This window comes from Monodon monoceros, unplaced genomic scaffold (assembly GCF_005190385.1).
Source record: "Monodon monoceros isolate NGI ecotype Baffin Bay Population unplaced genomic scaffold, NGI_Narwhal_1 Super_Scaffold_3, whole genome shotgun sequence".
Taxonomy (NCBI): Eukaryota; Metazoa; Chordata; class Mammalia; order Artiodactyla; family Monodontidae; genus Monodon; species Monodon monoceros.
Window position 1 is genome coordinate 94,260,028 of NW_021703780.1, and position 72,089 is coordinate 94,332,116.

Consider the following 72,089-nt stretch of genomic DNA (forward strand, 5'->3'; position numbering starts at 1 on the left):
GCCTGTTTCAACGTCATGAGAAGAGAGAAACTGTGGGAGCTACTATTTAGAAACAGGGTCAGCAGACTACAGCCCACAGGCCAAGTCCAGCCCACCACTTGTTTTTATAAATAAAGTTTTATTGGCACACAGCCACACCCATTCACTTACATATTGCATAAGGTGGCACGTGCACGTCCATGGTAGAGATGAACAGCTGCAACACAGACCATATGGCCCACAAAGCCTAAAATATTTACTCTCTCCTGTATGGAAAAAGTTTGCCAACCCTGATTTAGAGAGTTAGTCATCTCAGGGATGAAGTGGAGGTGATTTCAGAGTAGGAAAACTACCACATATGGTTCGTAAAAAATTGTGTAGCTTTGACCCACATAATGTAGAGTCTTGGTACAAAGTGAGCAGAAGGACGATAAAATAGGGATCTCCAAGTTCATCACAAAATTGTTGACCTAAAAGCGGTGTGGACATTGTCAGGAAACTATCGAGGAGTACCAGGCAGGGATTGAGTCAATGGAGGGGGGCATGAAAATCGGCCAGTGACATGATCGCTTGAGTAAGACGATATCTGCTTACAGCAATCAGAACAAAACAAAAGCCCAGGTCCAGTAATGTGGTGGAAATCCAGGCATGCTGGACAAGAGCAGCATCGGAGTTTTGGAAATCTGATCCTAACCCCAAACGCCGGGCTGGCGGGTGGGGAGAAACGAATGCATCTCCAGTTCTCACTTGATCCTCACGCCCCAAACCTCCCCCAAACGAGCACCCTCCCTCCACTTCAGCCTTCCTGCCTTTCGCCGAGGCCAATGCCCTAATCTGAGATTGGAGTAGAATAGTAAAATGCGTCTTTGGACGTGGAAAGTCAGCTCCTCGTTTTCTTAAAATGTACAGAACCCTAAACTAACATTTGCATTTCCCCATCTCCAGAGTCCCACAGACCTTGATGAGCCACGAGGCAGTTAACACAAGCATCGCTGGGTAAACTCAGCTTTCGATTGGCAAATGCATCTTTTTATATTAAGGTAAAACAGTAATACTCATTTTAAACAATCATGTGGAGTGTGATTACAAAATAGCTCATTTGGAAAGAACATTATCAGCTTATGAGATCCCGGGAGATTCTAAGACGGAAGGTGCTACGGATAAAACCAACTGTTTCGGGGCTTTGTTATTTCCACAGCACGTGGAGGCAACATTTACACTTTAATACCATAATGAAAAAAACAGTGCAAATTCTGATTAAGTAGAAAGTGAGAGCACTTGTTACAGCCAAACCCAATGTCTCTCATATCCTTGCCAGCACTGAGGAACCGCGGGAGAGGTTTCTGGACTTCTGGGGCTCCTCACGTACCACTCAGCTCTGTGTACTCACATTCTGAGCACGCTCCCTTTATCAGCTGGGTAATAGCAAGGGTGTGCTAGCAAATGCAAACGATTACCTTTTGCAGTACTTCACTTACTTGCTATTTACTCAAGGTTTCTGGAAAGCAGAACTCCATCTGGCCCAGTCGAAGTCATGCTGAGCTTGTTTCAATGGTGAGTTGTCCAGAACAGTATAACCTCCCTGACTTGGGCTGACTGGTAAAATGTCAAGCCTGAATTACTTAACTGTCAGAGAGGTCAGACGCATTGAGTATTGTTGCCAAGGTACCACTGTGTTTCTTCTGAGTGCAGAGTAACTCCTAGAATCAGACAGACACACCTAGTATCCATTCACTCACCAAACAGTAGCTGAACCCCTTCCTTGCACCACATGCTGTTCTGAGTGATAAAGACACAATTATGAGAGAATAGGCAGGATTCTGCCTGTATGGAACTTCGTATCCAACAGAAATGGGAAAGACAGGTCATCAAATCAATGGTTGTATGAAAAGATGTACACAAACCGTTTCCTTCCAAATATGGCAACCATCCCCATTAATCTTATTTATACAAAGATAAATATTATTATAACAAAATTATAGGTAATTTTGAGCAAAGCCACTATCCAAATCATGAGTTCCTGACATGTGAACCAATGCAACTTAACTATAAATTACACTGGTAAAGACAATGTCTACTCATCAACATTCTTTCAGCTCATGTAGGTCTTTTCCTACTGCCACACGCATCAGGCTTGCCTCTGCACAAAACAGAAATTGTGAGCGCGTGGCAGCTGTGTTCTTATTCTAATCAGCTTTCTCCCTCTTCGTGTTCTTACCTCTATCCCCTCATTAACCCACTATCGTCTGGCTTCCACCTCTGTCTTGCCAGGTGACCTACTGCCAAGTTTATGAATGACTTCCCTGCTGCTCAATCCAACAGACAGGTGCCACTGCCCAGCTTCCTAACCTTCGCGACAGCATTCAGCAGAGCTGACTCCTCTGTCCTGTCCTTATCTTCCGTGGCACTGCATTCTTGTGGTTTGCCTCTTACCTTCTTGGCTTCCTTCGCCCACTAATCCTCCTTTAAACTGTGATACTCCCCAAGGATGTCTCTACCACCTGGCTTCACACTCTGTCTCCTGGCTTCCATATGACCATCATTATGCCAATGACTTGCAAATGTATGTATCCAGCTCATGCCTCTCCTCTGCGCTGAAAAACAATATGCTCAGTTGTCTACTTGGCAAGTCCCCACATACCGCAAGTACCTCAAAATCAACGTGTCTAACACTGAACTCTTGGCCAATTCCCGACGCATTTTTCTCCAAAGTCCTCTGTCTCCGTGAAGAGCACCACCGGGTGTTACAAAGCAGAAACTCAAAGGCAATCTTCCTCCTTCCTCATCCACCACATCCCAATTCATGTCAAGAACCATCGATTCTACTTCCTAAACATCTCTAGGACCCACCCAAAGCTTTCCACATCTACTGAAACCACTAGGGTCCAAGCCAACATTTTCTTTTTCCTGGATCACTGCAAGAGCTATTTTCCATTTTTACCCCTTTCCAACCCATTCTCCACATCGCATCCTGAGTAATCTCTTAAAACACAAATCTAATAATGTTGCTCCCCTGCCTGAAACTCTTCAGTTACTCCTGATTGCTCCTAGAACACATCCCAAACCTTTAGCCTGGTCATGGCTGGTCAGGCACCTGCCCACGTCCACTGTTCAACAAAACTGACCGTTTACTTCCTCAAAGAAGCCACCCATCGCCCACCTTCAGGGCCTTTGCATATTCTGTCCCCAGTGCCTAGATGTGTCCTCCTGTTCACTTCAGATTTCAACTTAAACACCATTTTATTCTCAGAGACACCTTCACTGGTCCCCAGACTCCATCAAGTACCCATCCTTTCCAAGCACAGAACTCACTGTGATTCCCCCCTTCTAACACTTATAACAACTGTAATCAAATAATCAATGTATTTCTTCCCTGCAGGACTATCAGCTCTACGAAGGCACGTAATAGCTTCACAAGCACATCTGAAAGAAAGAATGAGTTAGTAAGTGAATTACTAAAACAGTTTCAAGAATGTCCTATACATGCAGGGGGCCAACCCAGGACTTACAGCCCAAGTACCACCTGCCTAGTGATTTAGCGAAATCCCTCATGCACTGTCTGTCAATTACACGGAAAAAATGTTGTTCTGTCATCACAAGCAGATGAGCCACATGAGAAGATACAAGTTATTCAGCTCATTCATTCTCACATTTAGTCAATGAAGTGTTTTCTCCCGACCCTCTTTTTCTCTATCTTTGCTCCATGATACAAGCAGTCCAAGAACTCAACAAGAAAACAGTATCCTGTTGTGTCAGGTCTAGTCCTGGTTGGCTCAAAACAATGTCCACCTGTCTCACCTCAGCTCACCTTTACGTAGATCTCACCAATCCATGCAAGTATGCGCCAAAAATGTTTCAAAAGCCAGCGGAGGGCATTAGGTGGAACTCCATTCTGTTTCACCTGCTTTGACCTTCTGCTATATCCTTTCTTGCTTTTTCTGGATCTCCAGCTCCTGATCTGGCCCCCAGGACCTTACCACCCACCTCTAGCTATGCCCTCTTGTATCAGACACACTACTCCAGGGAGTCAGGAAGCTAATGCTGTGTATCAGACCAATTCAAATTTGAGTGGCTTAAATCAATGACCACCTACATTTCAAGGATCTGAAGGTTGGCCACGGTGAGCTGATTTACACGGAATTTAGCCACAGGTGCCTATGTTCCACATGCCCCTCATTCTCATCCTGAGGCCAGCGGGCTCGCCGGTGCACGGCATTCTCATGGCAACGGTAAAGATGCAGGAGGTCAAAGTCTCAATGCACAAGTCCAGTAGAACCTCTGCTTCTGTCATATCTGCTAACACCCCATTGGCTAAAGTCAGTCACATGACCAAGCCCAAAGTCTAGTAGGATTGCCACCACTCCACTGCAAAGCTGTAGGGAAAAGGGCACGGATATAGGGATGGTTAAAAACTGAGGCTAAGGATGCAATGTACTCCCCCAGACTTGACCTGACATCCAGCTTGAACACAATCCCAGTATTCCATACACAGCACAGGCTGGAGACAGACACTCTGTCATCCCTGTCTCTTAACTCCCTTTGGCCCTTTAACTAGCTCTGCCTCCTGGCTGCTGTCATCTTTAGGAAGAGCATCAGACAACATGCTTCATGATGACTATTTCATAGTGAAGACTTAAAAACTGGTCAACGTTTTGAGTGTTCTACTTTAAACATTTTCTAAGCTGAGGAACTTACTCTAAATGCAAACGAATAACAGGAGGGTTGTGTGCTATTGCATTGGCCAAAAAATTAGTTCAGGTTTTCCATAACATCTTATGGAGAAAAACCCAAATGAACTTTTTGGCCAACCCAATATTTTGGTGTCATCTATGCCCTTATTATGCAAAGGGTGCTCCATGGACGGGCAGCCTGAGCATCTCTCATAGGCTTGTTAGAAATTAAGAATCTCAGGCTCCACCCTGGCCCTACTGAATTAGAACCTGCCTTTTTAAAAGGCCTTCATGCGATTTGTACGCATGTTAAAGTTTGAGAGACAATGAACCATGCCATGACTTCTTCAATTCAGAGAAGGACCAAGAGGTAACTTTGGTCATGATGATGACCAAACTTGGATACAATCAGTTCCCACTCTTTGCGGGCATAGAAATGGACAGCAAATAGCAAGGCTGCTGTTGCCTTTAGATTATTAGACTCAGAGCTTTGGTTTTCCAAATCTCGCATGGGGAAGGGGATGATGCATTCCTCAAGGAACAGTCTATTTCTTTTGAAATCATGAAATTTCAAACAGATTACAACAGAGGTCAGGCTGAAAATTAAAGATACAATTTTGTTGGGTGACTTCTCTCAGGCACACAAAGATATTTTTCTTCACTGCATCATTTTTATTGAATTTCTGGGTCATTTAAAAGGGGAAAGGGCAGTTTTGCCCAGAGTGGTTAGGCATATACAGTGTGTTGAGTAAAAGAAAAAGTATAAAAGATTCTCACTAACTGTGAAGTACCCATTTATGATGGATGACAAAAATAACTCAGGAACCATGGAGGAAAGACAACATCCAAGCAATTTTCTTATATAGAAATAATGTAGATAGGAAATACAAAAAAGAAATATCATTTTCAAATATGTCTTCCTCATCAGGAATGTAGGGGGAAAATGCACTACATGTAATGTGGACAAAAGCAATATTGGAAAAAGTTCCCTGCGTCCTTCTGTAATTCATTCCTTCCTCCATCCCTGTCCCCAGGCAACCACTGCTCTGCTTTCCATTTTTATAGATTAGCTTGCATTTTTTAGAATTTTACACAAATGAAATCATACATTATATACTCTTTTTTTTTGGTCTGGCCTTTCTCACTCAGTGTAATGATTCTGAGATTCATCCAAGTTGTTGTACTAGTAGCTGACTCCTTTTTATTGCTGCTTAGTTTTCCATTATATGACTAAGCCAGTGCCTACTCATGGATACTTGGGTCGTTTCTATCTGGGCTACTAGAAATAAAGTTGCCATGGAAATGTGGGTACAAGTCTTTAGAAGGACGTGTTTTTACTCTTCATGAGTAAGTACCTAAGAGTGGAATGGCTGATCACATGGTAGGTGTATTTTTAACTCTTTAAAAAAGCACCATTAGACATTTGCTAAAGTGTCTGTAGCATTTTATATTCCCTCCAGCAGCGTATGAGAGCTCTGGTTCCACCCATCTTCACCAGCACTTGGTATAGTCAGTCTTCTTCACTTTAGCCACATGGGCCTGGAGCATTATCGCACTGTGGTTTTAATTTGCATTTCTCTAAAGAATAATTACCCTGACCATCTTTTCACGTTCTTATTGCCCATTGGTAAATCTTACTTTTGAAGTGTCTATTCAAATATTAGCCCATGTTTACTGGGGTACTTTGCTTCTTATTATAAAGTTGTCCAAATTCTTTATATATTCTGGATACAAGTCTTTTGTCTGATATACGAAACTGCCTAGATGTCAGTTTATGGCATAGATATACCACGTAAGAAAAATTTTAAGGTCCTTTGTGACTCTCACAATTAAATATTCTGTGGTTTGGATGTATTCCTGAATATTCAGATACTTGTAGTTATGGAATTGAATTGTATAATAACATGCATTTTTCTTTTCACTCAATTATTTGTATTTTAGGCAGACGTAATCCACTCAGCATGGACAGACACAATTTAAAGGATTTCAGTGCCTTTTGCTTATTCTGTTTTCTAGGACCACAGCAGTTTAAACTGCACAATGTGGCTTTACTTGACTAAGAACAACTATTTTGTCCACTTTCCAGCAGCTGTGGAAGAAATGGGAACTGTTTTGAAAAAAGGAAGAAAGGAAAAAAGTCATGAAAAAAGGAATCTTGTTCCTTAAGAGCCCAAACAAGCACATGCCCAGAAAGGCCAAAGGTGGTACCTAAACACCCTAATAAGCCTTAGTAAAAGGGGTCATGAGGGGATTTATAAGATCACAGACACGACACTGGAAGATAAGGCCAGGTCTCACTTGGAGACCAAACGGATAGGTTTGGTTACTCGTCAGTGTGACCAAGGGGCCAAGTAAGTCCAGAGAGATCGTCAGGCAATGTCAATATCTCTGGGTTCATGCAGCCAAAACTAAGGTCCCTCAGAGCACCAGGGCTCTGATGCCTCCTTCAGTAGTAGAAATGTGTCTTGCACTATTTCTGAGCTTGAGGACAAAGAAGGGGCCAAGGCAGGATTCCTGTCTTCAAGCAGCTTACACTCTAGGGAAGGCAGATAACTTAAAAAAAAGAAAAGAAATAGCCTAGGAAGAGAATCCAAGGGCAGCTCAGGTTAGCACAACCTACCACGTAGAACACGAGATATAGGAGCCCAGTACAACTGAGCAGTGGGGTACAAAGTGTGATTGGTGACACTCATGGTTCTGTTGGACAACCCAGAACAGATGCGCTCCTCAAGCAGAGGACTCAAAGCAGCACCAGAAAATGCCACAACTTCAGCGACACTGATGCCACAGAAAGCCTCATACGTCAGAAAATTAACTTAAACCGCAAAGAGACATGGCTCCCAAATTGCCTTCCTGTGATCAGCCTGTTTCTAGACAGAGGTGGCCAGCAGCAAATGAAAGCACGCCAAATCAAGGGTAGAGCCTAAGAAATGAATGACCCCCAAAGCGCCAAGAGTCAGCAAGGTGATGAGCCTCTCGCTACCTCCCTTGGCTAAAAGACTTTACCTGTCCCAAGTGAGGAGGCTGTGTTATAATTGTTATAATTAATTAGACACATGTCAAAGTTCATTTCTCAGTAAAACCCTATGGAAGACTGTTTACATTCTTCTCACACCAATTCCTTTATGTGTTTTCCTATAAAGGAGCCATGACAAAGAAGGAAATCCTGCCCTTTGTGACAACATGGATGAACCTGGAGGACATTATGCAAAGTGAAATAAGCCAGCCACAGTAAGACAAATACTTTACGATCTCACTTATACGTGGAATCTAAAAAAGTCACCCTCATACAACCAGAGAGTAGAACGATTGTCAGAAGCTTAGGAGTGGGGGAGAGGGGAGATGTTGGTCAAAGGGTAAAAATTTTCAATTTTAAGATAAATAAGTTCCAGGGATCTAATGTACAGCATGGTGATTATAGTTAATAATGCTGTACCGTACGCTTGAAATTTGTTAAGAGAGAAGATCTTAGGTGTTCGTGCCACAAAAAAAAAAAAAAAAAGGTAACTGTGCTGTGATGGGTGTGTTATTTAACTTGATTGTGGTAATCATTTCACAACGTATACGTATATCAAAACATCACACTGTACACCTTAAAAATAAAATCACGTTATACAATCCAAATGTAAATACATTTTAAAATAAGTTAAAAAAATTTATATTCAAGAGGGCAGCTGAGAGGCTACGGAGCACGCAGTTAACTCTAAAGCTCATTTCACAATTGCCCCAGTGAAGGTCCACGGCCTCTGGGACACACACACTGCATCCTGTCCACTGGCTGGACCCTGACCACCAGGAATCCTGCTCTACAACTGTCCCCAAAAGCCAGCTGCCTCCACCACAATACTCCCCAGAAAATGGACTCTGTGTCCAGCTTGCTTCCTCTTGCCATGTCGCCTCAAAATCTCTCCTGCGTCCGCATCTTAGTGACGGAGCCTGAGTAACATGACTCTCCACCCAGCAGCAAGAAAGTCTAAGAAAGTTAGTATTCGACTCCAGCCTTGGAGAGGAAGTGTTCATATTGTGAAAATGCTCCTAAGACTTTGCAGAAGATTCTCTGTGGCTACAAAACATAACAAATGTCCATGCTATACGTGGGCTCATCTATCCAACCATTCAGTCCACCAGGCCCACAGTTAGCCACGCCAGCGAGGGGATGGGGAAGGGGGACAGGAAGTACCCAAGACAGAGGCGTAGGACAAAGTGTCTGGTTTTACTGAAACCGCACACTCATCCCCATGTGTATTTCCTTTCTTCTCATCTTGTTCCCGAGGTTCAAGTCAAGCTTCAGCCTCAGTTGCTGGCATGTAATGATGGATAAAACTGAGTCCGTGAATTATTGTCACTGGAGAACAAACCTACACTCATTTTAAAGAGCTTTTATCTGCCCAGCACACAATAATGATTAGCTAATAATTGCTATTGTTATTTTGGCAAGTACACTGAGACTTGCTAAAAAAAAAAAAAAAAAGTCTATACTTCCATGGGAGCAAAGCTGAATGTCTGAACAATGATAAAAATACTGGAGGCCAAACAAAGTGGAAAACTTCCAAATAATAACAAAGGCTATTTTTCAGATAATAGCAGGCTGAAAAGAAGGTCAGGTTGTCAAGACAACTCTCTTAAAAGAGAGGATCAGACCAACCTACTGAAATGAATCTGTACTATTAGTATCACAGAGATGTCATTCCATTCTCTTGCTTGATTTCATGAAATCAAGATTCATGATTAGAAACAGGAGAGGAGGGTCAAATTACCCAGGTAAATAGATATCTGTAATATAAGTTCTGATATTATAACGAAGTCAGTCCAAAAATGCTCAAGTTGGTATCTATCTTTGCCAAAAATGTAACACACTTTAACAAATGTTTATGGGCAACCGCATCAATAAAAACAAGAGGGAATTGACTCTATCAGGCAAAGGTAGTTGTAATTTTGCAAATAACTTTTTCGAGGGGAAAAAAAAAAAGCCTCAGAAGTGGTTTTTTTTCCTTAAGATTAACCCATTACTTAAAATACAGCAATTTTATTTGACTTAACAGTGCCAAAGATATGAACATAAGCCGTAATACCCAGACCGACTTCATGATTCTGAGTAGATATACTCTGCGTCAATACCAAAGCCATACTTAATGTGCATTATGAACTATAATGTAATATAGATTCTATTTTAGATGAAACTTTGTTTTTCAAAAAATGAGTGTATTACAGAAACTGGGCACTTGACACACGAGACAGCAACCAAAAAAGTTATTTTAGAATTAAGGTCTTACGTGGGCTTACACACACAAATTCAAACTAGTGATGGATTTCTCTTAAGTGAATTTCACGTGTCTGAAAACATTGTGATCGAAATAAGTATCCTAAGCCTGACAGCTTTAAAAACATGCCTAGACTTAGTTTCAGAATTGTCAAAAGCTTAGAAAATTTAGGCGTTCAGTCCACATAGTTTCTAGAGTGGCTTCCTGAAAAGCTACTCACCTTCCAACAATTGGTGACTGTCAGGCTGGACAAACCCCTAACGCCCAGCGGCCGCTTGCCTCCCAAATCAGCACTGCCCTGCCTGTAAGCAGCAGAAGGGCCCCAGATACCATGGCTTCGCAATGGGTCCTCTCCAAAGGAATGGGGCTTCGCACTTCCCCGATCTTAGTATAAGAACTTTTCAAATAAACTTTATATACTGCACCGCAGGAAGTCACACATCCACCTCTTTCCTACCTCTGTTGACTTGGAAGCTCAGCTGGATCCATAAGGGTTGCTTTCATTATGCAAGGAATGTTCTCCAACCTCCAGCTGCCATTCTCACCACCTGCAGAGACAGAGATGAACAGGAAAGGTGGATGCACCCCAGGGAAGTGATTTCCCTGGGCCAGGTGCTAATCACATTGGTGACATTCAGCCTGGACACGGAAGAATGACACTCAGAGCTAGATGGAGAGAGTGCCCTTTATTTGCAAGTTTCTGGGCAGGGAGAGCCGGTCCTGAACAAAACACTGAACTGAGGAAAGTTTACCCCGACTTGGCCCACTCTCTTCCCCACCTCCATGTGCCCCAAGTTCCCACAATGCTTCCTGCAGGGAGAACATCCCTACACATCCTTCAATGGCTCTGAGCCTTGAGTTCTCCATCTGTAAAATGGGGATAACTATTTCAAGTTTTGGGTTTGTTAAAGGAGCTTCTATAGGTAGCCAGATACATGGAAGTGTAAGATATTGTTCTTTTGTATTAGCAACGTGGTATCAATCCTGTACTATTGATCATAACTTCCAGGTGTGGTTTTAAGCTAAACCTAACAAGCCTCGCTAACATTAGTCGTAATAAGAGCATCATCTTCTATTCCCACGAGCTCTGGAGCCAGTAGTGAAGGAGTGAGAACAGTGGCTTGATCCATTTGTGTAGCTACGATCCTTTTAGCTCTTATAATACGATGCACCAAGCACTGTGGTAATGATTTAACACACAGAAACTCATTTAACCTTTGCAACAATCTGAGGATCAAGGTGCTACCACCCAAGGTCGAGGGAGGAGAACAGGGAAGGAATAAGAGCTTCCCAGGGCTCCTCAAACACCATGTAGACAGCTACCTACTCCATCTACATGCAGGACTCTCTTGGAAAGCAGACTTCCCCCAAATGGGATCATCACCCCTAGCAAAAAGCACACTGTGCTTTGCGTGTGCCTCTCCTGAAGATGGGTGTGCAGTTCTATTCACACCCTCCCTCCAACCTGCTCCGGCAACTTGAGCAGGTAGGTTTTTTCATTTTTCTTAGACTAAGTTTTCTCAACTGGAAAGCAAAGGCTAGATGATGTCTACAGTTCCTGAAATCTCTAACACTGTAGACAGTGACACAAATCAGCATCACGCTGTTACAAAGCACAGAGGTCGATTTGAGCCAGCTCGTGAGGAAGGAGTTTATCACGGTGTGGTCAAGGGTGTAACTGGGAAGTGGTCCAGCCCCAAGGAAGCCCTGAGGCCAGCCATTCTATCACGGAGTCTCTGTTTTTATCTGGGTCGCACTGCTGTTGTCCTTACTCTATCCACCTGGGCTCCCCATCTCCAATCTCCCTCTCTTTTACTCTTCATGACCCTGATAATGTCAGCCTGCACACCGGTTTACACATTTCCCTTCTGAGGGCATCCTATGGCCTTCTGCCCGCCCCCCCATTAGCTGGGGGACATCGACACCAGCCAGCCTGGACCAAGCTGACCATTTACCATCCTTTTCCCCTCTTTTCTCTTCTCTACAAACTGGCAAAGATCCCGTCTGCATCGCTCTACAAGCCCACAGACAGGAACCATTTCCTCCTCTCAAACTTATCATTTAAATGGAGGTGAAAAGTCATCCTAATGTGAACTTACTATGAAGAGTTGCTCCTATAAATGGAGTACTGAATGACAGAGGTAATACAACATTGAGAAAGAGGCATTTTCTCACCTGAGAACTTAATTGCTACAGCAAATTTAACAAGGAGCTCTTGACATTCGATTTCATAAAACGTGTTTTATTCTCAAGTTGTACCTTTGATTTATAAACCGCAGGGTGAGGGCCCGTCAGCGGCCGTGGGGGACATTTCTCTTCCTAAATACCAAGGTTTAATTTACGCCCGTCAGGACTAAAACTAATTTATTTGGCTTATAATATAACTCAAAGTGCCTTTAATTTATGTCATTATAATTTTGAAAATAAATTAAACCGTTGCCCACCTTTACAAATACATAAATCCCTTGAGATTCTGTACGGGCCAAGGGTCCAAGGTATCACTATGAACAGCAGTTGGAAGAGACGCCACCTTACCCCCTCTGCCATGGTTTAAACCAAGAATATGAATAAGAGAATCCTTGTCTCAATTCCTTATAAATATTTGAGGACTTATGTTTCTTATCAAGGCTAAACGGGGGTTCAAGTTATCCATCTCAAAATAATTTTACCAAAGGATTTTATATGATAGAATGGGAGGGGAAAAAAGGAAGAAATAAATAAAAATTTAAAAAATACACTAGAAAGTATGTGTATACCTTGTTTTCAACAAAAAATAATTTTGAAAAAGTTCCAATTTCATTAAGAACTATTTATTAGGTGTTGATTCTACCAATCAAGTCTCCTACTAGAAATAGATGATGCACTTAAAATAAATACTCCTGGAGGGCTTATTTACAAAGGGGCAGATTACGAAGGTGTGAGCATAGGGTAATGACAAGGGGTGGTGGTGAGCACTGGGGCTATAGCAGCAGTGAAGCCATGTGGCCCCGAGGCCAGAGGGACCAAGGCAGGGCACAGTTCCCAGATCCTGAAAGAACAGTCCAATGGTGCTCTTTACCTTTAGAGGAGCAGTGACCTGGGGGATGGGGGCAGGGGACAAACACCTGGCCTAAAGGGCACTCACAGGGAAGGGGCCAAGGGAATAAAGACCTTGACCTTGTTTTTCTCTCTTCTTCCATTTCTTGTGGGGGGGGAGGGGCACCAGAACTGTCTGTTAGCCAAATCCAGCTGGGAACCAGAGGATGGCAGAACCCACTGATGGGATGCATAGAGATCGGCCTTCGGGGACAGAGAGCACAGAAGGATGGGAAGTGGATGCAGGGCCACAGGGAAGATGCCAGCACCCCGACTGCACTGCACCCCGAGGACACACAGTTGAAGAGCCTCACTGAGGGCCCTCAAGAAGTATGCAGTCTATGGGAGAGAGAACATATGGGTGTAAAACAAACTATAAATAGAGTACTGTGGAATTTTAGTGAAAGGAAAATTTTAAATCCTCATAGCATCTGTCTTCTTTGCTTCTGTAGGAGCCCTTCCCCTCTCTCTGGCATGAGCATCCTTGTTTCCCTCATGGAGATGGTTCTCAAGCTTCAGCAACATGTGAATCAGTAGGAAGGCTGGATGACACACAGATGACTGGGCCTGAGCCCAGCGTTTTGTTGTTGTTGTTGTTGTTTTTGTTTTGCCACACCACGCAGCATGCGGGATCTTAGTTCCTGGACCAGGGATCGAACCTGTGCCCCCTGCAGTGGAAGCGCGGAGCCCTCACCACTGGACTGCCAGGGAATTCCCAGCATTTTTGATTCAGTAGTTCTGGGGTGAGGCTCGAGAATTTGCATTTCTAACAGTTTCCAGGTGATGCTAAGGCTGCTGGTGTCCAGGGACCAGAGTTTAAGAACCACTTCCTTAAGGAAATTACCTGTCCTCCGAGCTCCAAACATCAGTCCCTGTGACTCCTGTCGTGCTGTCAACTTCCCACTTATCCACTGCTGGTCCACAACCCAGGCCTGACCAGTCAGCATCGCTCATCCCCCTGAACGTCACCCAGGGGCTGTGTGCAGCAGCGTGAGTCTGGGTGAGGCAGCGTGACCTCAGGCACCCCCAGCTCCTCTTTTCTCTTCTTCCCTGGAGACAAGCCCAGCTCTCACATGCTCACCACACTGTGTTTACTCAGGGAATTTATCTTCAGGAAACAATTCAAAGTCTGTGCCAAGATTTAGCAATAAGGATGTTCACCACAACATTATCAGCTACCTAAGTACCCAGTTATAGGGATATGGTTACGTGAAGTATAGTACATCCACACAATCGGACACAAAGCCGTTAAAAACGTGAATGCAAAAATATCTTCCTCTAGGGCTTCCCTGGTGGCGCAGTGGTTGAGAGTCCGCCTGCCGATGCAGGGGACGTGGGTTCGTGCCCCGGTCCGGGAAGATCCCACGTGCCGCAGAGCGGCTGGGCCCGTGAGCCATGGCCACTGAGCCTGCGCGTCCGGAGCCTGTGCTCCGCAATGGGAGAGGCCACAACAGTGAGAGGCCCACGTACCGCAAAAAAAAAAAAAAAAGAGGTAGGATCTACAAGAAGATGTGGTACATATATACGACGGAATACTACTCAGCCGTAAAGAAGAAAGAAATGATGCCATTTGCAGCAACATGGACCTAGAGATTATCATACTAAGTGTACAGAGAAAGACAAATATCACTTACATGTGGAATCTAAAGTATGACACAGATGAACTTATCCGTGAAAGAGAAACAGACTAACAGACATAGAGGACACACTTGTGGATGCCAAGGGGGGAGGGGGGCTAGGGGAGAGATGGACTGGGAGTTTGGAACTAGCAGATGCAAACTATTATATATAGAATGGATAAACAACTAGGTCCTACTGTATAGCAGAGGGAACTATATTCAATATCCTATAATAAAACATAATGGAAAAGAATATGAATATATACATAATTACATATTATAATTAACAGAAATTAACATAACACTGTAAACCAACCATGCTTCAATCGTTTTTTTTATAAAAGTACAATCTAGTTAAACACTACCCAGCAACTCCTCCAGACAGAGCACTCAAAATAGTAAGAGATCTTCCTGAAATGTCTCCTGGTAAACCTGGGCCTCAAGATTTCCCCTAAGCTTATGCTACCAAACTGCCATTTTTCAGGGGCTTTATTTCAGGGGTAGCTAGGCCAAGAAGAGAGTGTTTGAGTTTGGGAGGGTTTGTAAAATCTCTACTTTTCCTTCATTGTCATGACTGGAGAGTCTTACATCTGAGATGCTGGTCACCAAACAGTGTTGAGGCTCATCATCCAGAGAATGTCCTGAATCCACGCTGTCTGCGTCTTATTTTAGACCTAACATCTGATACAGAGCTGATTTCCACCACAGATAGGGTTTACTCATCACCCCGCTCCAGCTACACTGGCCTCCTTATCGTCCGTGGATGTTCCAGGCAGCCCAGTGCCCTTGAACTGACTCGCTCTCTGTCTGGAATGCTCAGATATTTACTTGGCTCACTGACTAACCCCTCCGCCTCCTTCAGCTCTCTGCTTAAAATGTCACCTTATCAGCAGAGCCTTCACTCTCCAGTCTATTTAAAATTGCAATTGCCTGCCTCTCCACCCCGCACTCTCTACCTCCTGATTCCTACTTTATTTTGGTCCTTTGATTTATGTGTAATACAACATATGTTTTGAGTATTTAATGTCTTCCCCACCCCTGTCCCCAACCAGAAGGCAAACTCCATGAGGGCAGGGATCTTTTTCTCTTTTAGACAATCCTTTTGTCCCCTGACCTAGAGCAGAGCCTTGTGTTCAATAAATATTGAATTAATGAATGAATGACCAAACAAATGAATCTTATATCCCAGGATCTCTGGCAAGTAAAATGATCAGATTTGCAATTTGCTATAACTCTGGCTGCAGTGTGAAGAGCAAGCTGTAGGGGGCGCTAGATAGCAAGTGGCGGGGTCAGTTGGGAAGCTGCAGCCCCACCAGAGAGATGATGCCCTTTGAACTCGGGATAATGAAAATGGCTATGAAGACGGATGCAGGAAACCGGCTGAAACATCCAACCACCACTCCCTTGCTTCTCTCCCTAAACCTCACCAAACTTCAGTTTTCTTTTAAGTAAAATGGGGATAGTAAGTCACAGATTCGTTATGAAGATTAAATGATAAAATATATACGAAGCACCCAGCATGGTCTCTAACACAAAATAGGGACTCAACTAGTAGGAATTCTATTCTTGAGAAGCCTTTTCTTTTTCTCCAGCTCCACCCTCATTCCTTCATCTTTAACAGCTCTTGCGTCCACTTTGGCCGATCTACAATATGATGACTCGGAAGTAGGGAGTATGTCCCTATTTCCTTTCATCTCTAGCAAGATTGGGGTCCACCGTTATGGTGAACTTTAAAATATATTATCAATAGCAATGAAAAACTCATTCATCCACGACGTTGAGCTAATTAAGGAAGCCCAGATACGGTCATGAGAAGAAAATTACTTTTTAAAGAAAATAATTTTTCTTCATTCATACCCCCCTTATTCCAAAAGGAACTTAAAATTGCTTCTCCAAATGCACATGCCACAGAAAAATAAATTAAATTAAAAGGAAGAGAAACGAGACAAAAGGAAAATAAGGGAAAGAAAGTGATTTAGAGCTAGGAGCAAAGCCAGCAAACTCCCTAGGACTCCGCCACTATTTATTTATTTGTTTGTTTTCGGCTGTGTTGGGTCTTCGTTGCTGCACGCAGGCTTTCTCTAGTTGTGGCGAGCGGGGGCTACTCTTTGTCGCAGTGTGTGGGGCTTCTCATTGCAGTGGCTTCTCTTGTTGTGGAGCACGGGCTCCAGGGCACGCTGGCTTCAGTAGTTGTGGCTCGCGGGCTCTAGAGCACAGGCTCAGTAGTCGTGGCGCACGGGCTTAGCTGCTCCACGGCATGCAGGATCTTCCCGGACCAGGGATGGAACCTGTGTCCCCTGCACTGGCAGGCAGATTCTTAACCACTGCGCCGCCAGGGACGTCCCAGGGCTGGGAAATTGATGCTGCCATTTCACGCTGCTGTACTAGTCACATGCAAGGAGAACATGGAACTGAAGAGCCAGGGGTCTTCCAACCCAGGGGTTCTGAGGCGGTTTCTTGGATTCCTTGGGTTCCACAGAGATGCCTCAGAGGATGTGCGAGGGTCGGAGGAGCACAGAGAGGCCAGCAGGGCAGGACAGGGTCTTGCGGTCCACGTCCCTGGCTTCAACCAGAGCAAAGTTTGGAAACCACAATGGCTCAAGTCAAGTGCAGCAATTCAAGGAGTGCACTTGGGAGTTATTTGGAGGTGAGGGGGCCTGGACAAGGATTCAAACTCACTCACTCACTAGCTGTGGGACTTGGGGGAAATTACTTCACCTCTCTGTGCCTCAGTTCCTTCATCTGTCTAATGAGGATATTAATAAGACCGACTATGTGATCATTCGGAAGGTTAAACTGCTTGATAAAGACCTGTGATATTGTGATTTGTAATAAACATGTAGTTTGGTCTTCTTCCAGAGTTCTCAGCTCACAGCTCCCAAAAGCCTTGGCAAAGAGCAATGGGAGCATCTGTTCTTTTGATATTTGGTCTCTTGCCCTCCGTCCCTGAAGTGGCTTCAGGGCCATAGAGGGGAAACGGGTGTCCTGTTACTGGTAACAAGCCCCTTTCGACTGCAACTGGGTTCATGTTAATAAGGTGGCTTTTGGAAAGCACCTAAGGATGGGGGCTGGCTGCCAGGGGAACCAACCAGGAATAGAGGGGTGGAACTTTCAATCCCACCCTCTGATTTCTGGAGAGGTGGGAGGGCCTGGAGTTTGAATCAATCACTAGCGGCCAAAGATGTAGTCAGTCATGCCTACGAAATGAATCCTGCAGAAAAACCCAGAAGGGGGCGCTTGGAGAGCTTCCAGGTTGGAGAAGTGGAACACTTCCTCCAAACTCCATGAGGACGGAGCTCATTTGTTTGTGAACTCATCCTGTATATCTCTTCATCTGGCTGTTGATTCATATTTTTTTAATAAATTTGTTTGTTTGTTTGCTTATTTACTTATTGTCACATTGGGTCTTCGTTGCTGCGTGAGGGCTTTCTCTAGCTGTGGCAAGCAGAGGCTACTCTTCGTTGCGGTGTGCGGGCTTCTCATTGCGGTGGCTTCTCTTGTTGCAGAGCATGGGGTCGAGGCGCGCGGGCTTCAGCAGTTGTGGCACGTGGGCTCAGTAGTTGTGGCTCGCGGGCTCTAGAGCACAGGCTCAGGAGTTGTGGCGCACGGGCTTAGTTGCTCCGCGGCATATGGGATCTTCCCAGACAAGGGCTTGAACCCGTGTCCCCTGCATTGGCAGGTGGATTCTAAACCACTGCACCACCAGGAAAGTCCCAATTCATATTCTTTAACATCCTTTGTAATATATTGATGATCAAGTGAGTAAACAGGTTTCCTGAGTTCTGTGTGCATTTTAGCAAATTAATCAAAGCCAAGGAGGGGGTTGTTGGGAAACTCTGATTTATAGCCCGTTGGTCAGATGCACAGGTGATAACATGGACTTTGACTGGTGTCTGCAGTCCGGCAATCTCAGGGAACTGAGCCTTTAACTGTGGAATCTGATGCTCTCTCCAGGCATATAATGTCTGAATTGAGTTGAACTCTAAGACACTCAGCTGGTATGGGAGAAAGGCCTGGTGATGTGGGAAAAACTCCTCACATACAGGTTGGAATTTGGTCCACAACCCGTAAGTCCTTTAGCAGGACACCTGTTACAGAATAAGTGTTCAACAGTGATTTCACAGCAGAAGTTTGGGTAAGAGAAATATTAACCCCTGAATTAGCCTAGCTCCTACATATGAAGAAACAGCTGCTGTAAAAATATTCTGGCCACATAGGGTTATCCAAACGAAGAGGTCCTGAAGTTGAAGTGATTTGTCCCAAGTCACATTTCCAGTGGCAGAACGGGCACTGGAGCCAGCACTCCTGACTTCCTGCCCAGTGACCCATTCACTGGGCCAGGAGACTGGTTTCCATTTCTCACAGTTATGCTCCATTTTACTCTCACTGCACCTAGGTCATGAAATCCAGCCAACAGCTCTCAAGTCATGTGTGAGCACCAATCATCAGTGGCTTCCTTGAGAAAGATTTTAGATCACACTCATGACTAGCAACATGGAATGTGACAATCAATTAGTAATGCCCACCACTGAAAAGAGCAAGGAGATATTTGCAGATGCCGTGGTACGTAATAATTTCACGAGGATGGAAACCACATGTAAGCGCTCTGGACTGTCCAAAGCACAACTCCCTATTCTGAACACATAGTAGGCCATTTGGCACTGTTTGCTGAGTGACTAACTGATGGAGTGTGTGTACAAAATATTTAGTGAGCATAAAAGAACAATGGTGATTGATTCCATTGACCTTTTACAGAATGTAAGGTAGGTGATATTACTTGAGGCTAAGAATTACGAGCATTCAATTACAGTATTTACTTTCTCCAGATCCTCCCAACATATAACAATGCCTAAATGGTTTTAGAAGGTCCATTGGCTGAACAATGGGAAGGAACATTGCACTGATTTCTATTAGGAAGCTGTGCATCTGTGAAAGCCCTTAAATCAATTCAGGACTCTTATACAATAAGCTGTCTTCAATATGGATGGCCTCTGAAACTGAAATTGCTTACTTTCGAATAATTTTGACACTGCAAACTGTTAATGGGTTCTTCCTTTACCCAGATGCTGCATTGTTAGCTGTAAGCCATAGGAAAATGAATCCATTGCTGGCTTCCAGCAGAGATATGTATGCCAATTAATCTTAACAAATTTAAGAATGCAGACTGATACTAACATAAGAGCCAGAAAAGTGTTAATAGAACATGAGTCTGGGTCAGAGGTGATGAGTAGGAAGGTTTCTTGGGGAAGGTTCCTTCGGGGAGGCCATTCCAGGTGGAAAGAAAGGCTTTAGCAAGGGTATAGAGGGAGGGAGTTACAAAGCATGGCTCAGACAGTCGCTGTGATGTACGGAAGTGATTATAAAACTTTATGTATAGTGGGCAAAGGCACCTGAAGAGGCAAATGTGATTCGTTGTCTGCCACCCTCCTTAACGGCTAAGTCTCCAAAATTCAAATTATTATATACTTGGCTCAAAACTCATTTTCAAAACAAACTTTTGGTTACCAAAGGTGAAAAGTGTGGGGCAGGGATAAATTAGGAGCTTGGGATTAACAGATACACACTACTATAATACAAAATAATCAACAAGGACCTACTGTACAGCACAGGGAACTCTACTCAATTTTCTGTCATAACTTATATGGGAAAAGAATCTGAAAAAGAACAGATATACGTATATGTATAAGTGAAGCCCTTGGCTGTACACCTGAAACTAACACATTATTAATCAACTATACTCCAATATAAATTTTTTTAAAAAAAACAAGTTCATAAGTACCAAAACTTAAAAAGAAAAAACTCATTTTCAAAAAATGCAAAGTAAAACCAGATTGAAATAAATCACTCATTTATGTTAGAAATATGTTGACTATCTCTGCTCTGAGGTGAAGAAGACACGGGCCCTGCCCTCCAAAGGCTCCCAGTCTCACGTGGGAAAGCAACACGTGAACTGACCCCTGTAAGACAGTATGGGGTGTGCAAAAAAAGGGCTCTACCCTGAAGAGGCTGGGAACCCAGGGCAAGGGCATCCGATCCCACCTTGAGGTGAGGGTCAGGGAGGGAATGAAATGGAGGGAGAACCAGAAAAGGCTTTCTGGAAGAGCCAATACCCAGATTAACACCTAGATGAACTTAGCTAGGTGATCCTGTTCATCTTCTCTTCTCTGCTCCTCAAAATATTTCCTCTCTGGCTTGATTGGAAACGACACCCTCCCCTGGTTTTTCCTCCTGCTTCTCTGACTGGGCCTTCTCAGCCTCCTTTTCTGACTCCTTTGAATTTCCCTAAATTGAAAGTGTTGGAGCACCTCAGAGCCCAGTCCTTGAATCTCTTTTCCTCCATATTAACACCCATGCCTAGTGGTCTTATGCAGCCCCATGGCTTTAAGTACTACCTATAGGCTGAGGGCACCCAAACTTCCATCTCCATGCCTGGCTTTGCCTCTGAACTCCACATGTGCATATCTAGCTGCCCACCTGACATCTCCACTTGGATACTGAAAGGATCTCAAATATAAAATGTCTCAAATCTATTTCTGGTACCCCTTCCAAAGCACTCCTGTCCAGCCTTCTCATCCCATCCCACTGCAGCTCATGACAGGGCAAGTCTTAGTGGAACTTAGTCTTAGTGGAACTGCAGAGGAGAGGGAAGCCTGTGACCTACTCCCAAGTCTTAGTGGGCATATATGGCTTTTCCTGGGCTGCAAGTTCATGGAGGAGCACGTGTCTTTTTGTGGGTGACTTTGCACCCGTGTCAGAGCCTCATCTGTTCCGTGTCTAAGGGTAGAAGGGCCATCTGTGCCAAAGCTCCCCAAGGCATCCCAGCGAAGAAAGGGCAGAGCTCAGGGCTTGCGTCCCTCACAGGAAGGCCGGCCCTTCCACTCAAGGCTCATCAAAAACATTACTTCCTCTCCTCGGCTCGTAACTTCTGACCAATCCACCAGGGAATCCTCTCCACTATGCCTTCATTTTACCCAGAATTTAACTCCTTCTCACCACCTCCACTCCAGCACCATCATTTCTCACCTGAAATAGTTCTACCTCCTAATGGATGCCCATGCTTCTACCTTTAGTCACCTGGACCTTTCAGAACAGCAGCCGGAGTGATCCTGTCAAATGTAAATCAGATCATTCAGACTATGTTCAAACCATCTAACAGCCTCCCATTTCACTTGGAGCACAAGCCCAATTCCTTACAATGACCTATAAGGCCTCACGTGATTTGTTCCACCCCCATAAGCTCTCTGACCCTGTCTCCCATTACTCTCCCCTTTGCTCACCGGACTTCAACCGCACTGTCTCCTTGTAGGGCCTCAAACACCCCAGGCACATTCCTGCCTCAGGACCTTTGCACTTGCTGTTCCTCAACCTGAGATGCTCTTTCACCAAATAGCTACATGGCTCACACCCTCGCTTCCCCCAGGCCTTCTACCCAAAGGTATGTTCTTCAAGACATTTCTTGGCTACCCTGTCTAAAATTCCAAGCCCTACCCTCAAAACTTCCTATGGTTTTTCCTTGCCTTATTTGTTTTTCTCCTTAGAATTTACCATTACCTTGTATGTTTTACTTAATTAACGTGTATTTTTTATCTCCCCCACTAGAATATAAGCTCCGTGAATGTAGGCATTTTTGTCTCTTATTTACTATTGTGTCCCTAGCACCTCAGACACTGGTTAACACATAGAAGGCACTCGATAAATATTTGTCAAATGAACAAAGGGAAGCGAATTCCATTCCAGGTTGGATAAAAGCTGAGAGAATGACATGATCATAAGATATAGTTCATATTCCTTTAATGAAAATAACTAACATATTTTAAATGTATTATTTAACCTCAGAAGACAAAATCTGGAAGAAAAAATTATTTGGAACAGTAAAGCTATATAATAAACATGCTTTGCTTTTTCTGCAATTTATAATCATGCTTATTTAAAAGTTTTATAAATATTTTTAAAAGCTCAGTGAGCTTTCAAATGCTTCAAAATATTAGGAAGTTATTTTGTAACATTCAAATTGTTAAAATGTAGAATGTAAAATCATTTTCAAAAAATTTCAACTTGTCAGCAACCTTAGAAAATAAACTAGCTTAACATTTAAATGTCTTAAAACTGTGTATTAAGATGTTTGGATCTAAAATGGGAAAAACAGTTTGGAAACAGTTGTGAAAGCCAACAGTTTTCCAACTGATCATGTTTGAAATTTAAAGTTTTTGTTATCTCGGCGAAGAAGGAGACAGAATACATCAAACATTTCAAAGTCACTTACAAAGCAACATCTCCAAATTTGGGGGGAAGCAGATTGAAAATTTTCAGGGATGCTTTTTGTAGCCCTGTATTTAATAGTAGAAACTGAAAATGTGTCTTCCAATAGGAAAACTAGTAAATAAATAAGGTATTTAAAATGGAATATTAGAAAATAATACCAAACATACTCTGCAAAGGAAGTACATTGTTTATAATTTGTAAATCATAATCCCATTTAGATTTTTTTCTAGGAAGTTGAATGTATGTGTCTGTAAGACATCCCATGCCTATGCATGTGTAAAGGGTTACTTCTCTCAGCTGTTAACAATGGTTGCCCCTAGAGTGACAGGTGGGGAAGGTTAGAGAAACATGGGAAATTTAACTTATCCCCTGTTTTAAGACTCTATGAAATGTGACGAGTTATCTATCAGGGTTTTTTCTTTAAAAAATAAAAATAAAAACTATGAAAATGGTTTCAAATGTTTTCAGCGTCAGAGGGTCTGAGATACCGAGATGAATTAAATCTCTTCCCAGCTGCTAAAGGACTGAAAATACATTAAAATAACCAGAAATGATAAGGAATCACTGTTCTGCAACACAATAAACTCTAGAGAAAGAGCACAAAGCTCAGGAGATGTACAGATAAAGGAACATCTCATTTTGTTAGGAAGCCTTCCCAGAAGATGACTGGGCCAGTGCTTGAGGGACAGATAGAGCTGGGTCAAGGTATTTCGGGCAGATTAGAGGAGCCACGGCATGCAAAGGGCACACTGTGAGGACAGGTGGCCGTTTAGCTTAACTGGCAGATGGGCTGAAGACTCCACACCACGGTTACTGCTCTGAAGGCTGGGCCCAAATTGGGATGAACTTTGGAATAAAACAAGGCATAAGCAAGTCAACACCTCAGCCTGCAGAATCCATTGTGGTCCCATTCCAAAACCTGTGGGTTTTCTACTAAATCTCGGGCCTTTGCTCTGATAAAGACGTCCCTGAGTGTGGCATCCTCACACAAAGCCTTCTTTCTAAAGGTGAAAGGTCACTTATACCTAGCTTATCCAATGGAGAGAATCCCAAATAATAAACTTAGGTTCAGCTTTTAAGCTTTTCCTACTAAAGCAACATCCATGATTGTATCTGACCGTCCCAGTGACCTACAAGAATAGATGATTTGGGGTACTTCTGTCTCCCATTTTACAGTGAAGGTCATGGAGACCCAGAGACACATTCACTCTGAAAACTGGTGGCTTGGGTGGAACTCAAGTTCACATGCCTGGCGCCTCCAGTCCACAGTGCCCCCCATTAGATCACGCCATAAAATGATGAGAGTCTTTAAAAACTTAAGTAAGTATCTGATGACACGTCACCATTCTCTACTCTCACCCCTTACCACTGGCTGTCGGCAGCACGTCCGAGAAAATACTGGAAAGAGATATTCATTTCTCTATGAATGTTCTTTCAGTGACCTTTTCTCCTCACTTTTGAATGAGGTAACACTTAATTTGTTGCTGTTTAATCCCCAAAGAAGTCAAACTCTGTAGAAATCTATCTCAGGTAGAAATCAATGATTCAAAAAGAATAAAGGAAAGAAGCTAGTGCTCTAGAAGGGTAATAAGAAAGATGCAAGTCACCTTGCTTTGATCAGGAGTTAATTTATCTTTGAGAAGAAAGGAGGATAAGTGACAGGTCACCAGCAAATGGACTTGCTGTCTGCCTCTGCTCTGTAAATTCACTTTCATGATTCCCTGCAGTCACTCTGAGAAAAAACTCTTCAACTACTTTTGCCTTTATATGACTTAATGTCTCTGAACTTCTAATTCCTCACCTAAAAGTGATGATAACAATCATAATACTGAGTGATAATCATAAAAATGATATGGAAGGCCGACCACAATTCAGCTTCCAGCCAAGCTGGAGAAACAGGGATTAGATTTACCCTCTCACCTGAAACAAAAGATGGACAGAAAATCTGAAACAATGGCTCTCAAAGCACAGGATAATAGGCAACGAAGGACACTGATACCTAAGAGATGAAAAACAAACAGGGTGAGTCCTAGAATTCCCCTCGATTACTGACTTGAAGGAGTTTCCTGTCTAAAAAATCTTAAGCACAAGGCACAAAAGGATCAAACTCTTTCTGAGGAATGTAACTGCATAACAGAACAAAGGTTTAAAATAGTTATAAGAATACAAAAAAATCCAGCCAAAAAAATGACATAAAATTCATAGTGTCTGGCACGCAGTGAAACATTACCACGTACTCAAAAAGCATAAAAATATAACCTATAATGAGGAGGAAAACCAATTACTCAAAACCAACCCAGAAGTGACACAGATGTTAGAATTAGCAGATAAGAACATTAAAAGAGTTACTATAAATCTATTCTATATGTTCAAAAATTTAAGTAGAAAGTTACTTTTTAAAAGGCCAAAATAGAATATCTAAGGTAAAAACTAAAACATTTAAAATATACTAGTTGGAGTTTGCAAAACAAAATATTAGTGAACTTGAAGACAGAGCAATAAATATTTAAAAAACAATGGCCAAAACGTTCCAAATTTGATTAGAACTATAAACATATAGTTCCAAGAATTTAATGACACATAGCACAAACAAGTAAAAAAAAAAATTAATTCGAGGCACAGCATAATGAAATTGCTCAAAACTAGTGAAAAGGAGAGAATCTTAAAATCAATCAAAGAAAAAAAGTTTTATCCCATACAAAGATAAGAAAAGGATGATAACAGAGTTCCTGTTGGAAACAATGCAAGCAAGAAGACAATGGAACATCGTTAAAGTAGAAAAAGAAAAACCGTAAACATAAACCTGTACACCAAGTGAAAATATATTTCAAAAAAGAAAGTGAAATAAATATATGAAGAATGCCAAAAATAGTAACTACATGGGTAACTATGTAAGATTGTCTCTTATTATTTGAATTTCCTCAGAACGTAATTGTTTGAAAAAAGCTGTGTGTGAGATTTTTATGACATATGTAAAAATAAAATATATGACAAAAGTAGCATAAAGATGGAGGGGGGAGAAATGGAAATGTAAGGTTCTACTACACTTGGGGTGAAATAATAGCACCTGAGTGTAGACAATGATAAGTTAAAGATGTATGCTACAAACTCTAAAACACATAGCAAAATTTTAAAACGAGTTATAAATAAAAAGCCAACAAAAGAAATAAAATGGAATCATAAAAAATACTCAATCCACAAGAAGATAGAAAAAGAAGAAAAGGGGAACAAAGATAAGATGGGACAAACAGAAAACAAATAGCAAGATGACAGTTTAAACCTTACCATATCAATTATCACATTAAATGTAAATGGTCCAAATATCCCAGTTAAACGGCAAAGGTTGTCAGATTGGACAAAAATGTAAGACACAACCATTTGCTACCTTCAAGGAACACACTTTAAATACAAAGATATACATAGGTTAAAATTAGAAGTATGGAAAAGGATATATCATGCTAATCCTAATCAAAAGAAAGCTAGTGCAGCTATATCAATATCAGAAAAGGTACAATTCAGAGAAAAGAAAATTATCAGAGATAATAAGAGTTATTTTATCATGATAGAGGTATTATTCAACAGAAGGACATAACACTCTTGAATGTTTATGAATCAAATAACAGAGCTTCAAAATATAAAGAGCAGAAATTGACAGAACTGCACAAAGGAATAGATAAATTCACAAATACAGTCAGATATTTCAGTATCCCTCTCTCAACAATCAAGAGAATAAACAGAAAATAAGCAACATAATACAGAAGATTTGAACACTATGAACGAATTTGATCTGATTGACATTTATAAACACTCCACTCAATAACAGATGAGAGGTATTGTAGTAGGTTTGCATTCCCCCAAAAAAGGTGTATTAAAGTCTTAGGCCCCTGTACTTGTGGATGTGACTTTATTTGGAAAAAGGATATTTGCAGATGTAATTAGTTAAGATGAGGTCATCCTGGATTACAGTGTATCCTAAATCCAATGACTGGTGTCCTTATAGGAAGACCATGTGAAACACAGAAAGACACAAAGGGAGAACATCTTGTTATGAAGGGGGCAGATTATCCACAAGCCAAGGCACACCAAGGATTACTGGCAACCCCCAGAACTAGGAGAACAGCAGGGAATAGATTCTCCCTCAGAACTTCCAGAAGGAACCAACCATGACACTGATTTTGAACAAAACCTTGATTTAGAATTTCTAGCCCCCTGAACTGTGAGAGATTAAATTTCTGTTGTTTTAAGCCACCTAGTTACGGTAATTTGTTACAGCAAATCTAAGAAACTAGCACAGGTATAGATCAAAGTACAGTGTAAGGGGTGTGAATAAGAAAAGCCAGGTAAAAGAGGTATTTAGGAGAGAGTAGAGTGTTGTCTATCTTCTTTTTTTATTTTTAAGGTTTCTTTTTTTTTTTTTTTGATGTGAACCATTTTTTTAAAGTCTTCATTGAATTTGTTACAATACTGCTTTTGTTTTATATTTTCGTTTTTGGGCCATGAGGCATGTGGGATCTTAGCTCCCTGATCAGGGATCGAACCTGCATCCCCTGCATTGGAAGGTAAAGTCTTAACCACTGGAATTCCAGGGAAGTCCCATGTTGTCTATTTTCTAAGCTTTCTGATTTGAAATGAGTTGAAAGTTTTGGAAATGATTTTAAAACAACTTCAGATATTCCAGTATAGCATTAAACAAATTTGGGTTCAAATTTTGATACTTGTTAGCTGTTAGACTTTGGGTATATCAAAATTTCACTGTACTTCATATCCAGAAAACCCACATCAATAAATAAAATGTCCTGGCTCAAATAACCAAAAAGTTGGATAGCTCTGGCTTCACACACAGCTAGATTCAGAATCAGTGTGGTCAGGCCTCAGTTTCTTCCTATCTTGCCTCTGCCTTCTGCTGTCCTGGCTTTATATGTAGCCTTCACATTTTACCCTGGCAATGCCAAGACCGCTGCCACCATCTCAGCCTCCCTTCCCTAAGTCCAATGGGAAGATGCTTGTTCAGTTGATTTGAAGAAAGTCCCCTAATTCCTTCTGATTGTACTGGCTTAGATCACATGATCACCCTCATCCAATCTCTGTAGATTAGGAAATGTCACACTCTGATTGCTTTAAAATCTGCATCTCATCTCATATTCCATTCATGCAGTTGAGGTGGAATTCCATCCAGAGAGTGTGGGAGGAGTTAATTTCCAATCAAACACGGGGGGCCGTTTCTAGAAGCAAGGGGTTTGGCTTCTAGGGAGGCAAACAACAAATCCCCACTATGAGCATCATACCCAGTTTCCAGCATGTGATGAGAATTCAGGAAACAGTATCTTCAACTTTAATTCTGGAACAGAAAGTGGCTAGTGATGTTATACCATATAAGTGTGGACATAAAGCCAATAAAGCAGAAAGAGTTTTACTCAAAGTTTTGCCCACTTTTTCCTCAGGAAATTAGGTCAGACAAGACAAGAAACGTTGTTCAAATAGGATACAACACGCTATAATCTCTAAAGGTAATGTTAAGGAAAACTGATCTTAAGGATATTACAGTGGCCATCTGCTGTTTTGAGGGATGTCCATAATCTCTTTTCCTGGTCATAGGACCCATCTCTTCATCTCCAGGGATGGAAATAAATTCAGAGTCAATTGAGGGTTCATGTCCCCTAGCCTACAATGATTGGTTCTAAAGAGATTCATGGCCCAACCTATGCCAATAAGACAAAACCCAGAACTTTTATTCTATTTACTGAAAATGTGATGTGCTTCCTGATGGGGTTACTAAGCTTGCAGGTTATGAGCCTACAGCTGCTGACGATTACCTTTCTCACCATTATGGAAGGCTTGACTGAGAAGACAGCACAGAGAACAGCAAAGAGAAAGAGAGAGATTTTCCAATGACCATATTTAAGCCCCTGGATCCAGCCATACCTGAATGCAGTGGTACCCCTAGACTTTCCAGTTACGTGACTCAATAAATTCTTGTTTTGCTTAAGTCAGGTTTTGTTGGCCAGTAGAAATCAAATCTTTCCACTCACAAAATTCCTTAATTCCAACACAGCCAATTCAGTCCAGGACCCTGACAAGGCTTCAAGTTCCAGTGGAAAGTAGACAGCAAATGAACTTTCTGAGGATCAAGCTTCAGATTTCTTGCTCCTTGGTTGTCTACTCCGTGCATGTCTGACTTCAAGCACTTGAATTGTCTTGACTGTCAGGTTATTTGGACTCTGTCACTGTTCAATTTACAGCTGTGTCAAGGTAGAATTTGGAACGACAAAATGTAATAAATAGACCCCATTTGCTGTGATGCTGGAGCTTAGCCAGATCTAATCATTCTGCAGGTGATGCATCCACAGCTGAGGCCAGGACGGAAGGACCATAGGATGGGCGGGTGTAGGGTGGGTGTAGGGACAGGAGGTAAGAGGTTAAAAAGGCAAGGACGAGAAAGTAAGGAGAGGCACTGGATGCTGTGGAAAGAGCCCTGGACCGGATGCACCCAGACCAGGGTCTAGGTTATATCCTAACCCTGTTCTACCTAGGGAAGCCTCTTCCCCTCTTGATACCTCAATGTACCACTGTATAAAATGGGCACAATAATGTCTGCCAGGTCCACTTCCCCAAGGTGATTGGGGGAAAAAAAGCAAATGAAGTAACACATGAGCCAGGGGCCCTCAAAATGGTATGGACATTCTTGTTACTGCACTGACCACTTCCATGGGGAAGAGCCATGGGGCACGGCCAGGTGTCCGAGGTATCTTCCTTGTCACAGTGGTAAGAAAATGGGCTCAGGTGAGGAAGTCACTGGCCTATAGTCACACGGCTGAAGGACAGGAAGACAGGCAGCATTTCAATCCTGGTTTGGATGAGCCCAGAGCGCATCTCTGTTTTACTGCTTCTGCTGGGCATAAAAATTCAATTACAAAAATAATATTAAATAATTTGAGGAAGAATAAACATTACTGAGTACCCACTCTGTGCTAAGGACCTCAAAACAGTATCGCATTTAATACTTTTGACATCCGTATGAAATAGATCCTAATTTACAGAGGAGGAAACCCTGAAAGTTGCAGTGATTTGCTCAAGGTCACAGAGCTGGCAAGTGGCCAAGGCAGGATTTGAACCTAGGCAGTGTGGCAGCAGAGCCAGCAAACTGTGAACCACTAAGCAGTAGAGCCTCCTAGGGAACAGAATTGGGGAGAGCAAAGTGAGGTCCCCAGTTCAGACAGAGGTGATCCTGGGCCCTGACCCTGATGGCGGGGCTGCTCCAAGACCCATCCCAACTGTGAGGTCGGAAGCACCTCCGTAAGCCCTTCTCATTTACTTGAACATCCCGCTGCTGCACGCTCCATGCTCTGTCGCTCTGCCAGTCCTGGACCAGACGGAGGCGTCCATTCACCCCGCGCTTCTGCGCCAGGTCTATCGGGACTTCTCCCCTCTGCCTCTAGGGTCTTCGATACGCGCTCAAGTCCGTCAGTGCCTGCACCCGACAGAAACTCCAGGGCTCTTCAGGGTTCCCAGCTCCTCCGTTCCCAAGTTAACCTGTCAGCCAACTTCTCTGCTCCTGCCTGCCCTCCCTCCCTCCTTCCCCTCCACAAATATTTATTTAACATCAGTGAGTCTGGGGAAGGCAGAACGAAGCCAGGGGGTTCCAGGACCACCCCCGCCCCTCCGGCAATTTCCAGGACCATTTGTTTGTCACCCCGTGGGCCATCTTGGAAGCCACTCTCTGGCCCCCTGGACTTTCAGATGTCCGTCAGGACAGGCTTCTCCAGGGCACTTGGTTCTCAGCCACTTGCCAAGAGCTCAGGTATCTATTGTTGTTCACTGACGGCTTATGCCTAGTGTTACACGTCATCACCCCAACAACCCCAGGAGACAGATATGATTACCTCCCAGATACGCCACTGAGAGACCTCACGAGTCCCACGAGGTCTGAAAGTCACACAGCAAATGGTGCAGCCGGGCTCTCCTCTGCTGCACCATCGTGGGCTCCATGTTGGCTCCTTGGCAGGGGCACAGCAGGGAGAAGGGACTTGTTCCTGGAGAGCAGGAGACCCGAGGACTAGCCAGGTCAGCTGCCCTCCCACAGGGAACCTTACCAAGTCCTAACCCTTCTCCCAGCTCTGAACTGTTCACCATCTGTAAGCAGGGGCTTCAGGCTGGATACCATTAATAACAATACTGCTGGTAGCCCCCCTTTCCCAAGTCCTTATGCAACATGGGGCACTCTGCTAGGGGGACTGAACTGGCTGGGAACATGGACTCTGGATTCAAATCCTGGCTCCACTACTTATTCATGAGTGACCCTGGGCAAGTGACTTCAGTTTTCTCAGTTTCCTCATCTGTAAAATGGGGGTAAAAACAATACCTACTTCAGAGTTGCCCTGAGGATTTAGTTAGTATAGATAAAGGTACTCAAGGCTGCATCTGGATTTAGATTTTGTTGTTGCCTTTTTGCAATCTTTGCCTTAATTATCTCATTTAATACTCTCAGCAACACTTTCAAGTAGAGACTATGATCTCCATTTTACAGACAAGGAAACTCAGGCTCATCAAGGCTAATTAACTTGTCCAAAGTCACACAGTCAGTTAAGTTTAAGACTGGAATTTGAACCCAGGTTTGCATGTCCATGTTCTCATCCCCTGCTACACATCACTGCACTACATCATGGATTCTCAACTCTCACACTATGACATTTAGAGCCAGGTAATTCCTTACTGAGGGGCCTGTCCTGTGCATTGTAGGATGTTCAGCGACACCCCTGGCCTCTATTCACTACGTGCGGGTAACCAGCCTAGTTATGACAACCAACAAGGTCCCGAGATATTGACAAATGTCCCCAGGGGTCAAAACTGCCCCTGGTTGAGATGCAAGATGCTCCCTGACGTCCATTTCACTTTACCATTCTACAGTTCTACTTCTATTAGAACTTCGACCAAATGACAGGAGAGCAGAGAGGGTGGTGATGCTGTTTATGCCAGAAAGTAAACACAACCTAGTGGAAACCTCCTTCTCGGGACTGGCCTGCCTCACCCTTATAGGGTGGCAGCTAGTTCATCTGGCACCTTTGTGCTAATTAAAGAAAGGTGCACCCACTCGACAGATCAATTACTGCATTGCGTCTTTTTTCACTTTTTATCATCTTTGAAGTTGGCATGTGTCTTATAATCAATGGCCTATCAAGATGTGATTGGCAGCATCTCGTCTTACTTGTGCATCTTACAACCAGCAGCATCCTAAACGTGATGATACACAATTTGCAGAAAAGATCCCCCACACACAATCCCACCCCCTGGAGAACACAGGTTAGAAAAAGGCCCCACCTCTGCGCAGAGGTGGCCCAAAGGCCGTGGCTTGGCTAAGTGGACAGTGCATCGGCATGAAGAAAAAGATGCTCCTTTGTCCAGGCGGACACAGGGCACAAGGACAAGGTACAGGGCTTGGGGGAGAGAGCACAGGCTTCGTTTCAGCCCCAGGGGCATTTGTGTAGCATACAACCTCACCACAATACATGGTGAGCCTGCCACCCCTCATGATCCACTGACTAATTCTATCCAACCCCAGGGGCTAAGAATTAACATATCATCAAAGACCACTGGATACTACATGGCTTCTCAGAGCCAGAAATAATTTTGAGTTACAGTTTCTTGAAATGGTTTTCAGGTTTTTTTCAAACCCCAACAAAGCAGGTTGTTTTACAGACTGAGAACGGCAACCAATTACCTGCGACTCAAAGGCGAACAAATAAAACATACACAATGTGATATTCTTTTTAACAAAAAGGGAAATGCTCCCTCAACAGGAGACAAATGCAGCAAAGCATCTGTTAACATGGTTCCCCAAAGAAGAATGAGTTAGTCTAAAACTGACAAGGACAACAGCTATACATCTTTCTCTGCCTTCATAAAATACAGCCTTCTTTGAAATCGAAGTGATTACTTGCGAAGCCAAAGTTCCTCTATTTTTTTCTTCTTTGAAGCTGCGTGTGCCTTAATGTGCTTTAAATGTGTAATAAAAATATAATGAAAAACATTCATTTATTCATTGTGGCTGCTACAACATATGCTATAAAGCCCGACTCCTATAAAGTTGAATTTTATGGCATTTCTTACACCTGTTCCTTCAACTTAGCGCTGCCCTACAATATTGGTCAGAATTGAGTGTTTCTCTCTCCAACCTCTATCTCCCAAGAAAATGACTGAGCTTGAACTTGGAGTTCCCATTCCTGCTTCTTTTCCTTCCAGCATCACTCCCACACTGTCCCCTAATTGCCCTCATCTTCCCAGTCTCTCCCACCATATTCCACCATGAAGACATGCATGCTAGACATGGCTAGTGAGAAAACCCATACCAGATACCCCTAACCAAAACCTCTAACTACCTATCTATCAATCGATGGCCATGCCACCGGCATGCGGGATCTCAGTTCCGACCAGGGATCGGACCCGTGCCCGCTGCATTGGAAGCGCAGAGTAGTAACCACTGGACCACCAGAGAAGTCCCCCAAACCACCTTTTATATAATTAAAATGTTAAGCAGTGGAGTTAGATCAGGGCTCAGCAAACTACAGCCTGCGGGCCCGATCTGGCCCTCCTATATTTTTACAAATCAAGTTTTACTGGAATACAGCCCTGCTCGTGTGTTTGGGTAGTATCAAAACCAAAGGCTCTCTAAACCTAGAACACTCTCATGCTACAAAGGCAGAGTGGAGTCGTCAAAACAGAGGTTGTACAGACCACAAAGCCTAACACGTTTACTATCTGGCCCTATCTGCACTGCAGTTTCCTGGGAGTCAGATGGGGATAATAAAAGGAACCTATATCGTGGGACTGTGATTCAGAGAAAATTAGTTCTTTTCCCTGAGCTTAACCCCTCATGAAGCCACACGAAGACAGCACGTTCTTACAGAGGCCGAGCCACACAGAGCAAGTCTAGCAGGCCCCAGTCTTCACTCCAACATCTGCCTAATGACATGAGGCTCTGTTATCAGCCCCCGCTGAGGACTAAAGATAAACTTTCCTTCCTTGAAGACAATTGTTAGAGTTTGGGTTTCCGAAAAAAAGCAGCCCCCGAGACAAGACTGGAATGCAAGTAGTTTATCTGGGAAGAGTAATCTCGGGAACGACTGGAAGAGGAGAGGGAAGTAAAGCAGAGAAGGGAAAAAAGAAACGAGAGAAGGTGTGGAATCAGGACACTTATAGGGGTGGCAACACGGGCTTAATTCTGATAGGGATCTCGCCGAGGTAGCTCAGAACGTGTGTCTCCAAGTGATCCCACGAGGACGAGGAAGTACCCTCTGAGGCTCTATCCACCACTTCTGACCAGTCATCGGTTGAGGGATGCTCCCCTGAGGTGTTAATTATCCGGCCCTTCCAGCCGGAACAGATGGCACCTGGAAATGAGACCAGAGCGCCCTGAAAAGGTAAAGAGGCAACGGGATGGGGCACCTATGGCATCAGAAGCAACACTGCATCAAATAAATTGCCCCCAGTGGAAGGAGAGGATGGGGCTGGGGTTGGGGGAGACTGCGATTTTTTTGTAGAAATTGCAACATGCTTGTTAAATAAAGCTGCTGTGTGTCTGTGAGAAGACAATTTCCTCAGCCAAAGGCAACTAAAAGTGTTAGGATTTGGAACAGAGAGTATTTATTCTTCAGATAGGATTGCTCTGGGATGTGTGAAATAAGAGCAGCTCTCTACCTTCAAGGTATTATTAATGTTATTAGGCCGTCAGTCAAGCTCTGTTTTCATTTCATTTGTCCTAGAAGAAAATATTCCCCTTTCTCTGCACTCAGGATGTATCATTTTTCCTCACCAGTACGACAGAGCACGACTGTCCTTGCCGTGGCATATCGAGTTTTTTTATACTTTTATTTTCCTTTACATAAACACAACTGACACTTTTAAGTTTTCAGCTTGGTCTATGTTTGACAATGCAATAAGTGAGAGACAAAGATATTTTAACGTTACGCAGCTGTCTCAGATTCACTCATTTTGCGGCTCTTTCTGTTCAGGCACTCATTCAGTCAACAACTAGTTTTCTGAATAGTTACTGTGTCACTTGTTAAAGGTGGAAGGAAGGTGTTAAAAAATTAATAACCCATAACGTCTGCCTTCAGAGAGTTTAAAGTACAACTGTGCTGCAGAGAGCATTTGTTATTTTGGGTCTGCCCGGCATCCTTCCCCCCTTTTGGTGATGGCACCCTGATCTCAGCACACATAGCCCCCCTGGCCAATCAGGTCATGTGACCCAGGCCAGTGCATCAGCTCGCTGACTCCTCTAAGACACAGTGATTGGTCCAGAAGTGACCACATGATCAAGTGTGTCCTATCAGAGCAAACTCCAGGACTTGTGTGGGACCTTTCAGGAAGAGATGCTTCCTCCTTGCCCTGTTGAATCTGAGCCCAAAATGACTTAGGCTGGAGCTCCTGCAGCCATTTTCCTTCCATGAGAGGAGAGGCTATCTAAGAATTCGGCTAAAACAGAGGAAGTGGAGCTGAAGGATGAATGAACGGAAATGGAATCTTGATGACAACCGGAACAAACATTCACCTCTCTCTGGACATTTTGGTGATGGGACCCAATAATGTCCCTTTTATGGCTAGGCCTCTTCACAGTAGATTTTCCAATAAACAGAAAGAGGCTTTACCAACCCAAAGTCAAGTAAGATGGTATTTTCTGATGAGCAATTTCACATGTCCACCAGTTCCACGAGACAACAAGGTAATGTGGCCGCTGAGAGATTAAATGTTTCCTTAGGAGGTAATGACAGAACTACAGAGTATGGAACCACAGAGGTGTGATTCTTGATCTTGACCCTCACTGGTCAGACCCCACCTAGGATATTCACAAATTCTGGCTACATCACCGCATAAAACGAAGCTATTCAGAGGAGGGAGAGCAGGTTGAGGTAGTTTCTGAAAACCATGTCATAAGAATGATTGAAATACCTGACACGTCTATCTAGCAGAAGAAAAACAGAAGTTATAATTTTATGTTTATTTGCACAATTACTTGGCTTATCTGAATGACTGGGACGTCGTAAGGACCACCAAATCAGTCACACCCTCCTGGTGAATGTGTTTCAAGCCAGCCTCTGGCTTCTGACTTTCGCTGAGAGGCTGAAAATCTGACAACAAGCTTTGCTGGTCTGTGAAAGTAAGCCTAAAAGCTGAACTCATCAATGTTACTTGAAAGTTAATTCTGTTACACGGAATACTGGAGTACTGGACGTCGTCCACTCATCCAGCTTTGCCTGGTCTCATTTATCACCAAAGGTAACTGAGCAGAAGCAGTTCGCATGTCGGCAGAGTCAGACACAAACTGAAACTTAAAGGAAAAAACACTATAACATAACACAGAGGCCCTATCAATGCATTCCCTGATTCAATGCCCACATCTCTTCAATCTTATGTAACTGAACAGCATATTCCAGCCTTAGGGGATTTACTCAACAAACATAGTTGGAGCATCTAATGAGAATAGGACATTGTATAGGTAAATTTAGTTGATGGGTATATAATTCAGCAGGATACAACTGATGCCCTTAAAGAACTTATCTATTAGTATAAGAGATGCTGCCTACATAAGAGAAGCACAATGGTAGAACAGCGAAGGCAGCTAAAAGATAGTAATGTCCCCAATGGCATCAATTCCTCTTTTTTTCCCTCTAGACAGACATTGCTAACCATCATGACAGTGTTTCCCACTGAGGCTAGATACAACCTCTGAATCCTTCTCAACACAACTTTTCAGGGAGCAATTATTAACCAACCAGATTTCATTTCTGAGATGAAATCTACTTGTCACACCTGAGTTGGAGTTTGTAGGGAGAACAGATGGGTTCCCACTGCAGAGATTTCCGGTACTAAAAGGATAGCGAGAACGTCTCCTCATAGAGATCTGAGGAACATTCCTGCCATACAGAAGAAAAAAACATATGAGCCGTAACTGAGGTGGGAAAGAAAGAGTAGTGCATTTTGACTGAAGTCTCTGAGAGTGGAATGATGCTGGAAATGGAAGATTGAGGGCTTAGATGCTACACTAGGAAATGGAAGTTACTTGGAGGATAAAAAGAACCACCAAAAAAATTATATAAGAGAAGTGATATGTTTTATAAATATCAGTGGCTGGACTCCAGGAAGAAAAAGAACGGGAGTCAAAAGCAAATTAAAATACAGAGAGATGAGTCAAACAGTCAAAGCACACAGACAGAGTATGAAGGTCTGACAATGAAAGTAAAAAAAAAAAAAAAAAAAAAAAAGACAGAATTAGAAGAATTCTTCTAGAGAAGAAACAGGAATAATGATGGTGTACTGGTCCCGACAGTGGGTGGGTGAGGAGGGGGAAACGCAGATCATGACTCCAGATTCTGAATTCCAGTGGATAAGAGGATATGGCATCATTGGCTGAGATACAGAAGACTGGTCCCCTATGGTGCACGCTGAGCACTGAAGTACAGTAGGACATCCTGTTAAGATGTCCGGGTAGAAATTGAGAATACAGGCCTGGAACTTGAGGAGAAACAGAGGGTGGAGATATGGAGGTGAGAGCGCCAGTCCCGAGAAAGTAGGAGGGTGGTGGACGAGAGGAGGGATGGCCAAAGGGCTATGGAAAGAAAGCCTATTTTCAGGAAGCAGCCTGAAGGAAGAGCCACACAAAGAAATCAAAATGCAGCACGCCATTTCTGAAGATAATAACTCCTATCAAGGGCTATAGATGACTGTGAATCGACTAGGATCTTTATTTTCTCTTTTTAGCAAAGCAAGTCCCTCTAGCAGCCTTGCACTGGCTACTGCTGTGGTCATCTAGAGGCCACCGTTGGAACCACTCACTCCCTGGGCCTATGGCCCTCAGGATGGACAGAGCTGTGCACAAAGCCGTGAAGAGACTGGTTTAGCTACAGACTCAGATCCAAGGAGACAGGCCTCCCAGGGTCGGGTGGAGAGAAGCATCGCCTCGTGCACCCCAAGTACATTTACGGCAGCCCCTCGGAGTGAGGCTTTGGCTTGACCCTAGGGATTACAGACGTGAATAAAACTCAGGCCTTTCAAATCCAGCACTTGTTAACACTTGAAAATGTTAACAAAAATATGATGGAGGAAACAGTTTGTCTATCCAAGGTGAAGGGTAATCAGAAAAGTCTAACCAGGTGTGAGAAATTCTCCTCTGACTTTCAAGGGACCTGTACTAGGCCTAGTACCCACTAAATCTGGATAGATGGATGGACGGATGGGTGGATGGGTAGGTGGGTAGATGGACAGAGGAAGCATATATTTGTTAATGATAGTGATGTGGAAATAAGTGTTAGCATACTAGAGTAAGCTATCTTTTTCCTCTCCCTGGTAGCTAAAGAAGATACTAGTTTAACTGAAGTAAGTCTGAAAGAGAAAGACAAACACCGTATGGTATCACTTATATGCAGAATCTAAAATATGACACTGATGAACCTATCTATGAAACAGAAACAGACTCACAGACATAAAGAACAGACTTGTGGCTGCCATGGGAGGGGGAATGGGGGAAGGATGGATTGGGAGTTTAGGGTTAGCAGATGCAAACTATTATATATAGAATGGATAAACAACAAAGTCCTACTGTATAGCACAGGGAACTATATTCAATATCCTGTGATAAACCATAATGGAAAAGAATATATATGTAATTGAATCACTTTGCTGTACAGCAGAAATTAACACAACATTGTAAATCAACCATAATTCAATTAAAAAAAAGATGATACTGGTTTAGTTCTTTCTCTTTCTACACTCTACTTAAAGGATACAGCAATTGTCACAGACCTCCTTTTCAATTTTTGGAAAAAGGGACAAAAAAAAAAAACCCACGTACATGCTGATTTCCATAAAAAAAAAAGATTGAGAGTTAATGTTGAACTACACGGCTCCTCTCCCCACCCCTGCTCTATGTGGGTGGTATGTAGTGGGGACAGAATATCTAAAATGAGGGTGAGAACTCTTCCTGGGCAGAGGAGTTAGCAGTTCCAAAATGTTGCTGGACTCAAGAGCTAGGAAACAACAGGGGACTGGATGCCTACCATGGAGTACATGAGGTCCTAGGTGAGACCAGAATCCCTACTTGGACTGCACTTCCCTGAATGTAATACGTGGCAAAAACAACTAGTCCACCAAAATTTCACGGGCTCTCTTGCATTTCCAGACATCTTTTGAACTTAGGATTTGGACCATGTGACTAGCTCTTGTCAATGAACTGTAAATGGAGACAACATATATCCCTTCTGGACTAATGCAGGTAAGAGCTGGTGTGCATTTTCCAACTCTCTCTTCCCTCTCTGGTGATCTATAAATCACACGTTCTAGATATCACAGTTAACAACACAGAAGAGGCTGCCAGAGCAAGAGATCCACCTTCAATGAGTTACACCAGTGAGATGCAGGGGTTTATTTGTTACTGCAGCATAGCCGACCACTGTTCTAATATCTAACACCACTCTGACCGTGAGGCACATGGGTCACAAGTTCATTACAGTTATGATAGTGATATTGAATAAATGTTTCTTTAAGTCCTCACACTCATTCTCATACTACCTAATTTCCCAATTCATTGCCTGTAAAATACACAAACACTCACACACTCTTTTGTTGTCAGATGCACATACCAAAAAGAAAAGTAGGTAGGTAGGTAGATAGATAGATAGGTAGGTGCTTTTAATACAACTACAAGGCAGAAAATACAACGAAAAAAAATTTAGCATCCGTATCTACCCAAATCAACCACTCTTTGTATTTTCTTACATTGCATTAGATGAAAATATGTTTCAATCATGGTTTTCAGAGGAACAAAACACAAAAGTAATAACAGGAGACACCACTGATATTACTTGTATGTATAAGTAGCAAACTGGCATAGAAGTTAGTATCCTGTTTTCAAGACAGTCCATTTAATTCAAGGAACACTTATAGAGGTGGTTTGGAAGATGAATCATTTTTATTTCAGTAGCTTCAGGGGTAAATTTTAACTACCCTCTCATTTTTTCTATTAAAAAAGGATATAGAAAAAAATGACAAAACAATATTTTTCAACCCTGTAGCATAAGTATTAGGGAGAGTCAAAAACACAAAGAAAGAAGAAGGAAGGGGAGAAAATGAAAAAAGTTTTTTGCTATTATATTGTTACAATTTATCAATAGTGTCCCATAAAATTTTTATGTGACATCCTGAGATGTGATAAAAAAAAGTCGTAAGTTTAAAATAAAACTGTACCTCTAGCTCCCTTCTAATCAGTCTATTTGTGAAACTGTAGCAAATACTAAGCCTAAATTATGAAAGCAAATAGAAGGTAGGCTCATAGGAAAAAGACAAAAAATAAAGAAAAAAATATTGTTTTTTCCTTTAAGATATTAAGTTTATTTTATATAGATAAAAATAATATTAAATACTGTATTTATTTATTTCAATTTTTATTTTAAACAATACCATTACTTATTAAACCATTCTCAAGGTCTGTAGAAAGATGGCAAAGTCTCCCTCAGTCTAATTTCAAGTACTGTAAAAGAATTATTTTTCAGTTTTCTTCACTGACCCATCTGTCCATCCTTTCATCCATCCCACCATCCATCTATTCATTCCCCATTCATCCTTTCATCCATAACATCCATCCATTCCTTCCTCCCATCCATCCATTTATTCCCCCATCCATCCTTTTATCCATCCCACCATCCATGCATCCATCAATCCTCCCATCCATCTATTCATCCCCCATCCATCCTCCCATCCATTCATTCATCCATCCATTCATCCCCCATCCACCCATCCATCATCATTTATTTGTCCCCCCCATCCCTGCATCCATTCATTTCACTCACCAAATGTTCAATTAGTCTATGAAATGCAAAGTGTTAACCTCAAAGAACTTTGTAAACTATCATATACATAACTTTAGAGAAAGGCTGGTAAAGATATGACATAGGAGAGGTACCAAAAAGTACTGAGTTTGAAGAGAGGAGCAGTCTCACAGTGGAGATGGAAACGTCTTCATGGAGGAGAAAGTTGAGGGTGGAAATAAAGTCAAAGCAGCATCTCGTTCAGGGCCTTACAGGTGAGGCTGAATCGGAAAGCAGTACCGTTAACAAACAACTACCCATCTCAAAGCAAGTTTATTAGCTGCCAATGAAACATTTAACATTCTGCAAACCGCTCCTGGAACGTTCTACCATTTACTAAAAAGTAAAAATCTAGAATGCAGATCAAGGTGGCAGTTTTGTTTTTCTTTTTGACTTTGTTAAGCAGAAAGTTTCACAATGCCTATCCTAGTGGGGCCTACAATCAAAATGTCATCAGATTGCCTCCTCCTGGTTTTCCAATCTCTCAGGGAAACTGCTGCTCAAAAAAACAGCCATAGCAGAACATTTTGACATTATTTCTATGCCGCTGTCCAAAAAGGTGGCATTTCGTTAATGTCGGCATTCAGGTGTCGTTCACGTCAGACGCTGTGATTATATTTTTTTCAACCTAGGGTTTTACTTTTCTAACGACAGGTAAGGTTATCCCCACCCCCTCCACCTGCCCCCCGCCCCACAAAAAGACCCAAAATACCCTTGGTTATACAAAAAGGGAACTGAGCAATACCTCTGGGGCCCTCTCACGGGATTGATGAATTGGAAAGTACCGGGTTGCTGGTGAAGCAGCCGTACTTTGGTCTTCTATCTCCCACTTCTCTTGTCTTAATTCCGTGGAGGCTCAGAGCTGGGAATTCTCTTTACAGGACTGGCAGCCTCCTCTTCTGTTTTCCCATCAGCTGTACCACTATTTAATCAAGGGAGCTAATCAACTGTGGAGTTCATAATGGTTGTCAGTCACATTTCCTGTGTTATGATTGATGAATCTAACTTTGGACTAAATGTCTTTGTTCAAAATTAGATGACAACAGAATCGAGATTAATACTATATTTTTTTTAAAGCTGCATTATGGCAGCTAATAAAAGTAGTTCTCTCACTGTTATGGTACCACACTGGTGGCACCGGAGATGATTTTAGACCGTTTTCATCCTAATAACTACATATATTTTAACACGCTTTATGTGGACTTCCTGCTTATGACAATTGATACTGTTTTTTCATAACGGTTAGTGATCAATTTTTTCCTTTTTGTAAAAATTTAAATAAAAATGAGTCCGTGTATGACTGTGACTGTGTGTGTGTGTTGAATAAATAAATCTCAATCCACCTCCTTTTCTGCCAATAATCAAAACCATTTACTAAGTCACCTTTCTCCTGTCTCTCTTTTCCTACCTCTCCGATCCATTCTCTCCCTTAAAATAAAACTTAATAAAATTCAGGGACTTCCCTGGTGGCACAGTGGTTAAGAATCCACCTGCCAACGCAGGGGACATGGGTTTGATCCCTGGTCTGGGAAGATCCCACATGCCGCGGAGCAACTAAGCCCGCGCACAGCAACTACTGAGCCTGCGCTCTAGAGCCCACGAGCCACAACTACTGAGTCCATGTGCCACAACTACTGAAGCCCACACGCCTAGAGCCCGTGCTCCACAACAAGAGAAACCACCGCAATGAGAAGCCTGTGCACCGCAACGAAGAGTAGCCCCCGCTCGCCGCAACTAGAGAAAGCCTACGCAGCAATGAAGACCCGATGCAGCCAAAAATAAATAAAATTTTTTTAAAGTTAATAAAATGCAGATTACACATAGACAATTGCCTGGGGCAATTGTCCCCATGGCCACTTAGGGACACAGTGTGAAAAAAGTGAGGCCTCTCTCCTAGAACTGGTCTAATCTAACTACTGAATCCTGAACCCACAAAGCACTTACTTGCTTCATTTATAGTGTCTTCTATATTCCTTCCTATTTTCCTTCATTTTTTGATTACTTAACAATGCTTCTTAGTAATAATCTCAGAAGAATGTCTTGACAGACTGCAACCATTAAGGACTTTCTCCACAGAGAAATGTACTTGAAATGTTTATCAGATAGAGGGGATGGTGTGTGTGTGTGGGGGGGGTCTGTGGAGGAGTCCATGGCAGTCATAACAGGAAAAACTAATAAGACTAAAAATGTTTATTTCAACTCAATGGGGAAAGAGGGGTTTTTCTTTAATTATTAAGTTCTTAAGACAACAAAATCACATTATCACACTATAAAATTGAGCAAAATGCAGAATGATCTTCTGCATAAGAAGAAGTAACCTTATTATCTTGATTTTTTTTTTAATCTTCCCTTAGCCCCTAGCCCTTAGTTATCTCCTGGGATTACAGAAATCTCAACAATTATCCTTTTCTGTAAATCCCTTTTCTATTTGCTTTACTTAAATTTCGTAGGCTGCACTATAACCGATTGAGGAAGGGGGTCTCTGTTCTTTGGAGTTTAAATATGAACTCGTTTTATCTTCTCCAAGAATTGCCACCAACTGTCCTCTGTAGAAGTCCCATGGCTGCCCAGGATAGAGTCTCTCTCCTGACATCTCCATCTGACTGTAGAACTTGCGGTCACCTTTGGTTATTAAAACAGTTTCAGGTTGGGCCTTTGGGATCCATCATGTTTGTTTCAAAGCATCAATTTCATAGTCATTCCAAAGTAGCCTCTTTCCCTTCCCTCCCCGATACAGGCTACAATGGCAGCTCATGATCCCAGAGAAGAGGGAGGCGGGCAGCCCCTGCAGCTTCCTTCCCAGCCCTGCCTTCCTTGTGAATGGTGGTAAGGTGAAGAGGAAGAAGGAAACAGACATCTTTTGTGACTGCCCCAGGGCTGCGCTCAGACTTCTCCTTGACTGGCCATAACCACTGATCTGTTTCTTATTCTATGGATTTCAGGACCATGAGTGGAGGCTCCAAGAACCCTTTTGTTGGGAGTGTCTCTCCACTCCCCGCCTAACAAGCAAAGCCTCAACCCCTCAGGAGAACATTTAAGGTTCTTCACAATCAGATTCAAAACTCTTTTTCCAACCTCATTTCCTGCGACTCCGCTTCAGAAACCCTATACTTCAGCTCCATGAAACCTTTGTCAGTTTGCCCGTGTCATCCTCTGTCCTGGCTTGTCCACTGCTTCCCTATCCCTCAAATTAGACTACCCTTCCCGCCCTCCTCAACTCTCTAAATTCTTATTTATCTGCCAGTCTTGGGATGCGTCAGGCTTCCAGACAGGTTGGGGGCTGGGGACAGGCCTGGTTCACTGAGTTCTCTGAAATCCTGAAACAGAGGACTCTATAACTACAAGATTTAAAACCAAAAGAAAACTGAAAATATCCAGACTTTCTTTCATAAGTCATCTAGACATACAGCTGGTATTTTCCCTGTACTTTCAGTTCTTTCTATAATGCTGTTATAACTTTCTATAGCTAAAAGTCAATTTAAAAATAACAATAAGCCAGGACTTCCCTGGTGGCCCAGCAGTGGAGAGTCCGCCTTGCAATGTGGCGAATGAGGGTTCGATCCCTGGTCGGGGAGCTAAGATCCCACATGCCACGGGGCAGTTGGGCCCGTGCGCCACAGCTACTGAGCTCGCGTGCCACAACTGGAGGGAAGCCCGCGCGCCGCAATGGAAGATCCCGCATGCCTCCACGAAGATCCCGCGTGCTGCGGTTAAGACCCAACGCAGCCAAAAAGAAATTAAATAAATAATAAATAAATCTTAAAAAAAAACAATAACCATATAAAAAAGCCATCAAGGAAACAGTTAAAATTTCTTTCAAAAGCCCCATCATGACTCCCACATAAATGATGTTTTCTTAAAACAAATAAATTATAAAAATGACCCAGAGGGGCTTCCCTGGTGGTGCAGTGGTTGAGAGTCCGCCTGCCGATGCAGGGGACACGGGTTCGTGCCCCGGTCCAGGAAGATCCCACATGCCACAGAGCAGCTGGGCCCATGAGCCATGTCTGCTGAACCTGTGCGTCCGGAGCCTGTGCTCCGCAACGGGAGAGGCCACAACAGTGAGAGGCCCGCGTACCGCAAAAAAAAAAAAAAGATCCAGAAAATTAAAAGCCCTGATTGTTTCACTGAATGTTACTTCCTTGAGAACACACACTCACACACACACACACACACACACACACACACACTAGGGAATTTCATTAAGACAGTTTTTTATACATTGTCTCACATATAGTTCTCTAAGAGAATAATACAAAGTGATTCTTCACATCAAAAACAACAAAAGACAAAAATCAGGTAATGTTAAAACACGATATTCTCTGTGCCAAAGAATAAAACAGTAGAAAAGATTTTAACTTTTCATCTATAAATCAGTGATACTTTTTTCAGGAGGGAGAAGACTTATAACTGGTTATCTGGAATGGAATTTTCTACTGTGTCATTTATCTCCTTCTCCTCTCTCCAAAATAAACTGTATGTATGGGAATAATCTAAAAGCTTAGGAAGAATATTGGCTTCAAGTGACTAAAATACTTCTATTTCTTTTCTGAACTGACCTTTGTTTGAGGTTTCGTTATGCTATATTCAGGAGAAGAGATACAAATTGAAAATTAGTTTGGGTTTTTCCTTCCTTAGATGTTTCAACACAATTTCCATAATGGACTCCAGGGGGCAGTCAAGCTGGGTCCCGTGAGAGTCAGTGTATGCGGTGGGTAATGGACTGCCTTTACCCCGTCAGACCTCCACCGACATGGGACTCCAGGTCTGGAGCAAGGCACATCCGGGCTCATAAAACTAGACAATCTCTGCTCTCTAGCACTCAGGCTTTCCTTGCTGGAAATTGAGCAAATGCAGCACAATTTCTTCCGTCAAGGCCAAAACCACCACAGACTTTTATTTTTTTCTATCTGAAACAAAATAGTTTCCTGTTTGTTCTTTTTTTAAATTTTAAAATTTTATTTTATTTATTTTTTATACAGCAGGTTCTTATTAGTCATCCATTTTATACATATTAGTGTATACATGTCAATCCCAATCTCCCAGTTCGTCACACCCCCCACCACTTTCCCCCCTTGGTGTCCATATGTCTGTTCTCTACATCTACAGACTTTTAAATTTAATTTAAAATTTAATTTTGGAGTTGAGGCAAACAGCCTTAACGGAGACATAATGGCCGGAGGATCTATACGAAGCAGGTGAACGATGGAAAAGAAACACCGGCTTCCTGAAAATGACATCACAGACCTTTCCTTACCACCATCTGAGGTATGGATGCGATCCTCTGGGCCTTTGCTCACACAGTCACAGAGCAAGAGTTCGAAATCTGTTGTAAAACACTAGACCTTGTATAACCTCACACCGGTCAGAGTGACCATCATCAAAAAGTCTACAAACGACAAATGCTCGAGAGGGTGTGGAGAAAAGGGAATCCCTCTGCACTGTTGGTGGGAATGTAAATTGCTAACAGCCACTATGGAGAACAGTACGGAGGTTCCTTAAAAAGCTAAAAATAGAGCTACCATATGATCCAGTAATTCCACTCCTGGGCATACATTCAGAAAAGACGAGAACTCTAATTCAAAAAGATACATGCGCCCCAATGTTCACTGCAGCACTATTCACAACAGCCGAAACGTGGGAGCAACCTGAATGTCCATAGGTTGAAGAGTGGATAAAGAAGAGGTAGTACATACATACAATGGAATATTACTCAGCCATAAAAAAGAATGAAATCATGCCATTTGCAGCAACATGGATGGACCTAGAGATTACAATACTAAGTGAAGTAAGTCAGACAGAGAGAGACAAATACCATATGATATCACTCACATGAGGAATCTAATTTTTTTAATGATATAAATGAACTTATTTACAAAACAGACAGATTTCGAAAACAAACTTATAATGACCAAAGGGGAAACGTGGTGGGGAGGGATTAAATTAGAAGCTTGGGATTAACATACACACACTACTATATATAAAATAAATAACCAACAAGGACCTACTGTATAGCACAGGAAACTCTACTCAGTAGTCTATAATAACATATGTGGGGAAAAGAATCTGAAAAATAATGAATATATGTATAACTGAATCGCTATGCTGTACACCTGAAACTAATACAACATTGCAAATCAACTACACTCCAATAAAATTTTTTTTAATTTTTAAAAATTTAAAAAGAAAGACACTATACCTAGAATTGTTGGAGTCCTCCCTCACTCCAGAGAGATCTTAGACCATCTCTTGCAACTGTGAATTCTGTTCACACATTGCTCATGCTGATAAGTGGCTGTTATAAAAAATAATAATAACAACAACAGACACAGTCTTTCCTCTGATGGGAATTTGGGGACATGGCAGTAGCACGGAGTAGTTTTCACTGAGAGTCTGGGGATCACTGCGCAGAGCAGAAGTCTCAGCTCTGACAGTAACTCACCACTTAGTTAGTGGGGGTAAATCCCAGCTTCTGTCAGCCTCAATTTTTCAATTGTAAAGTCAAGCCGGATGAGAACTGGGGGGATTTCAAAACTTTGAAAATGACTTAAGAACCCTTTGCTCAAGTGAAATCTTAGGCAAGATTGCATAACGTAAATGAATTAAAGGTTACTTTACTCCAGTTGAGGAGAAGAGGTGAGGCAGAAACACAGCCATCACAAGGAGACCCTGGAGATCTAAGGACCATGCTTTGACATAGCCTGGGCTTTGGAAGATGACTTCTGAAAAACTCTCCTGCCCCAACACCCAATATCAGGGTTCTGCAAACTACAGCCCCTGGCTGAATCCAGCCCACTGCCTGCTTTGGTTTAAAAAAAAACGCTTAATTGGAACAGACCAATGCCACTTGTTTAAGTGTTGTCTCTGGCTGCTTTTGTGCTATAAGGACAGAGTTGAGTGGTTGTAATAAAATATTTCTTTCAATCCCCCAACAGAAAAAGTTTGACAATCCCTCCCCTAAATACTTTCAGCTCTGTACCTGGCACCACACAGCATCCAATCAATGCTAGCATCTTCCCATCAGCCCATTCTATACTTGAAGAAAATGGGGTGCCAAGTGACTGGTAGGAACACTTCTCCAATAAGAAGCCAATCTAAAAACATTACATGGACAAAAAGAATGGAACACGGTAGACTGAGTTTCAAATAATGTGATTCAATCATCATTCTGACCAGGCAATTGAAAAATAAAGCAATGGTGTCACTTCCTTTCTAGTTGGGCATTGTCCCAACACAGAGACCTTCAGAAAAAGTAATAGGAATCTCAGGTGACTCATTTCCCATACTACCTACTGAATGAGGAACGGGAGAGACTACAAAGAGAAAAGCAGTTGCAATGGGTCACTTAGTCAATAAAGAGCAAAAAAAAAAAAAAAAATCAATACGATTATTTGAAAGCAAAACAGTGAAAACACTAAGAAAATACAAAACTAGGGCTTCCCTGGTGGCGGGGTGGTTAAGAATCTGCCTGCCAAGGCAGGCGACACGGGTTTGATCCCTGGTCCGGGAAGATCCCACATACCGTGGAGCAACTAAGCCCGAGCGCCATAACTACTGAGCCTGCGCCCTAGAGCCTGCGAGCCACAACTATTGAGCCCACGTGCCACAACTACTGAGCCCGCCGCGCACCTAGAGCCCATGCTGCACAACAAGAGAAGCCACCACAATGAGAAGCCCACGCACCGCAACGAAGAGTGGGCCCCGCTCCCCACAACTGGAGAGGACCCGTGCACAGCAACAAGGACCTAACGCAGACAATAATTAAAAAGAAAACAAAATACAAAACTAAAGTAAAACATTAATGATTCCAGCAGTACAGGAGATCAGAGCTCTTAATAAAGCAAATAGTTTTTACACTTCAACTTGGGCTTCACTACTGTATGTGGGATTTTCTAATCCATCACTCGAACATGCGAAACACTGGCTCTGGCCACTGGTTAATTATTGGATTGTCATAACCCTTTTCATGCTCACCCACCTTTTTTTTAATAAGCTGATTTTGTTAGTGCTTTTTATTTTGTAATTACTGTCTCCTGACAAGTGGCTCTCCCATACCTGTCATTTTACAATGGAATCTACTGAAAGAAGGAAAAAAATTCCCTGTGTACAGAGACTCCAAATGTCTTACCATCTAGTCTCACATGTAGTTTTAAAACAGTGGAGGAGGGACACTGAACAGCCATTCTGATGCCATATAAGGCTATCAAGAGCCCTAAGGAAATATATAACTTCTTTTTTATATACAACTTCCTTTAAGTGTGTGTGCAGAATTAAAAACGCTTTTTAATTCATTGATACATTTCAATGAATCCTGGGATTAGCTATCTATTCGGGCCAATTAGTAGTTATTTCTGAGCTCCTACAATCATTAGGATGACTAATTTAATGACTGCCATGACCAGTGTTCACAGCCCTCACACAGGGTGTGTGGTGGAGGCTTGCTGAGAACAAGAAGGGGTGATCCCACAGCCTCTTCACAAATAACATGAAAATAGGAATTTTTAAATCACTTCTACCTTGGTCATATTTCGTGAACCAAAAAATGACACTCTTTCTAATTCCTCTGGGTCCGCGCAGCCCTTTGGTCACCGAGCCACAGCTGTGAGCACCTACTGTGCCACCGAGTATTGGCTGATGATGGTGCCAGCTGCTTACCTCTCTGTATGGCCACCTACTAGATTGCAAACAGCTTGGGGGCTGAGAGAAAGTCTCATTTATCTAGGAGTTTCTTACCCCTAACGGAATACGAGGTACTTTCTAGGTTCTGTTCAGTAAATGTGCGTTAACTTAGACGTGGCTTTGCTGGTGTGACAAAGCTCACGCGAGTTAAGGACAATGCCACCAAACTATGAAATCCTATGGGGCACAAACCATATTTCTCCTCCATGTATCACCAATGCCTATCATCTAGAAGGCCTCACACACAGTAGCCACTAAATGAATGCTTGTGGAAAGAAGGAAGACTTTTCACTGGAAAGTAAAAAGCCCATTTGGTGATATGAAAATACAGCAATGTGACCAAGTATACTGTGGATCTAAAGCAGGAGTCAACAATTTTTTTCTGCAAGGGCCAGTAGTAAATATTTAATGCACACAGGTTTTCCTGTCTCTGTTGCAGCTACTCCATCCTGTTGTAACATGAAAGCAGCCACAGAAAATATGTAAATGAATGACTATGACTGTGTTCCAATACAACTTCATTAACAAAATCAAATGGTGGGCCAGATTTTCCCGCCAGCCGTAATGGGCTGACTCCTGCTATAAATGAGAAAGGCGAAACAGTAAAGTTTTTAGAATAAGGTATCAATATGACTTCAGCATAAGGAGTGTTTAAAATACCAAAAAAAGCATTTACCCTCCCAGAAAAATTACAAGTGGACTTGTCAGAATTATGAACGACGGAATATGACACGGCCATGAAACAAACAACTTGCAGCTAGCAACACAACATGAATAAATCTCACAGCACAATGTTGAACAGAAAAGGCAGAACACAAGTGTACACACAAAAGCATCATTTACAGAGGGAAAAGGTAAACTATAGGGTGGGAAAGAAAATTGCCACTTATATAACTAGCAAAGGCCATATACCCATGAAAGAATTCTGGAACCAATTCCAATGTGCGTGTGTTTTTTTCCCCACAGCAACAAGCAGCTCCACAACACCAGTGCGGTGTTCTACAATTTAACTCAGTTCTGACTCTCTACCCAGAGATAGCTTCAGATTCCACAGGTTAAGGGCTTAGTGCTACAAGACTGTCCCCCCTCCAACTTCAGATGGAGTCATAAGCCCAGGTTATCACCTGTGCTTCTGGGTGACTGGCTATAAATCAGAGGCTCCCATGACCTCCTCAGCGGGTTCAACCAATTTTCTAGAGTGACTCACAAAACTCAGAGAAATACTTCACTTACTAGATCACTCGTTTGTTACAAAAAGATATAGTTCAGGAACAGCCAGATGGAAGAAATGCATAGGGCAAGGTATGGGGGATACAGCAGGGAGCTTCCATGCCCTGTCTGGGCACACCACTCTCCCCAGACCCCCACATATTCGCCAACCCAGAAGCTCTCCAAACCCAGTCCTTTGGGAGATTAAGGGAGGCTCCAAGACATAGCCACGATTGATTAAATCACTGGCCATTGGCAAATGAGTCAACCTCCAGCTCCTCTCCCCTCCCCAGAGGTCAGGGGCTGGGACTGAAAGTTCCAACCCTCTCATCACACGGTTGGGTTCCCTGACGGCCAGTCCCTTCCTTAGGTGTGGTCCCAAACTCACCTTATTAGCATTAAAAATGGCATCTTCGTTGTTCTCATCACTTAGGAAATTCTAAGAGTTTTAGGAGCTCTCTGCCAGAAACAGGGACAGAGACCCAATATATCACTCTTATTATCAATCACAATATCACAACCTATAATACATAAAGAACCCCTACATACCAATAAGGGAAAGACAAGTGAAAAAGAAAAATGAAAAAGGACAAGAACAAGCATTTCACCAAAAAAAGTATGCCCAAATGGCCAAGAAACATATGAAAATATGATCAACTTCATTAGTAATCTGACAAATACAAATAAAAATCACAGCGAGGCACCACTACACGCTCACTAGAATGGCAAAAATTCTGAAGGCTAGAAGTGGTCCAAGACAGTGACGTAGAGGATTGTGAACTCATCTCCTCCCACGGACACACCAAATCTGCAGCTACGGGTGGAACGATTTCCTCTGAAAAAGACCTGAAAACTAGTGGAGCAGCCCTTCACATCAGGCAAACAAGGGAAGACCCACATCAGGCATGTAGGAAAGGCTGGGACATAATCTCACCCTAACCTCCATCCCAGGCTGGATGACCCAGAATCAGTGGAGAACTCACAAACCCAGAGCTTCTCCCCAAGGAACAGATGGTCTGTACCCACATCAGGCACCCCAACCCTTAAGATCTGCACCTGAGAGACATCTGGCCAGACATCGCAAAACATCTGGCTTTGAAAACCAACAGGGCTCACATCCGGGAGACCCAAAGGCCTGTCGTAAACTGACAACCGCCTTTAAAGGGCTGGCATAGACTCACCCACCCCGGGGCCCAGCACGGAAACAGCCACTGGAGAATTGCCCAGACTTTATGTGAAAAAGAATCGTTTCCTCATCTTGAAGCATCAGCCTGAGAGACAGGGGCCTGTTGGGATACTCCCCAGAGACAGAGGAGTTGGTGGATGCCTTGTCCTACTTTCCCTCTACCTTGCTAAAGTCACTGGGTGCCATTTTTTGTTGTTTTTATTCTAGATTTTTTTCTTCTCTCTCTCGGCCAGCATCATCCTTACCCTCCAACCAGCGGGCACCAGCTTCACATTCCCCCTCTGCCGGCTCCACGGCACCAGGAGGTCCCAGAGGGGAGCTTTACATGCGTCTGCTGTCCGGGTTCTGCAGCTGCTGCCCAGGGATTGGCCCTTGAACTCCTGGCTATGGTGGCCATGGGGGCTTGCATTCCTGGGCCCCTCGGAACTGTAACAATCGGAGAGACAGTGCTTGGCTGGTCACTACCCCAGGGTTCAGCAGAGACAGCTGACTCAAACAGGTACTGCCTGTTTCCGTGAAAAACAGCCTTTCTGCTTGTTCTGGAGCTACAGCCTGAGGGGCAGGCTTCAGGTTTGGCACATGTACAGAGGCTACGGACATGCCCCAGGGAATGTAGGCAGGGGGCCGCCATCTCTGCACTGTCCCTGTGCCCCACGACAGCTCACCCAGTATCTCTTAGACACTTAGTGCCTAGACACTTGTCTGGAGCCCTGATTTTTGTGACTGTCACCCAGGGAACACATCCAGATCACCAGATCTGGTGGCCAGTGGCGCTTACTCTTGCAATCCCACAGGACCGTATATATGTGCATACTTTAAAAGCTGCTGCCTGGGGATCTGACTTCCAATCAGCCTGAATCTAGGTGCTAAGATCCCTCCCTCTGGGACATGGACAGGTCTTAGCATTACTGGGTCTAGATTACTGGGATTAATCCCAGTCTAGATTACTGGGAGCCGTTAAAAATAAAAGACGCTGGGCTTCCCTGGTGGCGCAGTGGTTGAGAGTCTGCCTGCCGATGCAGGGGATGCAGGTTCGTGCCCCGGTCCGGGAGGATCTCACATGCCGCGGAGAGGCTGGGCCCGTGAGCCATGGCCGCTGAGCCTGCGCGTCCGGAGCCTGTGCTCCGCAACGGGAGAGGCCACAACAGTGAGAGGCCCGCGTACCGCAAAATAAATAAATAAATAAATAAATAAAAGAGGCTGCTAGGACAGTCACAAAGGTGCAAGAGACAACAAAGAGCAATGACACGGTTGAGTGGTAAGTTTTATCTCCTATATGAGGTGTCTCCTTCAAGACTGCAAGAAGTAGCTGTTTCATCTAATGCATAGACACCAACGCAGAGAGTCAAACAAAATAAAGAAACAGAGGACTAGGTTGCAAAGGAAAGAACAAGATAAAACCTGAGGCAAAAACAAAAAACAAAAAAACAAAAACCTAATGAAAAAGTCTAATAACCTTAATGAAAAAGACCAGTAACACCAAGTGTTGATGGAGATTCCACCAACAGCACTCTCCCATGTGGCTCTAGGAGCATGAAATGGTACAGTCACTTTAGAAAACAGACTGTCACTGTCTACTCATACCCTCCTAGGTGATACCTTAGAGACATACATGCCCAGATGCAACGAAATACACATTTAAGACTGTGCATAGCAGCATGACTTGCTGGAAATGACTGGAAATAATCCATGTGTCCATTAACAGTGGAATGGATAAATGTTCATACAGTGGGATATTCTACGCCAATGACATAAGCCACAACTACACACAAAGCATGGACAGAGTTTACAAACCTAATATCGAGAAGAAGAAAAAAAAAAAAGCCAACCACAAAGGACACATACAATATTAGCTCATTTATGTAAAGTTCAAAACCAGGTAAAACGGAGCCAGTGATTTACCAGAGAAGGTGGCCTTGTGGACACATTCATGGTGCAGAGAGGGGTTGTCATTGATATGGGCGTCCTGGGAGCTCTGAGTGGCTGTTGGTTTCTTGACCTGTAATTACACAGGGATTTGCTTAATAATAATTTATTAAGCTGAATATTAATATGTGTGCACATTTTGTGTTGGTAATAGTTCACAATTTTTAAAAAAGGATTTAAATTATTTGAGGCCTGCCGTCTGTGAAATGAAATTTTTTTTAATAAAAAAAGCATCTCTAGCAGGACTTTTTTCTTTTCAATGATACCACTGCATCTTAATGGATATGTCGTCATCATCATGACAAGAGTGATATTATGTGATTTCACTTTTTATGACTTTCACTAGCTCATAAAAGGTATTGCAGTTCTGTCTGGTTCCCTTGGCATGCTGGTTGTCAGGGCACTTCCTCTGAAAATGCAGTAAGCCACACGGAGATGACGTCTGGATGTTCCCTGTCGAGAGCCCCAGCTGACCCCAGGCTTGGAGTTACCCCAGCCAGGCACCACACAGGTGAGTGAGGAAACCTCAGAAGATCCCCACCGCCAGCCAGTGGAGTCTTCCCAGCTGAGACCCACACATCGTGGCTCAGAGATAAGCCACGTGCCACACTCCATCAAAGTCCCTGACCCCCAGAAACCATGGGCACAATGACACAGCTATTGATTGATGCCACTAAGTTTTCAGTGTCCGCCCAGTCAGAATGGCCATCATTAAAAAGTCTACAAATGACAAATGCTAGAGAGGGTGTGGAGAAAAGGGAACCCTCCTACACAGTTGGTGGGAATGTAAGCTGGTGCAGCCACTGTGAAAAACAGAATGGAGGTTCCTCAGTAAACTAAAAATAGAGTTGCCATATGACCCAGCAATTCCACTCCTGAGCATATATCCAGACAAAACTCTAATCCAAAAAGATACATGAACCCCTATGCTCACAACAGCACTATTCACAATAGCCAAGACATGGAACCAACCTTAATGTCCATCAACAGATGCATGGATAAAGAAGATGTGATACATATATATAACGGAATACTACTCAGCCATAAAAAAGAATGAAATAATGCCATGTGCAGCAACATGGGTGCAACCAGAGATGGTCATACTAAGTGAAGTAAGTCAGACAGAGAAAGATAAATACCATATGATATCACTTATACATGGAACCTAAATATGACACAAATGAACCTATCTATGAAACAGAAACAGAATCATAGACATACAGAGCAGACTTGTGGTTGCCAAGGGGGAGGGGGTTGGGGGAGGGGTGGGGTGGAGGCTGGGGTAAGCGGATGTGAGCTTTTGTATATAGAATGGATAAACACGAGGTCCTACTGTATAGCACAGAAAACTATATTCAATATTCTATGATAAACCATAACGGAAAAGAATATTTAAAAAACGATGTATATATATGTATAACTGAGTCACCCTGCTGTACAGCAGAAATTAAAACAACACTGTAAACCTTCAATAAAAAAAAAACATATTGGTTAGATTCTAGTAGGAGAAAGAAAAAAAAGAAGTTTGCGGTGTCCATGACACAGCCAGAGCTACTGGGATGACCACCTTACTACCATTATTTCTAATTTTTGTAAGATGAAAAGAGGTATTTCATTAGCATTTTCCAGGGGGTGTGGGTAAGGCTTGGAGCAATAAGATGAACCAACCAACATTATATGGAAGGACCTCAATTTAAACCTGAATCTGTCCCCAAAGTCTGGGCACTGTCCATATGCCAGGCTGCCTTTCTTTCAGGGAGGGGTCAGTCACCACAACAAAATACCTCAGGAATGTGTGCAACAGAGATAAGAGAGTTTCCTCAGTGTAACCTTTAATGCTGAACCCAACCATCAGAATTTCCATGAGGAGATGGAGAGGGGTTAACGTCCACCCAATAGCTCCAGAGCACAGGCAGTTCGCCCAGCCCACAGCTTCTCACCTGTCAACTATCAGTCAAGATACTGGGACACACCATGGGAGAATGTCTGCTTGGGGCTACCTTTGGGGTTTTTTTATGAAGGTAAAAATAAGGAAATAATGGAAATGTTAAGAAATAATGATGCCCTTGGACACACTGCTTCTTGGCCAATTGACTCGTCTTAAGAACGTGGAATTCTTACACATATCTGCACAGCACTTAAAGTTTTCAAAGTGTTCCTAAAACATACCTTGGGTTAAAGTCCTTGGTAAGTTGTAAGGCATGATGAGGGACAGCACCATTATGACACACAGGGGACAATACAATTTAAGGAGCATCTATCTGCTGTGGCCATGGAAACGATGAAAGAAAAGAGGAAATGAAAGGAGGATGGGCACATGCCATGGGAATGTGATTTTCCTCTTCTGTATCCTCAGTATCAAGAACAGAGTCAGATACACATATGACGTCCAATTTCCAGAATGGTATCTGGATATTCCCTTTTAAGCCAGCCACTGAAAGTTCTGCAGTCTCATAGGACAAATGTTCCTTCCCACTCTGCTCCCCCCATGGAAGAGCTCAGCAAATCTTCGTCACAGCGATGACGAGGAAAAGAGTGAAAGCCTGTCTGCATATTAATGGTGGCCAAGGTGACTTTCCCCTTTATGAGCTAAAGGACACTAGTGTAAAAGACAGAGGTCTGTAGCCCTGTGAAGAATCCTATTCCCCATAAAAGGGTGTTAGAACTCCATTTGATGGTCTCCATTCAAGGACTTCCTGCTTTTCTAAACTATGAGAGTTTAAAATGTGCTGGGTGACTCAGTCTGACCCTCTTTTTTTATTTCCACTGCAGCGCATATAATGGAACAGAACATGAGGTCAAGAAAGAAGTAGAAGAGAAATTCACTTTCTATGTCAGAGAAGAAGCGGAAAGAAGAAAGATCATGTTCCGAAATGGTTTCCGCCGCTCTCCAAGGAGCAAAATACAATGAAAGATCCAAAAAGGAGGGTGAGAAGCCATCTCCTTGCACAGCTTTTGAACTGATGTATTTTACACTCGGAGGCTTTTGTTGTATCCTGCCCTTCAGGGGTGGAGAAAGTCACTTCAGAACTTGCTCGGCCATCTTCTGCTTTTTATGGAGTTTGTAATGGAGTTGGGGGTTGGTCTACCTTTGAAGGACAAAGGATTCTTTGTTGATTCTAAGTCTTTGTGGAATTCTTCCTATGTGTTCATACCGTGGAAAGCTCTGGGTTTGACCTTGTGCCCCAAATACAGTTGGTGATCAAGAGGTGGTTGGTTAGTCATTCAAATATTGACTGCGCTAGGCCCTCAGCTCAAGTTGATGAAAGAGACCTTCTCTGCTGTCATGGAGCTCCCAATATAATGAGAGTGGTGGTGGCACTCGGCTACTGAATGCCCCCTTACTAGAAGCAGAAGTGACCAGCTATCTGCCACAAGTTCATGCTCCCCTTCATAAAGTAGTCACTGGGAAGTAGGTGCCCACTGTGCTTCCAGGCCCTTTGGAGAGGGTCATACAAGGTCATCATGTGCTAACGAAAGAAAGAAGTGATGTACACTACTTCCAGACTACAAAAACTTACTTCCTGCACAATCCTCCATGCTCTGTCTCTTCCCCCTTCTATTGGTTGGATGTCAATGCCTTTGGAACATCAAAGGTAGGACAACCTCTGTAGGACAACCTCTGTCAGCCTGGATCCCTGAATGACTCTGTGGAACAGAGATTCTGCCCTCACTCTGCACTGCCACCCCACCATCACTCACTGGGCTTGACATTAGCGAAAACTCAATTTCTATTCTATTAAGCCACTGAGATTGAAAGTTTATCTATTACTAGTGCTAGTATTCTACTAACTACTCATACAGTACCTTCCAGTTCATTCATTCATTTTTTAATTTATGCAACATATCGCTGAGAGCCTACTATTAGCCTGGCATAGTTCCAGATAATTGGGGCACCTTGGGTGGGGAGGGTCAGAAAATGAACAAAAGGATAAACACACAAGAGAACTGACCTTGTAATAAAGCTATGAAAGTGTCTTAGTCCATTCAAGCTGTTATAACAAAATATCACAGACTGGGTAGCTTACAAACAATGGAAATTCATTTTCTCGTTTCTGGAGGCTAGACGTCCAAGATCAAGGTGCCAATACGGTCACACTCTGATACAGGCCTTCTTTCTGGTTCACAGCAAGAGTCTTCTCACTGTGTGCTCAAATGGCGGAAGGACAGCAGCTCTGTGGGATCTTTTAATAACAGCACTAATCCCACTGATGAAGGTTCCACCCATACGACCTAATCACCTCCCAAAGGCCCCACTTACTAATACCATCACCTTTGGAGGTTAGGATTTCAACACATGAATTTGGGGAACACAAACACTCAGACCATAGCAGAAGGAAAAACAAACATTACATGATAGACAATTGAGAAGCATCTCTGAGGAGATGACTATTCGACCTAAGACCTGACGATATAAAGGAGCCAGCCATGCCCATATATACGAGAAGAACAAATGCAAGCTGAAGGAAGAGCATATGCAAGGGCCTCGGGTTAGAATATCACTAGGCTTATTCCAGGAATCAGAGATGTGTGGGCTATCCCAGCTAAATCAGGATAGGAAGCATAAACCAAGACAGCTCCTAGTGAACCAGTAAGTACAGTCCACTACTCATGAGCTTCTGACCTTTCTAATCACTGTGCCAAGGTCAATCACTACTGCCCTGTGGTCCCACAGCTTTGTTCCCTTCCCAGTGCTCCATGCTCTGGCCGTGGCTATCACTGGTGAGCGCTGTCTGACCCCTAAAGAAAGTTTTTTAGCAGCTGCAGCAGCAAGCATGATTTTAAACACCACTTGGAGTCATCTCCTTCAATCAATGAAAAAATGTTAATTTCTAAATTTTTTTGTAAACTAGGAAAACATCTATTGGCTTGAATGTCCCCAAGAATATCGGCCTGAGGGTTTCAAGAAACCAATACCACACAAAATGCTAAGTTATTTCTTTATGAGATAAACTGATAAAAGGCAGGGCAATCACAGTAACCTCACTATAGAATGGGTTTTTTTGTAGTAGGGAAGAGGAAATTGTTATAGTTCCAATTCAACACATGGGACCACATTTGATATGAGCTCTCCTGCATGAAATACTGAATTCATTTCTGTTGTCAACTGGAATATGTTGCTGCCTTATTCACTGTGAGTTACCCTGGCTGAAAATATTGGCTATTTTTCCTCCTTCAGATTCTCCTGTGACAGTAACCTGAGGGATAAACTGTCTGATTTAGATACAGAGAAAATCACTGTTTTTATTTGATGCCTTTTTCTTCCCAAGCGGACAAGAAAAACATTCTCACCACTATCAACTTGTTTCTAAGAAAAGAAGAAGGTGTCATTTCACTAAAAATCTATCACACGGTCCAATAATGAGGTTGCTCTGAGCTAGGATGGGGAAGATTCCAGAAGATGATTTAAGTAGAAAGGAACAAGTGAGGCTGGGGTGAAAGAGAAATACTGAGTAGTTCCAGATGTGGCCTCAACCCTGGGGGCAAAGGGAAACAGAACCTTTGACATGCAATTGTCTGTACATGAGGAGCAGAGCTGGGAGAGAGAGAGGTAAATGGAATTAGGAAGCTGGATTCTGGTCCTCACTGTATTGGTCTCTTGCAATCCTAATGGTTCTACGGTTCTTCAACAATGTTCATTGAGTGCTACAATGGATATTTTTAGGTGTCAGCCTGGCGGGGCCACGGTACCCATATATTTGGTCAAACACTATTCTAGATGCTTCTGTGAAGGTATTTTTGGGATGGGATTAATATTTAAATCAGTGAATTTAAGTTCCATTGCTCTAATGTGGATAGGCCCTATGCAGTCAGTTGAAGGCTTTGAGAAAAAGACTGACCTCCCCCAAGATAGGAAATTCTACCAACAAGTGGTCTTCGAGCTTCAACTGCAGCCCTTCCTTGGGTTTCCAGCCTTCTGGTCTATCCCACAGATTTTGGATTTGCCAAGTCTCTCCAACCACATGAGCCAATTGCTTAACGTAAGTATTGGTTTTCCTGCTGGTTCTGTTTCTCTGGAGAATCTCACTACAAGCACCTACCATGCACCTGGCATCATCCTAAACATTTGGGGTTTATAGGGGTGGAAAAGAGGTAAAGCTCAGAGCCTTCTTGGAGCTTACGATCTTGGCCTGTGCAGTAAACTCAGAGAGCATAGGATCCTCAAACCCTGTGCAGTCCAAAGAAAGGACTGGCCCTTGACTGCTCCTAGGAGATAACCTCTAAGCCCTTGGAACATCCTGCCTAATAAGTAAGTCTTTGTACCACTGGGGCCTTGGGCCATTCTTGATACTTTATGCTAACAATGTGATGTATGGTGAAGGCCTGCTTTTGTTTACCTGGGACCCTGGGCCACACTGCATCAGTTTGACCTCTAAGGGGTCCTGGAGACTGAGTAGCTAAGGTCAGTCGTGTGGGTGATCCATGCCTAGATGAATGAGCCCCGATAAAAACCCTGGACACCAAAGCATGGGTGAGCTTCCCTGGTTGGCAATACCTCATACACGTTGTCACATATTGTTGCTAAGAGAACTAAGCATTGTCCCTATAACCCCACTGGAAGAGGGAAGCTGATGCCCACTCTCTCCTGGACTCCGCCTTATGTCACTTTTTCCTTTGCTTATTTGTATCCTTTCTCTGCGATAAACCATACCCTTGAGCATAACAACTTTTCTGAGTTCTGTGGCTCCTTCCAGCAAACCAGCAAACCTGAAGGTGGTCTCAGAACCCTTGACACATTCAACAACACACACTGAGCGTCTGCTGGGTGCCTGCCACAACCCTCAACACGTGAGATTTACGAGGAAGCAGAAAAAGGCAACCAAGCCTGCCCTCTTAGAGCTTATGACCTTGGCCATGTCTCTGGGGACTCTAAGTGAGGTCATGGCTGTCGTGTTCGTTTCCTAATCACAGTCCTCAGGAGTCAGCACTGACCAGGGGTAGAGTGAGAATCAAAGACGTGTTGAGGTGGTTAAAAATAAATAACTAAAAGAAAATAAAAGCCTAGTATGATCATGGGCTGCAAGGTAAGGAGATGTCTTATTTCATCCTGTTCCTCTCCTCTTATTTCATACCTAGAACATGCCCAAATGCGACCAGCTCTAAAGGCCTTCCCACGCCATCAGCAAACCACTGGCAAATGAGAACGAATGGAGGTGAGACCCTCCCAACTGGTAAAATTGGCCAAAAGCTTCAAAGGCTCTGGAGGGAACAGTGGGAAAATCTGAAGAGGTTTCAGTAGTGGTTGTCACCTGGAATGATTCTGCCCATCACAAGACACTTGCCAAGGTCTGGAGACATTTCTGGTGGTCACAACTGGGGGCATGCTACTGGCATGGAGTCCATAGAAGCCAGCCCACCATGCACAGGGTGCCCCCTCCCAATACGGAATGATCCAAACCCAAATGGCCAGAGTGCTGAGACTGGGAAACCCTGAATCAGAGCCAGAGAAGACAGAGATCTACTCAATGAAACGAATCATCTTCTTTGAAAACTATGCCAACGTGGAAGCTGGCGATCTGTAAGAAATGCAGGACATTTCCAGAGAGAAACTATATAACCAGTCATTAGGGAGATTACAGAGGAGACCCAGATCCTGAACTACATGTGATTCTTGAACACGGACAGGAAGCTATGTGGAGTGGCCCGTGAGTCCTCATCCAGTTTAAGCATGAAGAAACATCAGAAGTCAAATGACTTAGATATAGTCTATGATACTCTGGGAGCAAAGTTAGAATTAAAACTCTAGCTATGCAATCTAGCAAGGCAATGGCCAAAAACCTCTCTCCTTTGGCAGATACAATAACTTAACTGAATGGGAAATGAAAATAATGTGAGTGTTATCTAGAATGATTGCATCTACATTTTTGAGCACTTCCTACTAACCCCCTGGATGTCTTATCTCCTTTAATCCTCTCAAACAAGAGTGGAAGCACCAACAAGAATGAAATGACAACCTCTCAGGCAGCTACTATTATTACACCCGTTTCTCATATAAGGCCACTGAGGCTTACCAAGATGAAGTAATTTGCTCAGGGCCATTCAGCCAGGACGTGGCAGAGCTGGGACGTAAGCACAGCCTGTCTGATAACCAAGTCTGTGTTGTATCCTGTGTGCGCCAGCTACACAAACAAAAAGAAGCATCTGGAATACCAAGCAAAGCATTAATGATCTTGCTTGAACAGTGGATCACAGTTAAATGCGAGAAATTACCTTCCTTGAAGAATCCCAGGTAACACAATCTCACCACCTTTCATCTGCTATCAATGCAACCAGAAGACTCAGTAGAGGTTTGACTCTGGGTCTCCCTGAGCCTAAACTTCCTGGCTTGTAACACGGGATGATGACCTGTCATCATTCACAATCGGTTGCAATTACTAAGCAGATCATTCTTATCAGGCAGGGTCCCAACAGGAGACAGATGCAACACTCAAGAACAATCCAAGGAGGCCTTCTTTACCAAGGAATTCATTCCAAACCTCAAGGGACAGGGCAGGAACCTCCAACAAAGGTGGAGCCGTCCAGATCCTAAGGGACCAAGGAACTAAGGGACCAAGGAGTGAGTGGGTCCCAGAACATGGAAGGAAACACAGTGTAGAACACTCCACCTTGGGCGCACGAGAGACTGGATCTCTGTCACAGCTGACCATATAGAGAGGGAGGAAGTCGGGACAACGAACGCCCTGACCTTGCTCTCCTCTCCCACCCATCCCGTCTCTCGCTGGGGCTCTGCACTGACCACTCGTCGAACCCAACAGAAGAGACAGGGAGGGGAGCCCGTTGGTAAACTTTCCACAGGTCACATCCCAGGGGTAGAGAGAAGAGAGAAGATTGGAGGGTGGACCGGGGGGGCACAGAGAGACACCATCAGGCATGGGACACCACAGAGCCATAGACATGGGAAAACTCTGCAACCACACTGGGATCAGAAGGAAAAATACAATTTTAAGTATTTTTCACATCAAATTTGGAAGAAGTATTTTTAAGATTATATCAAGTATAAATGTAGATTTGATGGAACAGGCATACTTATTACAGCTGATTCGAGTCAAGATGTTCATTGTATCTGGAAGGCAGTTTGGAATAAGTAGCAATACTTTGACTCAGTATTGCCACTGATATACCTACAGCTATTCCTCTACTAGAATATTTACTGCGACATTATTTATGAAAGTGAAAAGTCGGAAAATTGAACATCTAATAATAGGGACTTGGTTGAATAAATTAGAGTATGTTCCTCTGACAGAAAACTCTACAACCATGGAAAATCATATTATTGAAGAACATGTATTGATATAATAAAATGTTCATAATGTAATATTAATAGAAAAAAATCAAGTTATAAAATATATACCGTGAAACCCAATTCTGCCTGAATACATCTGAATTCAATCAGGAAGGAAGGATATCAAAATACTAGCTGTAACTACTTCTGGATCATGGGATTTGAGGTGATTCTTATCCCCTGTTCGCTGAGGAAACAGGAGAAAGAGAAAGGAAAACAAATGCCAGACATCAGTGTGCCTCCAATCAGCAGGAAAATGGAAGTTTCAAATTTCAGGTGAAATGCTGTGCCATCCCCCAATGCCCTCAAGTGACATCAGAGAACCCCAGACAGACAAGGGAAAAGGGGGTGCTCCTAGAGTCCTCTTCCCTGGTTGGGAAAGACAAGAGCCTAAAATCAAATAAAAGTTCCAAGTCAAATATTTATTATTACTTAACGTGGCGATTTAAAGTCAAGCTTTAGTTATTTTAAACAATAAGCCCTAAATTGAATGGTTCTATCAGAATCCACACTTCCCGTTCTCATTAAGTGACACCATTTACTGTCGGCTGCTTCCCAAAGCTTCAGCAACTGTTTCTTAGAGACGAGGAAACCCAGTTTACCAAACTCTTTCCCATACATCACTTCCCATATATTGTCCCATATTCATTTCCACACTTACATGTTAGGAGCTATGCAAAGGCCCTAGCACAACTTCAGGCTGATAGTAGATGATTCCTGAGCTCAAGAACAATGGGGAGGGGGGAGCGATGCCTTTGTTCTAACCTGGTACATGAGGAAAGTGAGACTCAGAGCAGTGAAGCTTCTTGCCTAAAGTTACACAGTAGGGGATGACCTGAGGCCAAGAATCCGGAGGCATTTCCCCTCTACCAGCTTCTCTCCAGATGGCTGAGTATTCTTGAGCCAAATGCAAGGCTAAGAAGCCCCCTAGGCATGGAGACCCTGATACACAGCTGCCCATAGGGCACTGCGTGTAAGACCCTTAAACGGGGCTGTTCTCGATTCTGCATTTCGTTTCTCAAAATTCACCCCAAAGGAATCCTCAAAGAGGCACATAACTTCCGATGCACAGAGATATTCCTGACTGTTATTTGTAAGAGCCAAATGGCAGGAAACAACATAAATGTCCAGCAATAAGGCAATAGTTAACTAAGGATGCTATGTAATGGAATACCACGAAGCCATCTTAAATGCTTCCAAAGAATGTGCCCCAATAATATGAGAAAATGCTCACAATATCATGACCAGAAAAAAGAAAATAATTTGACACAGACAACAAACTGTAATCTAAAAGGAAAAGTATAAAATGATGATTTCAAAGAAAAATGACTGCTTCTCGTAGTCTCTAAGTAAATACTTCCTGGGAGGACTTCTTTGTTTTTCAAAATAAAACAGCTTGAACTCATGAAGAATCTTTTCTGCTGACCTCTAACCTCAACGTAGTTCAACAAAACTACATTTCTTAATAGCTTTACTTCTAATCTCAGCTCACATACATGAAGCAAAAAACTTGAGAAAACAGAAAAACAAAAAGAAAACAAAAGAACCAATAACCTTCACATCTACCCTACCCAACCTGTGCCCCCAAGATAGCCACCTAACAGTTTTGTCCAAAACTCTCCCATTTTGCTCCCACGCTATGGTCACTCTTAACGAAGTCTTTAGGTTCTGTAATTAATATGTGTACAATTGTGTGAACAAAAAACAAAATATTCCTTAACTCTACAAGTACACTTTGTGTCTTCTCTCTTTTGTTGTTCAAAAATGAACTAAATTTAAAAAAATAAATAAACCCTACCAACTCACCAAAACCCGCCTTCCCTTCCCCAAGCATGGGAGGCAGGGGAATTCTTTACGACTAACGAATGAGTAAATGAATAAATAAAAGAAACAAGTCTGAAATAATGAATGCACGCCGAGTCAATGTTTCCCAGCCTGGAAGAGAGCACACAAGACCATCTGCAAAGCTCTTTCCAGCCCACAAACAATTAATGGGACGAAAGGGGGAGGAACTTCCCTGGCGGTCCAGTGGTTAACACTCCTGAGCTTCCACTGCAGGGAGGCGCAGGCTTGATACCTGTTTGGGGAACTAAGATCCCACAGGCCCATCCCTCTTTGCACGGACCAAAAAAAAGGGGGTGGGGGTAATGCCTAGCAGCTCATGACCACCTACTCTGTGCTAGCACCAAGAAGCCCTTCAGGGTAGGCATAATTATCTTCATGTAGCAGAGAAAACAATGACGCAAAGAGAGAGGAAGAAAGTGGCCCAAATACACACAGATAGTTAAAGAAAGACCAGGGATGTGAATCCAAGTCTCCTGGCTCCACAGTGAATTACTTCCTCTAAGTATTACAAATTATGGTATTATAACTATATCTTAAATATATTCTTACTCTATGTAATGATAGTATTGTATGAGTATCAGTATTATAAGACATTATATCGCTTATAAAGCCAATGATAAGCACAGGCATCTAAATGACCAATTGCTACCACTCTATACAATCCCTGACCCCACAGAACAGCTGAACTTGCCCACAAATCATCACTGATCTGAGAGGGAAAAGGAAGAGGCCAAATGGTACCCAATTCTGCCCTGTGTCCTGAAGAATTCCTAGCAGCTCCGCTCTTGATGTATTCCCCCCAGTAGAACATTTCATGAGAAGGACTTCCCCTCCCCACGCAAGCCGATAACTGCAGGCATGAATCCATGGTGGGTATGAATCCCATTACCAGCCAACTCTGACTTCTTGATATAACCTGCAATTCCACCCATTGTAATTCAGCGTAAGTGGCCGAACTTTCAAGAGTGTCTCCCTCTGCTTTCCCTTGATCAGGAACAAAACAGCCAAGTAAATGCCTGCCACTGAAGGGCATTTGTAGCGTGGTGATGTGAAGGTCAAGAGAAGGTAATTTACTCTCTTCTCCCCTCCTCCCAAGGTTGGCACAATGAAGATTTCTAACACAAATAATGCAAAAGGACAAAAGGCAAGACGAATGCTCCCTCTTCTCAAACACTTCTGGGAAAAACCAAGGTCCTTGATGCGTTATATTATTTCAGGGAGAGAGATTCCTGTGATAACATGAAAGTGCACAACAGGAGAATTCCAGCCCGACCTCGCTAACAAAGAAATCAATGCATGCTCTTTTTCTTCCTAGACAGTATTACACCCTCCCCCCCTCCACGTTCTGCTTTTGCTGTCTTTTGGACAAAACTGCACCTAAAATCATGAGCAGGCCATGGAGAAAGCAGAAGAAAGATCTTGTGGCCAATACAAAGTTTCAAAGAGTTTCCAAATCATCCTTAATTATGGGGAAAAAAAAACCAAACACTTGAGGCAGCTTAAAGTAGAATATACACAAAGAGGACAAATCCAAAAACTCCTTAGAAGAGTGAGCCTTGATGTCAGTGGCTGGATTCAGGAATGGGCCAGTGTGTGAGAGCAAACAAATGTTTGAAGCAATAACATCAAGGGAGGTGTTGACAAGAAAATCCTAAAAAAAAGGAAGTGATAACATCAGGAAGCATAAATCCATTTTCTATTATTTCAGCCGTGTGGCTGACAAGTTCTTGGTGCTCCGGCCAGGTGTCAGGCCTGAGCCTCTGAGGTGGGAGACCTGAGTTCAGGACACTGGTCCACCAGAGACCTCCCAGCCCCTCGTAATATCAATCAGAGAGAGCTCTCCCAGAGACCTCCGTCTCACTGCTAAGATGCAGCTCCACTCAATGACCAGCAAGCTACAGTGCTGGAGACCTCATGCCAAACAACGAGCAAGACAACTAGCAGAGAGGCTGCCTAAAATCATAAGTTCACAGACACCCCAAAACACACCACCAGACACGGTCCTGCCCACAAGAAAGACAACATCCAGCCTCAACCAGCAGAACACAGGCAGTAGTCCCCTCTACCAGGAAGCCTACAAAACCCACTGAACTAACCTTAGCCACTGGGGGCAGACACCAAAAACAATGGAAACTACAAACGTGCAGCCTGCGAAAAGGACACCCCAAAGACAGTAAGTTAAGCAAAATGAGAAAACAGAGAAATACACAGCAGATGAAGTAGCAAAGTAAAAACCCACCAGACCTAACAAATGAAGAGAAAACAGATAGTCTACCTGAAAAATAATTCACAATAATGATAGAAAGATGATCCAAAATCTGGGGAACAGAATGGAGAAAATACAAGAAATGTTTAATAAGGACCTACAAGAACTAAAGAGCAAACAAACAATGATGAACAATGCAATAAATGAAATTAAAAACTCTCTAGAAGGAATCCATAGCAGAATAACTGAGGCAGAAGAATGGATAAGTGACTTGGAAGATAAAATAGTGGAAATAACTACCACAGAGCAGAATAAAGAAAAAGGAATGAAAAGAACTGAGGACAGTCTCAGAGACCTCTGGGACAACATTAAACACACCAACATTCGAATTATAGGGGTCCCACAAGAAGAAGAGAAAAAGAAAGGGACTGAGAAAATATCTGAAGTGATGATAGTTAAAAACTTCCCTAATATGGGAAAGGAAATAGTCAATCAAGTCCAGGAAGTGCAGAGAGTCCCATACAGGATAAATCCAAGGAGAAACAGGCCAAGACACATATTAATCCAACTATCAAAAATTAGTGCAAAGAAAAAATATTAAAAGCAGCAAGGGAAAAGCAACAAATAACATACAAGGGAATCCCCATAAGGTTAACAGCTGATCTTTCAGCAGAAACTCTGCAAACCAGAAGGGAGTGGCAGGACATATTTTAAGTGATGAAAGGGAAAAACGTACAACCAAGATTACTCTACCCAGCAAGGATCTCATTCAGATTTGACAGAGAAATTAAAACCTTTACAGACAAGCAAAAGCTAAGAGAATTCAGCACCACCAAACCAGCTTTACAACAAATGCTACAGGAACTTCTCTAGGGAGGAAACACAAGAGAAGGAAAAGACCTAAAATAACAAACCTAAAACAATTAAGAAAATGGTAAGAGGAACATACATATCAATAATTACCTTAATGTAAATGGATTCAATGATCCCACCAAAAGACACAGACTGGCTGAATGGATACAAAAACAAGACCTGCATATATGCTGTCTACAAGAGACCCACTTCAGGCCTAGGGACACATACAGACTGAAAGTGAGGGGATGGAAAAAGATATTCTGTGCAAACAGAAATCAAAAGAAAGCTGGAGTAACAATTCTCATATCAGAAAAAACAGACTCTAAAATAAAGACTATTACAAGACACAAAGAAGGACACTACATAATGATGAAGGGATCAATCCAAGAAGAAGATATAACAACTGTAAATATTTATGCATCCAACATAGGAGCAAATGCTAACAGCCATAAAAGGGGAAATCGACAGTAACACAATCATAGTAGGGGACTTTTAACACCCCACTTTCACCAATGGACAGATCATCCAAAATGAAAATAAATAAGGAAACACAAGCTTTAAATGATACATTAAACAAGATGGACTTAATTGATATTTATAGGACATTCCATCCAAAAACAACAGAATACACTTTCTTCTCAAGTGCTCATGGAACATTCTCCAGGAGACATCATATCTTCGGTCACAAATCAAGCCTTGGTAAATTTAAGAAAACTGAAATCATGTCAAATATCTTTTCCGACCATAACACTATGACACTAGATATCAATTGCAGGAAGCAACACTGTAAAAAATACAAACACATGGAGGCTAAACAATACACTACTAAATAACCAAGAGATCACTGAAGAAATCAAAGAGGAAATCAAAAAATACCTAGAAACAAATGACAATGAAAACACGAAGACTTAAAACCTATGGGATGCAGCAAAAGCAGTTCTAAGAGGGAAGTTTATAGCAATACAATCCTACCTCAAGAAACAAGAAAATTCTCAACTAAACAACCTAACCTTACACCTAAAGCAATTAGAGAAAGAAGAACAAAAAAAACCCAAAGTTAGCAGAAGGAAAGAAGTCATAAAGATTAGATCAGAAACAAAAGAAAAAGAAATGAAGGAAACGATAGCAAAGATCAATAAAACTAAAAGCTGGTTCTTTGAGAAGATAAACAAAATTGAGAAACCATTAGCCAGACTCATCAAGAAAAAAAGGGAGAAAACTCAAATCAATAGAATTAGAAATGAAAAAGAGGAAGTAACAACTGACACTGTGGAAATACAAAGGATCATGAGAGATTACCACAAGCAACTATATGCCAAGAAAATGGACAACTTGGAAGAAATGGACAAATTCTTAGAAAAGCACAACCTTCCAAGACTGAACCAGGAAGAAATAGAAAATAAAAACAGACCAATCACAAGCACTGAAATTGAGACTGTGATTAAAATTCTTCCAACAAACAAAAGCCCAGGACCAGATGGCTTCACAGGCGAGTTCTATCAAACAATTAGAGAAGAGCTAACACCTATCCTTCTCAAACTCTTCCAAAATATAGCAGAGGAACACTCCCAAACTCATTCTGTGACGTTACCATCACTTTGACACCAAAACCAGACAAAGATGTCACAAAAAAAGAAAACTACAGGCCAATATCACTGATGAACACACATGCAAGAATCCTCAACAAAATACTAGCAAACAGAATCGAACAGCACATTAATAGCATCATACACCATGATCAAGTGGGGATTATACCAGGAACGCAAGGATTGTTCGATATACGCAAATCAATCAATGTGATAAACCATATTAACAAATAGAAGGATAAAAACCATATTATCCTCTCAAAAGATGCAGAAAAAGCTTTCAACAAAATTCAACACCCATTTATGATAAAAACCCTCCAGAAAGTAGGCATAGAGGGAACTTAACATAATAAAGGCCATATATGACAAAACCACAGCAAACATCATTCTCAATGGTGAAAAACTGAAACCATTTCCTCTAAGATCAGGAACAAGACAAGGTTGTACACTCTCACCAGTATTATTCAACATAGTTTTGGAAGTTTTAGCCACAGCAGCCAGAAGAAAAAGAAATAAAAGGAATCCAAATTGGAAAGGAGGATGTAGAGCTGTCACTGTTTGCCAATGACATGATAGTATACATAGAGAATCCTAAAGATGTTACCAGAACACTACTAGAGCTAATCAATGAATCTGGTGAAGTAGCAGGATACAAAATTAATGCACAGAAATCTCTTGCATTCCTCTACACTAATGATGAAAAATCTCAAAGAGAAATTAAGGAAACACTCCCATTTACCACTGCAACAAAAAGAATAAAATACCTAGGAATAAACCTACCTGAGGAGACAAAAGACCTGTATGCAGAAAACTATAAGACACTGATGAAAGAAATTAAAGATGATACAAACAGATGGAGATATACACCATGTTCTTGGATTGGAAGAATCAACATTGTGAAAATGACTATACTACCCAAAGCAATCTACAGATTCAATGCAATCCCTACCAAACTACCAATGGCATTTTTCACAGAACCAGAACAAAAAATTTCACCATTTGTATGGGAACACAAAAGACCCCAAATAACCAAAGCAATTTTGAGAAAGAAAAATGGAGCTGGAGGAATCAGGCTCCCTGACTTCAGACTATACTACAAAGCTACAGTAATCAAGACAGTATGGTACTGGCACAAAAACAGAAATATAGACCAATGGAACAGGATAGAAATCCCAGAGAGAAACCCACGAACATATGGTCACCTTATGTTTGATAAAGGAGGCAAGAGAATACAATGGAGAAAAGGCAGCCTCTTCAATAAGTGGTGCTGGGAAAACTGGACAGCCACATGTAAAAGAATGAAAATAGAACACTCCCTAACACCATACACAAGAATAAACTCCAAATGGATTAAAGACCTAAACGTAAGGCCAGACACACTATAAAACTCTTAGAGGAAGACATAGGCAGAACACTCTATGACATAAATCACAGCAAGATCCTTTTTGACCCACCTCCAGGAGAAATGGAAATAAAAACAAAAATAAACAAATGGGACCTAATGAAACTTAAAAGCTTTCACATAGCAAAGGAAACCATAAAGAAGACGAAAAGACAACCCTCAGCAGGGGAGAAAATATTTGCAAATGAAGCAACTGACAAAGGATTCATCTCCAAAATATGCAAGCAGCTCAATATCAAAAAAACAAAGAACCCAATCCAAAAATGGGCAGAAGAGCTAAATAGACATTTCTCCAAAGAAGATATACAGATTGCCAACAAACACATGAAAGGATGCTCAACATCACTAATCATTAGAGAAATGCAAATCAAAACTACAATGAGGTTATCACCTCACACCGGTCAGAATGGCCATCATCTAAAAATCTACAAACAATAAATGCTGGAGAGGGTGTGGAGAAAAGGGTAACCTCCTGCACTTTTGGTGGGAATGTAAATTGATACAGCCACTATGGAGAACAGTATGGAGGTTCCTCAAAAAACTAAAAATAGAACTACCATACAACCCAGCAATCCCACTACTGGGCATATACCCTGAGAAAACCATAATTCAAAGAGCCATGTACCACAATGTTCATTGCAGAACTATTTACAATAGCCAGGACATGGAAGCAACCTAAGTGTCCATCGACAGATGAATGGATAAAGAAGATGTGGCACATATATACAATGGAACATTACTCAGCCATAAGAAGAGATGAAATTGAGTTATTTGTAGTGAGGTGGATGGACCTAGAGTCTGTCATACAGAGTGAAGTAAGTCAGAAAGAGAAAAACAAGTACATATGCTAACACATATATATGGAATCTAAAAAAAAAAAAAATTGTTCTGAAGAAACTAAGGGCAAGACAGGAATAAAGATGCAGATGTAGAGAATGGACTGGAGGACACAGGGAGGGGGAAGGGTAAGCTGGGACGAAGTGAGAGAGTGGCATGAACATATACACATGCCAAAAGAGCAGAGCACAGGGAGATCAGGTCGGTGCTTTGTGACCACCTAGAGGGGTGGGATAGGGAGGGTGGGAGGGAGACACAAGAGGGAGGGGATATGGGAATATATGTATACATATAGCTGATTAACTTTGTTATACAGCAGCAACTAACACAAAATTGTAAAGCATTTATACTCTAATA